Source organism: Nicotiana sylvestris, chromosome 10 (assembly GCF_000393655.2).
Source record: "Nicotiana sylvestris chromosome 10, ASM39365v2, whole genome shotgun sequence".
Classification (NCBI taxonomy): Eukaryota; Viridiplantae; Streptophyta; class Magnoliopsida; order Solanales; family Solanaceae; genus Nicotiana; species Nicotiana sylvestris.
In genome coordinates, this window is record NC_091066.1 from 64,906,867 (window position 1) to 64,978,955 (window position 72,089).

Genomic DNA, 72,089 nt, shown 5'->3' on the forward strand with positions numbered 1-72,089 from the left:
TAGTGTTCACAACTTCTCCCCAGAAACTATGAGGCAGTTTACTAGAAAAAAGCATAGTCCTTGCCATTTCTTCCAATGTCCTATTCTTTCTTTCAACTACTCCATTTTGTTGTGGAGTCCTAGGAGCTGAAACATTATGATCTATGCCATGCTCATCACAAAATTTAGCAAATTTAGCATTTTCAGATTCTGTACCATGATCAGACCTAATTGATGCAAGTTGATTACCTAGTTGCGTTTTAGTTTTTCTAACAAAAGAAGTGAACATGTCAAATGCTTCATCTTTAGATGTAAAAAATAGTGTCCAAGTAAACCTAGAGTAATCGTCAATAAGCACCATAACATATCTCTTACCACCTTTGTTCAAGGTTCTCATTGGTCCACAAAGATCCACATGGACCAGTTCTATCGTTCTAGTGGTACTTACCATTTTCGTGCGTTTGAAAGAGGATCTTACCTGCTTCCCCCTTGCACAAGCCTCACAAACTTTAACTTCCTTGAACTTAATGTTAAGGAGTCCTATCACCAAGTCCTTGGAGACTAATTTGTTGAGTTGACTTAGACTGGCATGTCTAAGTCTTTTGTGCCAAATGAGAGGATCATTATCCAACACACTTAAGCAAGTGGGTTCATTATCTGAGAGTGTGGACAGATCCACAATATATATGTTGTTCACTCTATTTTCCTACAAAACTATCTTGTCAGTGATAAGATTAATCACAAATCATTTTGTAGAGGTGAATGCAACCATGTTACCTCTATAACACAATTGTGATACACTTATTAGACTGTACTTCAGTCCATTAATCAGTTAGACATTCTCAATAGAGTGAAGTCAGTCTTACCTACCTTGTTAACCCCAATGATCTCACCTTTCTTCCCATTTCTAAAGGAGACATTACCTCCTTTAAGGTCCTCAAGTGAAAGGAACTGGTTCTTGATTCCTGTCAGATGCTTTGAGCAGTTGTTATTCATGTACCATATTTGGATGCTCCCCTTCACTTGGACCTGCAAAAGAAAATCAGGTGTTAGTCCTAGGAACCCAAACTAGTTTGGATCCTTTTCTATAGGCAAAAGGATGAATCAAATTCGTTTTAGCCGAACTTGGCAGCCTATTTTTTCCTTGAACAAATTCTTTGTTCTTTTGACTTGCCTTTTCTTTTGTAGTGCATTCACTTTTATAGGGACCAGTTTTACCACAGTGTGTGCAAATTTTATTCTCGGGAAGTGTGAGGTACTTGCTTTTGGGATCCCACTTAGGTGCGAGATTCCCAACACCAAGTCCTTTTTTGTTGCTACTATGGTGTTCTTGTAGCCATGAAAGTGCATCCGAAGACCTATTCCATTTACAGGTTCTGTCTAGCTCATCCTTGACTTTGCTCAGATCCTCCTTTAGAATTCTTATCTGCTCATCTCATTTGTACAACTCATCCTTCATTTTTCCTAAATTTTCTTCTAAAGTGAGTTGTGTGTGATCATCTGCCTTTTTACATGTTCCTAATTTCAATTTTAGATTTTTAGATCTAAGCTCTATGATAGTAGTGTCAAGTTCATGAACCTGGTTCTATAACACATCATTTTTACTTTCAGTTTCACTAGCCCTAAGTTCCAGGGTTTTGCACTTATCTTTTAAAACTACATACTCTTTGACAGTTGTTCCTTTTTATTGTTTACATCCTCGAATTCATCAATTTGCTCTTGGAGCAACCCAGATAATCTTTCCTTGGACAAAAATTTAATCTTGTCTTTGAGATGAGAAACACTTACCTCAGCTTCTTCATCAGATTCTCCAATAGCTATAAGTGCTCGTTCATCATCATCATCATCCTCTAAGCTATCTCCCCAAGCAGTGACCATAGCCTTTGTTGATCCTTTGTCGTTACTTTTGTTGGGTTGGACCTGTTCCTTCGTTCAGCTCTTTCTTTCTTCTACTCAATTTCCCACAGAGGACAGCTCTTGATGTGGTGATCAGTCTTTCCACACTTGTAGCATCCATCATTAGTTTGTTTCTTAGGAGTTTTTGATTTGCTGTAGCTACTACTTCTTGAAGAACTCTTTCCTCTCCTTAGGTACTTCTTGAAATCTTTGGTGATCATGACCATTTCATCATCTTCCAGATCAGAACCTTTAGTGATTCTTAGAGCCAAACTTCTTTCCTTCTTAGGTACAACCATTTTCATGGTCTGTCTCGTAAGTTCATAGGCAGTAGGATTTCTAATCAATTCATCCAGTGGGAGAGTGACAATATTCTTTGATTCCTGGATGGCAGTGATTTTGCTCTCCCAAGTGATAGGCAAGACTCTAGTCAATATCTTTTTGACCCTTTCTTCTTCTTCTTCTTCTTCTTCAGGAATAATCCTTCCAAGAGATTTCAGCTCATTTGTCAGTGGAGTGAACCTTGTGTACATCTCTTGAATGGTTTTTCCTTCCTTCATAGCAAAACTCTCATATTGAGAGTACAGTAGAGTTCCTCTGGATCTCTTCACCTGATGTGTTCCTTCATGAGCCACTTGCAGTGTGTCCCATATTTTCTTTGCAGTGGTATAACGTTGGATTCTACTGTACTCATCTGAACCAAGTACACAAATAAGTCATTTATAGGATTTAACATTCTTCTCCCACTTTCTCATGTCTTCAATAGTGCAATCAGCTCTTGTCTTTGGCACATCTACTCCTTCAGCATTTTTCTTCAAAGTAGCCAATGGCCCATCGGTGACAATGTCCCATAGCTCGTAATCCTCTCAAATAATGTGATCTCTCATCTTGTTTTTCCACCAAGAGTAGTACTAGCCATTAAAGAGTGGTGGCCTAGCAGTGGATTGTCCTTCCCAGTTTCCAGGTGGTGCACTCATGTTGATCTTCTCCTAAGGTGTAAGCCTCTTCAAGGATAACCCGCTCTGATACCAATTGATGTTTTGTACTTCAATGCCACACAAGAGGAGAGAGGGGAGAGGTTTGTATGGTGTCCAATTTTTGCGTGCCTAGATTATAGAATGGCCTGGTTCTTCTATGTGTTCCTTAAACAACTATTACAGAAATAATAAATGCGAAAAATAAAGAACATAAGTATTTTTACGTGGAAAACACACGGCTCAAAAGATAAAAAAACCATGCCCACTACTCAGTAGGATTTTTCCCAACACTTCATTAAATCACTGAGCCAAAACAGCATTTACAAAAATTCTTTGTAAACCTAAGGATTACCTCTAGTCCCATTGTGGCAACCAACCTCTAATTGTTGCGACAACTTCAAGTTAACTCTAACTTGAATACTCAGAGTACCTAATACAATTTCTTCTAGATAAAGTTGAAAGGTACAATTTAAAAATCACCTACTACCATAAAACTAGAATAAAAGACAGATACTTGGAACTAGTTCTTCTATTCAGTTCATGTAGCTTCAGGTTCGCACACTTGAATCCCACAAGAATTGCTTGCAAAATGCCTTGCTATTTTGCTCTCAACTCACGTTTAACTTCAGCTTTTGTATGTGTCTGTAAAGTGAGAACATCCCACAATTAGTAGAATAGGAAATAACTAGAATCCCAATGTTATACTCTTCCTTGGTGGAAGAGTTCTAGTTATCTTCAACTTCTAACTCCTCCCTTATCTTGGATAGTGTTCTCTTCGAGTAAGGAGTCATTCTCCTTATCAATTATGCTATCTTTTCGATTAGGATATATCCGATATAACCACTTAAGCTTATCTCCCTCACGTGCATCCCTTGTGCTTGAATATGCCTCTATCTATGTACACTATGGATGGACTTGGTTCATGCTTAAGTTCCTTTGTCAATCTTCAAAATAAACTTCACTTGGGTCAACAGTAAATATGTTGTCATTTCCTTCCAGAGATAGAAATATCAAATATGGTAAAAAAATTAGAACAACACCTAACAGTTATCCCACCTTCTATATGGGATGACTAATCTCATCATTTTAATGTAAACGTTATCTTGGGATTAGCAATATCCCAAACCAAACATGTGATAAAGTTAATTGATCTTGGGATTATTATTCTTATCCCACGTGTCAAACGACCCTAAGCGTATCTAAGTTTTTTATATGTCTTGTCAGACCAACAACTTGTCGATCATCTTATACGCAGTTTAATTCATGTGTTTTGGTTTTGTAAAAATCCTATGGACTAGTTAAAATTAGAGAACCTCTATTTCAATTTACTGTTTCCCCAAGATTTCGATATACTCTCTCCAACGCTCTGGCATGCAAACAACTACTAGTATTATTACTTTTCATAAACTCATCATTCGGTAATTCGATATTCCCCTTTTTTTTGTTTTTTTATTCTTTTTATGAAGGAAAGGTACCTACATGGCTATCCTAGCTCGAAAGTTTGCTTTTGATAAGACAATGTATGAAATATGGTAGGAAATTATTTCTTCAACCCGACCAAATGAGAGAATATCAGGAGAAAATTTAATTTCTCAAATATAAACTTATAAATTTTATATGGTGTTAGAGGTGGACCTAGGATTTAAACTTAATAAGTTCAATCTTGTACTGAACTTATTATAATATTAAAATTATAGGTTGATGTCTAATATTTGTTAAAATTTAATATATATATATATATATATATATATATATATATATAGTTTGTGTAGAAAATTCTAGGCTCAGATGAACCCGTAACTAAAAGGTTATATCCGCTCTGTATGGTGCATGATTATTTAAATTATATCAGTGTCAGCGTCCTTCTTTTGACAACTTTAGAATGAAAGAAATCGCTTATCTGCTTCTCTTTGGAGACAGAATAATCCAATATATTTTAGTCCCTTTTATGTCCCAAAAGCCATGCTTTCCAAAACTATTTTTTTATAAGAATTAAAAAAAATCTTTTGTCCAGTACTTAAATAGGACAATTCTAAAGGAATTTCTCTACTTAGTGACTATCACTCTCACTTAATAAACAAACCGTTTTAGTTTATTAAATATGAGCTGAATATATCTAGTTAAAAAGTGGTGACAATAGTCGTCGTTTGGCTGTTGTCATTGCTAATAGACCTTATCACGGATATCTTTAGTGATTATTATCGTCATTAAGTTTGACAGTATGTGCCCTCACTAGCAGTCAAATTCTTTGAAAAAAAATTTGGTTGCTTGTTTAGGACATTTTCTGTGTTGCTCTTTCTTGCTAAGGGATATTCCCTTTGGGACTTCACCGAAATTTAGGCAATAATTAAGTTTAGTAATAATACTTCATTTCTTGGTGTAATTACTTGTGCCTTTAAAAAATGCAGGAATCATGTGCCTTCTTGCCTGCATAAAATATTGGCTTTTAAAAATATTTAAAGGAGATTATATACTATTTGACAGTAGAATCTGCTATGTTAATAAAAAGGTTGGGTTTTGCTTTTTCCTCTTTGGATAATTATTCTTTCCTACGAGAGTTCTTGTAAAAATTGCACGGGGCGCCCTATTTGGTCGCCCACATTTAACCTATACCTATTTTTTTAAAATTTTTTAATTTGTACCCACTTTTTAAACAACTTCAGCCCCTTTCTCCTTCTTCTTCTCCTCCTCAAAGTTTTATCTTTTCTTTTTCCAGAAGTAAGGTTCATCCTTATCTTCTTCTTCTTATTTCTCCGGTGAATCCTATAAATTTTCATGTCAACCTATACATGTGAAACAACCAATTTACTTTCTTCGTCACTTCCTATCACGTGACATACACATATATACATGCAAAAGAAAAATATATTTAACACCATTTTGATAAATAAAAATTGCAAGATCTTGCAAGAAAAGCTATCTTATTATGAACATTACAAACTAAATACGATAGGTCATTGAGGCTATTTTTCTGGTGGATTTTCTTGTTTGTGGCAAATATATATATACACACAACATTGCAACAAAACTCATCAACTCACAGCTTTATCTGGGAAAGGGAAAGGGTAAAAAAAAGAAAGTAGAGCTATGTTTTATAAAATTAGCTTTCATTTTCACATGTATTCATTGCAACTAATGGTTCTGATCATTTACGATGCAGCAATAATTTTATTCTTTATATAAATATCAAGAAACCTGTGATTTGATGGAGACTTTGTTACATCCTTTTTAGTTACTACCATAAACAACACGAACGATAGGTTATATGTATGTTATTAAAACATGATAACTAAAATTTCACGTGAATAGAAGGAGACTGATGGTCTAATAACTACAGTCATACAAACACGAATGAAATTATAAACAAACAAAAATTTCAGCTCTAGAGCTGAAGTTCCTCAGTTACAAAGATAAAAATTTCAGCTCTAGAGCTGAAGTTTCCCAGTTACAAAACAAAAACTTCAGCTCAAGAGCTGAAGTTCGCCAGTTACAAAAACAAAAACTTCAGCTCTAGAGCTGAACATCAGGCCCGGCTACTAGAATGCTGAAGTTTTGCGTGATTGTCTTTGCTACTTCAAACCCGTATACTGAAGTTATGCGAAAAAGCAGGTACGCTTGCAATTTTTTTACAAAACGAGCAGAAGTTAAAACGTGACACAAAAAACGGGTATAGATATAAATGCTGGAGTTCTTTCGTCTAGTTAAAGATTTTATGGCCTTAGAAAAAGATAGAGTATATACGGTGCTAAAGGATTAAATAAAATAATAATAATGATAAAAATAATAATAATGTATAAATTTCAATTGTCAATGTCGTTCCATTTATGCATGTCTCAGCCAAATACTAAAAAAATAATATTGCGTTGCGACATGCTTAAATAGAACGACGTGAACAATAGGAAGCATTAGTTTTGTTATAAGAAAATTTTCCTTTATTTTTAATGTTGATATTACATGCATTAGATGAGATAAAATAGCTAAGCTACTTGTGTCCGATTAAATGCCTAGGCTAGACATCTATCTAGAAACAAGATCCCTAGCCTTCTAATTAGTGCCTTTACATTATTAGTGCAAACTTTCTTGTAATAAACTAATTTAAAATCTACTTGGAATTAAAAAAAAATATGATTATAGTTCCCTCCAGTCAACGTCCTTGACAAGAGAGTAGGGAGAGAAATTTCAACAAAGCAGATGAGATATGCAAAGTGACTTACTTTTTAAACTGCTTTAGGCTCAAAGAAACACCTAATTCCTTTTAGATTGATTATAAGTCAACGGTGTTTTAATCAACCACATGACTATCACTTACCAAACAAATATTGAGGCCAAAAGTCAGCCAAAATCTATGGAGCTAAGTCTAATGTTGAACAACTGTAATAAACTTTTCCCATGTGTTTAATTTTGTCGGCCAAAACGATATTATTTATATTATCACGGCTTTCAAGTTTTCAAGACTAATAACTTAGCTTGTAGAGTTCGTAAGAAGTTTTGAGTCTTTAAGATGACCTAATTGAAAAATAAAGAAATATATATATATATATTATGTTCGGACGAGGCAAACCCGAAAATAAAGAAGATAAAGAACACCAGATTTTAACGTGAAAAACCTTTTAAATCGAAGATAAAAAACACGAGATCACAAAGATCCAAAAATTACCACTACAACAATAAGAGGGTTACAAAACTTCTCCAAATTGGCTACACAACAAGTGCCAAACAGGGAGCAATAATAGCAACAACTAATCAATTGAAGAAAGAGGAGAATCACAAAAATGAAGTTGTTGTTCGAGGCTCGAAATCAGATGCTACGGGCCTCCAAATTCTTTCTTCACCGTTCAAATCAAAGACCAAGATGTTCCGAACACTCTGTCAATATTTCAACCCGATCAAACAGTTAATGAACCGGGATACGTGATTTGAAGTTGGCTGGTCGGAATAAAATCTGCAGCAAAAATAAATACTTTTCTTCTCTCTTCTCTCTTGATGAAAGCTCTCTCAAAAACTACTCTTTTATGCTTACATCTTTCAAAGCTTTGTATCAATATGTAAAGAACAATTCTCCAAGGTTGTCCTACTTATGAATAATGAGTGGTGCTTTCTCTTAAAGCCAAAACCCACTCAAAATAGGAATAAACACCGAATCCAATTCCGAATAGGAACGAAAACCAAAAGAGAATAGGATTAGGCCATTGGGCCTTTGGCTGGACAACATGGGCATTTTCCTAACAAACTCCCCCTCCAACCAAGTAGCCAAATGTATCTCCAATTAGAGGAACTATTGACAGGCTTCATGCCTGCCAATTTTTTGCAATACGCATGCTTATCTGCAAGCTTAACTACAAAGTTCTCACGCTGCTCCATATAAATCTCATTATTTAAATCACCATGAAGAAAAACAGTCTTCACATCCATCTGCTCAACCTCTAAATGTAGACTTGCGGCTAAGCCTAGAACCACACGAATAGAAGTCATTTTCACAACAGGGAAGAAAATTTCTTCAAAGTCAACTCCCTTCTTCTGGCCAAAACCTTTAACAACTAACTTCGCCTTGTACCTGGGCGCAAAAGTATGGTTATCTTACTTTATTCTAAATATCCATTTGTTTGACAAAGCTTTCTTACCTTTCGGGAATTTTACTAATTCATATGTGCCATTCTCATGGAGTGACTTCATCTCATCTTCCATGGATTCTATCCATGGATCTTTGTGAGTATCTTGCATGGCTTCATCATAACTCTCAGGTTATCAGTCAAAAGTACATACTAATTAGGAGGATAGCGCATGGATTTTTGCTTATCCCTTGCAGATCTTCTAAGAGAAGTTTTAGGAGCATTCAAAGTAGTTACCTGAGCAGGAATTGGTTGCTGATCAACCACAACGTCATCAAATGAAGCATCCATAAAATCTACACCATGATGATCATTTTGATCTTGATCACTATCTCCATCATTTTCTTGGGCTCCTTCATCTGCAATAGGTGCCTTAGTGATAGAAACTGGATCACTATCAACTAAGCTCTTATTACTCTGAGAATCTATCTTCTCAGCTTTGTCAATATCTTCAATAGTTTGGTCTTCAAAGAATATTGCATCACGACTACTAATAAGTTTATTATCAACTGAATCGTAAAAGCAATACCCAAACTCATCTTGACCATAACCGATAAAGATGCACTGCTTAGTTTTGACATCCAGTTTCGATGTCTCGTCTTTAGGAACATGCACACAAGCTTTACACCCAAAAACTCTCAGGTGATCATAAAAAACATCTTTGGCAAACCAAACTCTGTCTGGGACATCACCATCCAAAGCAACAGTAGGAGACAAATTATGCAGTGTTAAACATCAAGTTTCAACTACAAAAGTTTCTTAACACGGTCTAAAAATCAAAATTTACCCAGGCATAAATAAGGAGGAACGACGAGAAATAAAATAGAAAGTGAAAATACAACAACAACATAATAAAATTCTCCAAGTTGCGAATCCTCAGAGGAAATTAGGGAAATACCTAAGTTATTGGCACGCAGAAGATGAGTAAGTTCCTCTTAAGATAAATTTTATGCTTCCATCTTCAACTTTCATATCTCAACACGGAATCGTCTTCAATAACTCCGATCTTAGTTATATAGAGAGGAAGGTGGGCTTTGAATGGCACTCACAACAACTAATACGAGTTTCAAGAGAAGGGTAAAAGTGATTTGGGAAAATAGAGGGTTTTAAATGGCCATCACAGCTCTAGGGTTTTGGCAGTCAGTGAGAGGAGAAGGATTTGGGTAAATGAGAGAAATAAAGCATTTACTTACCTGAAAAATATGATATATCAATTTTACTACCAAAGAATCAGAGGCGACTCAATCGCCTTAATAGACCTTTTGTGGCAACTTTTGATTGGTCGCTACATATGCCTCTTCAGCAAATAAATTAATTTGGAGGAATTAAAAAAGTTATGTATATTAGAAGCGACTTTAATAAAGTCTCCACTAAAAGTTTACTTTCTATAACGACTATAGTTGTCGCTGCTAAAGCAATAATTATTTGTGGCGACTTTTTTCGGTCACGGCTAAAACCATAACAATAGTGGCACTTGAAGTGGTCGCCACTGAAAGTTGCCACTAAAAATCTTGTTTCTTGTAGTGAGTGTTATGTGCTTTCGCCTAAAATGTATTTGGAAGTTTAGCTTCTGAAAGCAAGAATCTAACTCCCTCAACTAGAGTTCTATTCATCTTCTCTGCCAAACCATTTAATTGAGGTGTCTTTGGTGGAATTTTTCTGATGATGAATTCCTTGTTCCTTGCAATAGTTATTAAGTGGATCACAATATTCACCAACATTGTTATTGCGAGCATATTTTAATTTCTTCCCCGTCTGTCTCTCAGCTAAGGCCTGAAATTCCTTAAACACGCCAAGTGCTTGATATTTAGATTTCAAAGGATACACCCAGAGCTTACGAGAATGATCATCAATGAAGGTCACAAAGTAAAGCGCACCACCTTTTGACTTTACTTTAAAAGGACCACACAAATCAGAGTGTACTAGCTCCAATAAATCGGGCTTTCTTGAGAGAGGATGGCTATGAAAGGAAACCCTTTTTTGTTTGCCAGCTAAAAAGTGGATACGTCTTTTCAGCTTTGCTGATTTTATTCCAGAAAGTAAACTTTTCTTCGCCAAACACGTAATCCCCCTCTCGCTCATATGACTCAATCTTCCGTGCCACAATTTTGATAAAGTATCACTTTCCACCAGATTTATTGAGTCATTAAGAATAAATCCCTGTGTCACATATAAATGACCTGACTTGACTCCTCGAGCCACTACTAACGAGCCCTTAGTGAGATTTCATTAGCCATTAAAGAGAGCATTATGGTAACCTTCATCGTCTAATCTTCTTGCGAAGATCAAATTGAAAGGAAAGTTTGGAGCATTCTTGACATCTTGAAGAACTAACGTTGAACCATTATTAGTTTTCAAACAAACTGTGCCAACACCAAACACCTTAACTTCACTAGCATTGCCCATCTTTAACACTCCAGAATCAACAGCAGTATAAGATGAGAAAAAGTCTTTTCTTGGTATGACATATGAGGTAGCTCCAGAATATACGATCCAGCTCGTCTCATGGGATACCAAATTGATGACATTTTCATTATAGGCAAAAAGAAGGTCATTTCGAACAATAACAGCAACATTGTTCTCGTTATTTTCAACTTTCTTTCCTTCTTTAATGTCTTGCAACAACTTGTCGCAAAACCTTTTGATGTGTCCTTTATTTCCACAGTGGTTTCATAATATTATAGTATTTGGACCTTCGGTTACTTCTACTTTTACCTTTATTCCTTGAACCTCTTATTCTATCTCTCCCCCGATCTTGTATAACCAAGATATCTGCTTGCGAGGACGAACCCTGAGATTTTCTTCTTACTTTCCCATTCAACACACCACTCTTGGCATATTCCATGGTTACCTTACCTCCAGGAGTTGAATTTGTCAAAGAAACATGAAGAGTTTCCCAAGAGTCAGGCAGAGTATTAAGAAGCCAAAGTCCATGTATCCCATCATCAAAATTAACTCCCATTCCAAACAGCTTATCAAGGACACTCTGAAAGTCATTTATGTGATCAAGGATAGGGATTCCATCTTTAATTGATTTAGCTAATCAATTGCTTTAGCAGAAACAACTTGTCGTTCCCAGTTTTTGAAGCATAAAGAGTCTCTAACTTTTCCCACAATGATCTAGCATGTGTCTCGCAATATGGATGCGAACATTATCTTCAACCCATTATCGTATATATCCACATACTTGTTGGTGCTCAAAATCCTAATCTTCATCAGATATACTCTCGGGTTTATGAGCTGCAAAAATGGGTAGATGCATCTTCTTCATGAACAACAAGTCTTTCATGTTGCTTCTCCAAATATTATAATTTCTCCCATTTAAACAAACCATCTTGCTCATATTCGCCTCCGTTCTGTAACAACCTGGATAAATAACCAAGTCTCTGATACTACTATTATAACGAGGAAGAGGCAAACCTGAAAATAAAGAAGATAAAGAACACCAAATCTTAACGTGAAAAATCTTTCAAATCGAAGGTACAAACTACGGGATCACAAAGATAAAAAAAACTCCACTATAACAATAAGATGATTATAAAAGTTCTCCAAATTGAATACACAACAAGTGGCAAGCACGGAGCAACAATAGCAACAACTAATCAATTGAAGAAAAAGGAGAATCCGCAAAAATGAAGCTATTGTTCGAGGATCAAAATCAGATTCTACGGGCCTCCAAATCCGATCTCCACCCTTCAAACCGAAGATCAAGATGTTGCCAACACTTAATCAGAATTTTAGCCCGATCCAATAGTAAAGAATTGTAAAACATGATTTGACATTGGCTGATCGGAATAAAATTTGCAGCAAAAACAAATACTTTTCTTTTCTGTTCTCTCTTGATGAAAGCTCTCTCAATAACCACTCTTATGTGCATAAGTCTTTCAAAGACTTGTATCAATAAGTATAGAACAATTCTCTAAGGTTGTCCTATTTATAGGTAATGAATGGTACTTTCTCTTAAATCCAAAATCCACTCAAAATAGGAATAAACACCGAATCCAATTCTGAACAGGAATGGAAACCAAAAGAGAATAGGATTAGACCATTGGGCATTTGGCTGAACAACATGGTCATGTGCCCAATAATATGTATATATATATATATACATATACATACACACACACACTCAAGGAAATGTAGACCAGATAATAATAACACTTTAATAGTATTACTCTTAGAAATTAATAAAAAATTAGATAAAGTTATTAAAGAAAATGAAGTAAAAACTAAGGTCGAAATTCCAAAAGTTGACAATTTAATTGAGCAATTAGAAAGATTAAAAATAACACAACCAAAAAAAAAGACATACATTAAGAAGACCCCAAAGATGGACTTTTTCCTAGGTAGGTCAAGAACAACAAACGAGGAGAGAGACCCTGAATAAGTTTCTCAAATAACATAATAGGTAATAATATGTTAATAAGAATCCTAACTAGAAAAAGACAAGAAGAAAATCAGCAACTAGATGAAATAATAGATATAGACAAAGACATACAAACTTTCCAACAAAATCAACTAAGATTACTCAACCCAAAAACATTATATAATGTAGGATGTTTTTCGAATAATTCACAATTATATAGATATTACAAAGAAGAACAGATATCAGCCATAGAAATAAAGTTGCAACAATAAATCTAATTAACCCAGAATCAGCGAGACAAGTAAAGAATTACAAAAGAATTTAATACATATGGGATTAATAGTAATAGAATTAAAAGGACTAACTAGAAAGAATTTAGGAACTAAAGTACTGATTTTGGTATATGATGATAGATGGTCAGATCAAAGAAATCTATAATAAGTTTAACAGAAGTAGACATGACCAATAATGGAGGAATATTCTATATAAACCCAAACTTCATGATAAAACTTAGTAGAATTCGGAAAAAATATAAAAATAAAAATACAGACTAAAGGATACGAAGAAATGAATAATGGAAACAATCTATTAATATTTGTAGGGTTCATAGGAAAAATGGCAACTAATAGTAATACAAAATTTAAAATTAAGATAGATGATGTAGTAGAAGTAATGAGAAATAAAGGAATAAAACTAATAAAACCCATCAAGATAAATCTAGAAGAATATGCAGGATTAGAACGGAATTTAAAGGATTTTGCAAAGCCAAAAGTACTAAAACCAAAATCTCATTTAATGTACACAAAATCTAAGGGAGAAACCTCAATTAGGTTTACTGATTATAATTATACTACCCATAGAGAAATAGATGATAGAACTGAAAGTACGGTAGAAGATACTGAATATATGAATATTGAAATAATACAGGATAAATTTGAAGTTGATATAGCACTAGAAAAAATAAGGAGTCTAGTTAAAGAAAATAAAAACAAGATTTTCAATGTAAAGGATGTAGACTTGCAAAATTAACCTTAAGCAAAACAGAAGAACATTTTAAGAAATGCGAATTAAGAACAGATAATTGGGGATATATAGTAGAAAATATTTCACAAAGAAAATAAAAAAAAATTGATAACATTTTAAAAGAAATGCAATATAATTATGATGATACAGAAACAGAATCTCTAATAAGTCTAAAAGAATTAATGGAATCAACTAGTTATAGTCCATTTCGGAGAACAACTCATCAGAGTACAGTAGATACTAATACAGAAAATGTATCTAGAAGAAGTGTATATAGACTAGGCCAACGAGCGGAGAATTCATTGCTCTATATATGACCATGAACTAAATGTATTGATAATTAATATATATATATATATATATATATATATATATATATATATATATAGTCATCTCGTATCCAGAATCCACTCATCTAACTAGATTATGATCACGTAGATTTCTCTGGAGGATGGAGGGATCTCATTTGTCACGATCCATTTTCTGAACATGTTCGGACCGGCACTCGATCACTAAACATGACCAAGCGAACCATCTCTGCTTATCAAATCTATTAAAACTCCAAACCTTATATGCAACAAGGCAATGCTCTAACCAAATACTTTTGATTAATTTTAAATATTTAAATAAATCAACTCCAAAACTTTATTCGTAGTAACTACTGAATTACTGCTAAGTTATTATCAAAAACATCTGAATCTTAACCCAACGACCATGTCTATAAAGCCTCTATTGATAAACTGACGCACTGCTCAGGACATGAGATTTCCTGGCAAGTTCTTTAAGTAAACAAAGAAATAACAAAATAAAGATGACTCTAAGGAATACTCCACGAACAAAAGCGGAGCTCACCACTAGCACTGGAAGAGAAGGAAATCCTAACCTGTAGCCTGCTAGCCTGCAAAATCGGTTCCCACGTTGTACCGCAGACCAACGTAGGTTCACAAAAGAGAACGTCAGTACCATCCATTGTAATCAGTGAGTCTCAACAACAGGGGGCGAAACATTAATAACATATACATTAGGAGCAAATGTTCTAAATGCATGTAAAACATAAAGCTTATAAGAACAATTCTAAATAATTGCATAATAGCAGTTTATGGATATTCTAAAAGAAATTGTTTTCTTTTTCTTTCTTTTAAATAATATACTTCACTTTATACTTTGGGAGTTCCAACTATCCTTACTTAATTCTGTTTCAGTCACCGTGTGATCGGCACGGATTCGATCCCAACCTGATCGAATAGGCCCAATCCATGAGGTGTCACTCGCTTCATGGTTCTCAGGCTTATGTATCATACCTTAGCATGACTAAGTAAATCCTCAGCAATGAGACCCTCATCTCGTGTGCTCCCAACTTTGGCACAAGTAGTTTCAGAATGTCAACGCCTTGTCAGGATCCTCGGCCTGAACGATGACCCCTTCTCAGAATAGAGGATACTCCCAAAAATATTTTCTTTCTAAAACTTCTTCTTGTGACTTTTTAAGTCTAAATCTTTTATATATACTTATTCTGGAATCCTTGTCCAAGGTCTAAACCACATAGCAGCGTATATGTAGTAGTGTCTTTAACTAGAGATAATAATTACTGTTCAACACTAACATAAGTTTTTTTTAATATAGACACCAATGTAGCTTTCTCGAAGACAGAAATCATGCACATCCCTTTCCCGAAGAAGGGACATCAGAAAACCTAATAATACAAAATGTCAAAGACCTATAAAATAAAGCTAATGAAGAAGTAAGTAATCAAATAGGCATGTCATTATTCCAAATGTAAGATCCTTATAGATTAATTTTCACTCCTAAATCATTTTCAATCTGTATGTCACACAAGGATAGTTCAGTTACAAAGATACATGCTAGAAAAGGGAAAAGACATGCCTTGTGTAGATAAAATCAACAATGTAGAAACAATTCTCTTACATGCATGGTATGGGTTTTCCCACTACTCGTAACCCCATATGCGAAGATCGTGCTATATCAAAATAATCATCTAAACTTTAGTTAGAAAATAATTCTAAGCTAATAGGTACTTACTACTCCAATTAAGTATATATTAACTCTTTTATGCAATTCATCAAACACCTTGTATGCGTGCTTTTGTGAGTTAAACCACTTTAGCAAAGGGTTATATCAACTCACCTCAAAATTTCTAGAGCCAATACGTAGGACCCAGTCCAATTGACACCAGTCAAACAATCGATTCTACAACAACCAGTGCATTTTAATCAATTTTAAAGTACTACACCTAAATATGAAATTTATTATTGATATAGAGGAAGAAAGGAATTAACTACTTTATTCTTACGTAATACTACTGTAGGGTAATTGACAATAAGAAATTTTATATACTTAAATTCAAGAATTAGTGATTCGTAATGAAACCTAGAATCTTCCGTGAGTATTTTACTGTAAAGCACTGCTGTTTCTTGGCAATAGAACTTGGGGTTCTATTCCTTTTTTTGTTCCTAAGGCTTATGCCTTTTTCCTGCCAAGATTCCTTTATGGGCTTGGCTTGCACACCCTTTTTCTTTTGCTTTCTCCTTTTTTTGGACTTAATTAGTAATTTACCCACTTTTAATAATTAATAATATTAAACTTATTAATATTTCCCTAATTGTATATTCAATTATTTATGTGTATATATATATATATATATATATATATATATATATATTCACTACAGGACAAGATGATAATAATAATAATAATAATAATAATAATAATAATAATAATAATAATAATAATTTAATTCTATAATTTGCGTGTCTCGAAATTTTTATAAATTTGAGGAGTGTTACAATCTTCCCTCCTTAAAAACATTCGTCCTTAAATGTTGCTAGGGCCTTATTCTTAAGCTAACAATCATTGCTTAGGTCCTTGAACTTCTTAAATTTTCTTAGCACTACTGACTCTTCCAAGGGACTCAAAATTTTGGCTAACTCCCTAAATTTTTAAAAAATTTGGCAAAGTTTTCCTTGTAAATTGGAATATCTAAAAAAATATCCCTGTCACAAATATCACAACCACATCAACAACAACAAAATATACCATAATAGGTCATTCATAGGCACCATATGCAGCTCATAAATTAATTACTCTCACTCTGGTAAGGAGGTACCACAATTACTAACAAGAATCTAAAGCACAACAACTCTAGCACAAGTAAATCACTTTAATGAATTAAATATACTATGGCATAAACTAAATTACTACAACAACTAAGTATAATCTAGGAAGGATAGAAACACTTACTAACTTGTATTTAATAAATGAAATATAAATGTCAAACCAAACTTAGGTTCATGTACCTTTTTCCTCAAATTAATATGGATATTTCTCTCTCATATCTTCCTCGACCTCCCACGTAGCCTCTTTTGAATCATGATTACTCCACAAAACTTTTACCGATGCTATATCTTTTGTTCTTAACTTTCTTACTTGCCTATCGAGAATTTCAATAGGTACCTCTTCATAAGTCAAGCCTTCTTTAATTTTTATGGTATCGACATGTATTATATGCGACTCATCATGAATGTACTTCCTAAGCATAGACATATAAAAGACAGGATGAACAAAGGACAACTCAACGGGTAGCGTTAGCTTATAAGCCACGTTTCCTTTCTTTTCTAGAATTTCATAAAGTCCGATAAATCTAGGGCTAAGTTTCTCTTTCTTATAAAACCTCGTAACTCCTTTCATTGGTGAAACTTTCAAAAACACCTTATCACCAACCATGAACTCTAACTCATGATGCCTCTTGTTAGAATAAGACTTTTGACGACTCTGAGACGCTTTAAGTCTTTCTCTAATTAGCTGAGCTTTCTCCAAGGACTCACAAACAAACTCTGAACCAATCAATGGCACCTCTGCTGGTTCAAACCAACCCATTGGAGACCTACATATCCACCCATACAACGCTTCATTAGGAGTCATACCAATGTTGGCATGATAGCTGTTATTGTAAGAAAATTCTATAAGTGGCAAGTGATCATCCCAATTACCTCAAAAATCTATACCACACGCACACAACATATCTTCGAGAGTCTGAATGGTCCTTTCTGCCTGGCCATCAGTCTGTGGATGGAAAGTGGTGCTTAAATTGACCTTGGCACCTAATCTTTTCTGAAATGCCTGCCAAAAATGCGCCGTGAACTAAGGGCCTCTATCAGATATGATTGAAACTGGAGTACCATGCAATCAGATTATTTCCTTGATGTTCAATTGCACATACTGGTCTGCGGAATCTGTCGTCTTTATTGGTAGGAAATGCACGGACTTTGTCAGTCGGTCTAAAATAACCCAAATTGAATCATGTTTACGGTACGTGCGAGGTAGACCTACTACGAATTCCATATTAATCATCTCCCACTTCCACTGTGGTATCTCTATATCTTGAGCTAGGCCACCAGGCCTCTGATATTCAGCTTTGACTTGCTGGAAATTTAAACATTTAGCCACATGATCTGCTACTTGTTTCTTCATGCCATTCCACCAATACAACTCTTTCAAATCTAGATACATTTTGGTAGCATCCGGGTGGATAGAGTACCTTGAACTGTGAGCTTCCTCCATTATGGCCTTCCTAAGACCATCTACATCAGGCACACATAACCGATCATTCAACTTCAAAACTCCGTCACTTCCTAGAGTAAAAGCAGTGATTTCTTTGTTTTTGACTCCTACTTTTAATTTCACTAAGTACGGATCTTCGCCTTGTTTAGCCTTAACATGCACAACAAGGGAGGATTGCGCTAAGGCATAACAAGTTATACCTCCTTCTTCGGTCTCATCCTATCTAATTTCATCATTTGCTAGTTTTTGAATTTCTCCACCCAAAGATCGCCTTTGTATGGCAAGATGGGCTAAGACACCCATTGACTTCCTACTAAGTGCATCTACTACCACATTAGCTTTTCCCGGGTGATAAAGGATATTGATGTCATAATCTTTCAATAGCTCGAGCCACCTTCTCTATCTCAAATTTAATTCTTTTTGCTTGAAAATGTACTGGAGGCTTTTGTGATCTGTAAACACTTCAGAATTCTCGCCATAAAGGTGGTGTAGCCATATTTTTAATGAAAACACCACTACTGCAAGCTCCAAGTTGTGTGTAGGGTAGTTCTTTTCATGATTCTTTAACTGCCTGGAAGCATAAGCAATAACTTTTCCATTTTGCATAAGAACACAACCGAGACCAGCTCTAGAAGCATCACAATACACTGTGAACCCACCCGAACCTGTTGGCAAGGTTAATACAGGTGCAGTGGTCAACCTCTTCTTTAACTCTTGAAAAATCTGCTCACAAGCGTCTGACCACTGGAACTTAACTGCTTTTTGGGTCAACTTAGTTAATGGAGCTACAAGTGAAGAAAACCCCTTTACAAAGCTTCTATAGTAGCATGCTAACCCTAAGAAACTTCTGATTATGGTTGGCGTTGTCGGCCTTGGCCAGTTTTTGACTGCTTCTGTCTTCTGAGGGTCTACTTTTATGCCTTCACTAGATACCACGTGGCCTAAGAATGCCACCGTCTGCAACCATAACTCATATTTTGAAAACTTGGCATAAAGCTCATTCTCCTCCAAGGTCTGCAAGGCTATTCTAACGTGTTCTGCATGATCTTCCTTGCTCTTAGAGTATACCAAAATATCATCTATAAACACGATAATAAAGGTATCAAGGAATGGCATAAAAACTCTGTTCATGAGGTCCATGAATGCAGCTGGAGTATTTGTCAACCCAAAGGACATCACTAGAAATTCATAGTACTCGTAGCGAGTTCTAAAGGCTGTTTTAGATATATCCTTTTCTCTAATTCTCAACTGATGGTACCCTGACCTCAAGTCTATTTTTGAAAAGTACTTTGCACCTTGAAGTTGATCAAATAAATCATCAAGTCTTGGCAGTGGGTACTTGTTCTTAATGGTAACTTTATTCAACTGTCGATAGTCAACTCATATTTTGAGAGATCCATCTTTCTTCTTGACAAACAGGACCGGGGCACCCCCACGGTGAAACACTCAGCTTGAAGCCCTTGTCAAGAAGGTTTTTCAATTGTTCTCTCAACCCATTAAGTTCTGTTGGAGCCATCCTATAAGGAGGTATAGATATGGGCTGAGTGCCTGGTATGAGATTAATGCCAAAGTCTATGATTCTTTCAGGAGGAAGTCCGAGAAGGTCATCAGGGAAAACTTCTAGAAATTCTTTAACAACTAGCACAGACTGAAGAGTTGGTGGTTCTGATTCTAGATTAATGTTGTGAGCCAAATAGGCGAGACACCTTTTACTGACCATTCGATGTGCCTTAAAGTAAGACATAAACTTACCTACAAGCGATGCTGAACTACCCTTCTACTCTAAGACTTCTTCATTTTGAAATTAGAACCTGAATATCTTGGCATGACAATCTAACATGGCATAGCAGGAAGATAACCAATCCATACCCATGATCACATCGAAATCCACCATTTCTAACTCTATGAGATCAACTTTGGTGCTGCAACCTTAGACTGAAACTATACAACCTCTATAGACTCTTGTGACTTTCACTGACTTACCAACTGGAGTAGATACTAGGAATCGCTTACTAAGTTGTTCTGGTTCTAGCCCAAGGTTAATTGCAAAGTATGGAGTCACATATGAAAATGTTGAACCTGGATCTATTATGGCATAAGCATTATGTGAGCAGACTAGAAGTATACATGTAATAACTTCTGCAGATGCCTCTGCACTCTGATGATCAAGTGTGGAAAACAAATGGGGTTGTTCCCCTCCTTGAGTAACTCGATCTGCACCTCTACCTATCCCATGCCCGGTCTGATTATGAGAACTATGAGCCTGAGGTGGTGCAACTGTAGTGGCTAAGGAACTAGAAGGATGAGTTGATCCCCCACTGAAATTACGTCTCAACTTTGGGCAGTTGGCCTTTTTATGACCAATGTCTCCGCAATGATAGCAACCATGAAACCCGAGCTTGCATTAACCTAAATGTTGCCGCTTACATGTTCCATAAAGACTTTGTTGGTGTGAATGTCGCTCAGCATGACTCTAGCTATGTGAGGATGATGTCCTAAAATTCTGATTCTAGCGAAACTGATTTCCATAACTCTGAGTGCGTTTGAAGGAAGACCCACCACCTAACTGATGACTGGAATGAGCTGGTGCTAATGACTCCTTATTAGAGGAATCCCTTCCACCTCCGCTGGATGCACCATTAAACCTGACCGCTGTCCGGGCTTTCTTGTTATGCTTTTTTTCTTCTCTCATTTGCTATCTGTCTTTTTATAAGTGCTTGGCAAATCCCACAATAGAGAAGAAGGCTGTCATCCCTACCGCTGAAGCTGATGTTGTATCCTTAATGTGGTAAGCTAAACCGCTAACAGACTTGCGAATCTTTGCTTTTCCTGTCTTAACCATGTGAGGATCATGCTTAGCTAACCTTATGAATTCCATTTAGTACTTTTGCACACTTTTATTCTCTTTCTTGAGCTGTTCGAACTCTGTAGCCTTAACTTCCCTATCCTCTTCAGGGATAAAGTTAGCCATGAAGGCCTCTTCAAATTCTTCCCAAGTAGGCGGACCATCATCTTCATCTCTTTCCTTTTCCCACATCTCAAACCAAGCGCCAGCTTCATCTTTAAGCTGGTAAGCAGCCAGCTTCACAGCTTCATCATCAAATGCTTTCATCACTATGAGGGCTTTCTTGACACCCTCCAGCCACAACATTGGATCTTCATCAACTACAGAACCATGGAACACTAGAGGATTCAACTTCAAAAATTCATTCACTCTTGAGGACTCAGAATTGTTCTGTCTATTTGATTGAGGTGGAATCTTATCTCTTCTCTCGTTCTGGTTGGCCATGAAGGCTTTAAACATCTCCATAGCGCTGTTGACTGCATTAAACATCTGACCCACCTCTGTGGATATAGTTGTCTGAGCCTTAGCTGTTGTTGGGGGCGGTACTAGATCCTGAGGTACTTGATCATTATGCTCCACCCCTTCTTCATATTCAACCCGGCATACTTGAACCCCTTTTGTGGATTTACCCTTCCTTTTCTGAGTTGAAGCCTTTTTAGTTCTGCCTTAAGCCACAATAGTAGAAATAGTTTCTTGAGCAGCATCCTGAGTGTCGGTGTCAGAGTTGCGAGTACGAGTCATTTCTGCGAGTTTTAAAGAAACAAATACATCAGATAGTTTCTTAGAGGTAGGATCTACTGGACGATCTTAAGTATGAAAAAATGAGACTTTTCCTAAATGCTTGTAGCCTCCTCTTTATAAGTATGAAGCGCTTTATACACATAAACAAGACTCAACTAACACGGCTTCATAGACCCTTAGGACTCCAAAAACTTGAGGCTCTGATACCAAGTTTGTCAAGAACTATTTTCTGAACAAGTCGAGACCAGCACTCGATCACTAAACATGATCGAACGAACCATGTCTGCTTAACAAATCTATTATAACTCCAAACCTTATATGCAACAAGCCAATGCTCTAACCAAATACTTTTGATTAATTTTAAATATTTAAATAAATCAACTCCAAAACTTTATTCATACTAACTACTGAATTACTGCTAAGTTATTATCAAAAAAATCTGAATCTTAACCCAACGACTATGTCAATGAAGCCTCTATTGATAAACTGACGCACTGCTCAGGACATTAGATTTCCTGGCCAGTTCTCTAAGTAAAAAAAGAAATAACTAAATAAAAGGACTCTAAGGAATACTCCACGAACAAAAGCGGAGCTCACCACTAGCACTGGAAGAGAAGGAAGTCCTAACCCGTAACCTGCTCGCCTGCAAAACTGGTTCCCACATTGTACCGCAAACCAACGTAGGTTCCTAAAAGAGAACGCCAGTACCATCCATTGTAATCAATGAGTCTCAACAACATGGGGAGAAACTTTAATAACATATACATTAAGAGCAGAGGTTCTAAATGCATGTAAAATATAAAGCTTATAAGAATAATTCTAAATAATTGCATAATAGCAGTTTATGAATGTTCTAAAAGAAAGAAATTCTTTTCTTTTTCTTTCTTATAAAAAAAATACTTCACTTTATACTTTGGGAGTTCTAACTATCCTGACTTAATTCTGTTTCAGTCATCGTGTGATCGGCATGGGTTCGATCCCAACCTGTTTGAATAGGCCCAATCCAAGAGGTGCCACTCGCTTCATGGTTCTCAGCGCTCATGTATCATACCTTAGCATGGCTAAGTAAATCCTCAGCAACGAGACCCTCGGCTCGTGTGCTCCATACTTTGGCACAAGTAGTTTCAGGAAGTCAGTGCCTTGTCAGGACCCTCAGCCTGGACGATGACCCCTTCTCAGAATAAAGGATACTCCCAAAAATCTTTTCTTTCTAAAACTTCTTCTTGTGACTTTTCATGTCTAAATATTTCATATATACTTATTCTGGAATCCTTGTCCAAAGTCTAAACCACATAGCAATGCATATTTAGTAGGGTCTTTAACTAGAGATAATAATTACTATCCAACTCTAGCATAAGTTATTTTTCCATATAGACACCAATGTAGCTTTCTCGAAGATAGAAATCATGCACAATTCCTTTCTTGAAGAAGGGACATCTGAAAACCTAATAATACAAAATGCCAAAGACCTATAAAATAAAGCTAATGAAGAAGTAAGTAATCAAATAGGCATGTCATTATTCCAAATGCAAGATCCTTATAGATAAATTCTCACTCCTAAATCATGTTCAATCTGTACGCTCACATAAGGATAGTTCAGATACAAAGATACATGCTGGAAAAAGGGAAAAGACATGCATTGCATAGATAAAATCAACAATGTAGAAACAATTCTCTTACATGCATGGTATGGGTTTTCCCACTGCTCGTAGCCCCATATGAGAAGATCGTGCTATATCAAAATAATCATCTAAACTTTAGCTAGAAAATAATTCTAAGTTAATAGGTACTTACTGCTCCAATTAAGTATATATTAACCTTTTTATGCAATTCATCAAACAACTTATATGCGTGCTTTTGGAGTTAAACCACTTTAGTAAAGGATTATATCAACTCACTAATTGGAGCCAACCCTACACTACTACAAATTAGCGAGAGTGGTTGAAGCAGCTTTTACCCGAGAAGGTTGGGATCGATTTCAACAGAGAGCTAAAAATGGGAATGGGGTTTCTATCTAAGTTAGAGATGCGTAATTGCTCTTAATTGCAGTTTTAATCATAGTTGGTCTCTTGATTACTTCTAATATTATGCTAATAAGATTCTAAATTAAGCTATGAGTAAGATACTTGAAAGGTTGTCTAAATAGTTAAGAAAGGACTAGGGAAGTGACTTTCTCCTAGGTGGATACTTGACTAGTTCTCGAGTCTAAGGCTAGGTTGTCATGTTGAGGATAACAATATAACCAATGCACTAAACTTCTCATCCTATACCTCTCGGTAGTTTGGGTGATTTTGCCCTAATTGACTTTCTCAAGACCAATTAGGTATGATAATTTGTGCAAGTAATTAAGGTTCAAGTCGGGTATTACTATCTCTAGGTTTAACCCTTTAATTGGGGCTATCAATCTCTTGAATACGCCACAATTCCTTGTTGGACTAATTTTCCTAGGCTCAAGTTCTCTTTCTCAAGAAGAACTCAAGTCAAACAGGCACAAATTAGTGTTTGCAACCACTAATTCAACATAGAAACCACAAATTAGTCCAAATATCAAACACCCATAAACATTCAAGCCTTAAAACTCAAGAGCCATCAAATACCCACACTAGGGTTGAGCCAAAACCCTAGCTAATGGGTCTAGCTACTCATGATATTAGAAGAAAACTGAGAAATAAATGAAGATAAACCCATAATTTTTAATTACAAGCTACTACTAGAAGATTCAATGATAAAACTACTCTAAAATTACTCAAAATGGATAAGGAACATTGTTCACGAGCGTAACTAAGCGTTGAATTACAACTGATGACCTAAAAATGGAAAAAGAAACTATTTATACTAGGCCAAATTTTCTGGACAAAAATACCCCTTCGGGGGTAGTGCTTTCCGCACAAAATCGAGTGTGGCCGTGGTGAGGCTTTTGGCTTCAAATATCTGCTCTCTGAACTTGGCCACCTCGACCGCGATGGCTTTAATTACGGTCCGCACAAAAAGGACAGTGGACCGCATTTGTGTCAGCCTCAAAATTCCCAACTCTCTGAACTCCAGCTTTGCGGACCGCATAATATCGAGTGAGGCCATGGTGAGGCCAATGCGGTCCGCACAAACTGCTTTTGCAGCGGCATTTCTTGAATGTACGAAATAGGCACCTCTCTAAACTTCCTCACTGCGGACCGCACTAAATGGAGTGCGGCCACATTGGACCTGTTGCACTGTGCTTGGACTTGTTCTTGGTACTTGTGCATGTTTCACTCCTTTTTGAGTTGATTTTAACTAATTGTCATTTTCTTGACCAAACCCTGCAAACAAGTACAACATGTAACCTTTGGAACTATTTTATACACATTTTTAATCAAAAGTCAAGTAAGAAGGAGTGTAAAATGAACCATATTCTCTAGTTATCGACTCCCCCAACCTTATGCTTTTGCTTGTCCTCAAGCAAACAAAATAAGACCCACCCCTTAAGAGTAAATCCAAGAAAATTCAGCCAACTTAAAGTGACCTCATCTAGCATCAATTGGGACTAACAATTGCCCTCAATTCAAATGAATCATTAACAACATTCACTCTTTTAAAAACCCTGGTTTTTAGTGCGACACAAGAGCATCAAGAGTTGACTCAACCTATCAAATAAACTCTTTCTACTACTTTGGTCATTGTGGAACCCAAACTCATACTCCTCAACTCTCCCTAAGAAAACCTCACCTTTAAGTTTGTAGCACTCAGAACGAGGATAGTGGAAACACGCTTATCTTTCTCAAAGAAAGGTCACAAGTCTGGCTCTAAGTACCATAAGCTTGCCCCTTATGTGAGTCACCACTAATGTAAGCTTCATTCAACTCAAGATCATATAGGGCTTTTGTGGAGATATAGTGAAGGCTTTTGGTTCAAGGTAGGAAATGTTTGGTCTAAGTAGGTTACATCTTCCTTTTAGCACTTTTGTTGCTTCATTTTGGCACATATTCTCTTAACTTTTTAAGTCATTTAGCTTATTTCTAAGGGGTTAGAGAGACACATTGTCACTCTTTCTTGTTCATTTCAAACCTTTTTCTCCTTTCTCAACTTTCCACACCTTTCATCTCTTTACTTTTATTGACTCCCTTCATTCTTTTCTACATTGATCATTCTTTTTGTCTTTTTGATTTTCTTTCTTTTTCATTGCATTTTCTTTTCATCATTTTGTACCTTTTACCACTTTGTTGCATTCCTCGTCTCTCCCCCCAAACTTATGCTTTTGCCTTGTGCTAAGGAAAGATCGGGTGCCAAGAGAGGGTATTTTTAGAACGGGTAAAGGCTTGTATCGTGGTTTTTGAAAGAAAAAGGTCTATGGCTCAAAAGGATTGACTAGGGATATTATCATTGGTAGGCTATGGAAGTGTTCAAGATATCATTTGGATCAAGGAGAGCCTATAATCACATCTCAAGCAAAATTACACTTAGGATTTCGCCCAGACAAACATTCAGGGCAAGTTCTAGACTAATGGCTCGGGACTTGGACTTGCAATATAAATTATCATCACACAAGCTATGGGATTGCTAAAGAGACAGAGTCGGGGGTCCACAACAACCTTAGCTAAGATTTGAGAAACATAATGGTCCCGAAAAATCACTTGATAATTATCAGCAAACATAAGAGTCTCAAGGTCACCACTTTCACCATCCTATACACAATAATTTATTTTTGACCATAGGATCAAAAGTAAATGTGTTAGGCCTAAGAGAAACTTTGCTTGAGGCACCCTTACCAACTAACTACTAAAAGCAAAAAGACAACATACTCAAACACTTAAGAAGGTTGTCATGCCATCCATTATTAGGAAGAGCCACCCGGTTCACACAAATTCCACCTTTGAAAAGAATCTTGGCATTAAAAAAACCAAAGACTTATTGAAAAGACTCAAAACAAGAAGCTACGAACATAAAATAAGAAGTTATGAAAGGAAAAATGCGGAAAGTAAAATAAATATATACAAGAGGGGATTTAGTCGAATATACATAAGAGAGAATGAATATATACATTAGAACGTAACATTATGTACAGACCAAAATTAAAAAGTACAAAAAGTGCAATAAAATGATAAAATTATATACAAACCAAAGGTAAAAAGAAAGCATAAAAAAAATAATGTCATATATATAGTCATCCAAATAGGGATACCCCCTCAAATGAAAGCTAGCATTGTCCTCAATGCTAACTAACCAAAATAAGTTCAAGAAAAGGAAGAGAGGAAAAAGAAACTCCCTATTGGCCCTCCGTCTGCATAGGATCCTGAGTCTGGGTCCATGGGTCCTCGATCTGCTAGGGAACCTGTGATTGGCTCCCTGTACTCTGTGTCTCCACTGGGACCTGGGCCTAGATAGAGTCTTGGGCATGCACTGGAATCTGGGGTTGGCTAGAGGAACCCCCCTGCGGGTCTTCCAACTCTATAATGGCATCGTCAGTACGGGGAATCACCCTCTTCCTCTTGGGTGGCCTCTCTATCTCCTACTCTGGCTGAGGCTGGGCTGCTGGAGCCGGGTCTATAATAACATATCCAGGGCAAGTGATCAGCCTTCAACCTCTCTACCTCCACCCTTAACTCCTTCACCGACTCTTTTGAAGCACGAGTCTTTCTCATTTTCTTCGCCTCCCTAGAAATCTCCTTTAATGCCTTTCCATGCAAATCAACAACATCCATGACCAATTTTTGGTTCTCTAGGATCTTTTTGAGAGTGTCCTCCACTGGTTGTGGGACTTGTGGTGGAGGAGGTGCTGACTGGGCTGCCACCGAAGTAGATAGTACAGATAGCTTAGAAGTGGTTGTTTGCATCCAGTTGTTAATACTGGCAAAGGTCTGGTTCAGGCGGTGGACAGTCAAAGGATATGCAGTGGATGAGGGGATCTCTGGAGCTGTAGAAGTGGAAGGTCCTGGGGCCATGTCTTCTATGGCGGAAGGAGGCTGAGTAGGATCCACTACTACTACTGGCTATTCAGACTGGCCAGTAGAAGTAATGCCTTTGACCTTAGGGTCCTTGGGGTTGTCGGGACCCTTGGTTCTGTACTAAACGAACGGTGCCTTTGCTTTCACTTTCACATCAAATCTCCGCTTCTCCATATCAAGGTCCTTGAAGTACATGGTCAAGAAATTGGGGAAGGGGTAGGATCTATCACCTTCGTTCACCACCCGTGTAATCACCCTCGACATCACATTCCCGATGTTGATCGAGTACCCCGCCATGATCGATGCCACCAATATAGCCCGGGGGATAGGAAGGGAGTTGTCGTAAGTGGTGTGGTCTAGCGGCTACAAACAAATGTCTCCTACCCCCTTCACTTCAAAGTTAAGGGTCCGCCTCAAAATGTTTACCCCCGCTGTCAACCATGCTGGGGTGGTAACTGGGATTGCCAAGTACTCAGCTAGCCACGACCGGGCATCCTCCCCATAATCTACCTTATATAAGTACAAGGTCTCGTCCTCCTCCAGGAAGCCCAGGTAATCATTTATCGTTTTGCCATCAAATTTCACTTTCAGATTTCGCACCTTAGTCACTGTGGTGCACTTTTTGATGTGGACAACATTGGTATAGAACTCCTTGACTAGGTGCTCATTGGCATACTCCACATGGGTTATGAAGTAGTCTCATCCTACTCTCTCCCTGAATCGCCTCAACGTATTGGGATTGTGAGGCATGAGGTCCTTTGTAAAGAATTTCCTCTCGGGCCACCACTCTCTGAACTTGTGGTAGGCCGCCTCACTCACAAATCTGTCTTGCCATGCCTTCGGATTTCTGGTTCTCTCCACCCCTCCTACTTGGGGCTCGCCCCCTCCTACCTCTTCCCCTTCTTATTCTACGGGACCCTCCCTAGATAGTGAAGCTGTAAGTGAGGTGGAATATTCATTGCCACAGCCTGCAGCTAAGCCCTCAAATGACTCAAAAGATATGTGCACTGATGCTTGGGCAGTGGGAGAGCCCGGATGTGTATCCCTCAATCTGTTTCTCTCCGGCCAGTTAGGAATATACTCTGGCATGGAGTCTGAGTCAGATGCCTCCCGAGAAGGCTCATATTCACTCCTAGATTGGTCAATAGCTCTATCAGCTGCCTTTATGAGCCTTCTGGTGTTTTTGATGTTTTGCCGGGCTTGCGGGGTCAATATAATTATTCCTTGTCCCCTACCCTGTGAGGACTCTCCTTTCCCTTTCTATTTATCACCTCTGCCTCGTGATTTCACCATGATCTGCAAAGAGAATACAATTAAGTTTTATTAGTATTAGCAGAGTTAGTGAAGCAGTGCAAAAACATTATTATTGCATACAATTAGAATTGCAGAATACGGACCGCACAAAATGAATTGCAGCCGCAAAGCAGCTACCGCGGACCGCACAAAATGCATTGCGGTCCGCACAAAATGCATTGCGGTCGCGGTCCTCACTTATCAGCTTTCAGAACTTTCATCACCGCGGTCCGCACAAAATAGCATTGCGGACCGCACAGAAGCACCGCGGACCACACAAAATCCAGCGCGGTCCGCGGTGAGCACTCAACAACAATACCAACATAGGGTTCAAATTTTTCACGTTTTAGTCCAATTTTTCACCTATTATTGATTCCCTAGGTGTTGAATCAGTGTTTTTAACTAATTAATCCTAAGTTAAATAGTATTAAACAAACTTATGCTATAGATTTGAAAGAAAAACGGGAAGAAAAAGAAGAAAAACTAAGAAAAATAAAAATTAAAAGAAAATAGCAAAATTAAACAACTAAGAAGGAATTAAAGTTACCAGAAGTGAGATGCAATATTGATTAATTGAAACATAGTAGTTGAATTCGTGCAATTAGATGGATGAATAGTAATTTTTTAATCTTTTGAATGCAAAGGGTCGAAAAGTTCAAACTGAGGGCCTCAGCTCCTATTTATAGAAAAAGGACCTAGGGCCCATCTCACCTACCCACCGCGGACCGCATAAAATGGCACCGTGGTTTGAGGTACTCATAAACAAGTGGTACTGGGTGATGACCACTGCATACCGTAAGAAAGGCAATGCGGCCGCAGTGGTCTACCGCGGACCGCACAAAATGCATTGCGGCTACGATGGAAAACTTTAGAGACTCCTCATTTTGTACCAATCAACTCTGCGGTCCATATTGAATTTTTGCTCCCGCACTAAGGCGTTTGTTGCCGCATAAAATGCATTACGGTCCACACAGCAAACTTCAGAGAGTGCATTTTTCCAACTTAGTCCTGCACTGCATCAAAACAATCCTACAACAACTCACAACTAGTTAGTCCAAATGTAAATCCTATACTACAAAGAAAATCAAATAAAAACAAAAATAAAGACACATGGGTTGCCTCTCAAGAAGTGCCTGATTTAACATCACGGCATGATGCAGGTTACAATCAAATCACTTTAGATGTAGCAGTGCCACCACGTGGCTGTCATCAATCTTGCCCAGGTAGTGCTTGACCCTGTGCCCATTAACTCTGAAAACCTCCCCATTTTTGTTCTTCAAGTCAAGTGCACCAAACGTAGTCACAAACACCACTTCAAAAGGTCCACTCCATTTTGACTTAAGCTTTCCCGGAAACAGACGTAACCGAGAGTTGAACAAGAGAACCAAATCACCCACTTTGAACTCCTTACCACGAGTATATTTATCATGAAGGTACTTCATTTTGTCCTTGTACAAGGACGAACTGGAGTAGGCATGGAATCAGAATTCATCAAGTTCATTAAGCTGCTCCACACGAAGATTTGCTGCCACATCCCATTCAAGATTCAACTTCCTCAAAGCCCACATGGACTTGTGCTCTAACTCAACCGGTAGATGGAAAGCTTTCCCAAACACCAACCGATACAGAGACATACCAATCGGAGTCTTGTAAATAGTTCTATAAGCCCATAGAGAATCATCCAAGTTCTTTGACCAATCGGTCCTATTTGCATTGACTGTCTTCGATAATATACTCTTGATTTCCCTGTTTCAGACTTCAACTTGGCTACTCGCCTGAGGATGAGAAGGAGTAGAAACTTTGTGATTGACACCATACTTTGCAAGCAAAGTGTCAAAAGCTCTATTACAAAAATGAGACCCTCCATCACTTATGATTGCACGAGGAGTGCCAAACCTTGTAAAAATGCTCTTCTTGAGAAACACAACAACACTCCGAGCCTCATTGTTGGGTAAAGCCACGACTTCAACCCACTTTGAAACATAGTCAATCTTCACAAGAATGTAAGTGTTCCCATACGAGCTAACAAATGGGCCCATAAAATCAATGCCCCATTAATCAAAAATATCAACTTCAAGAATGGTATTGAGAGACATCTCATCTTTCTTCGAAAATCCACCCACTATTTGACATTCGTCACACCTCTTTACAAGTTCACTTGCATCTTTGTATAAAGTTGGCCAATAAAACCACAAATAAGAACTTTTGAAGCTGTCCTCGCCCGTCCATGATGGCCACCATAGGGAGAGGAATGACAAGCCTCTAAGATACTCAATTGCTCCTCCTCTAGGACACACCTTCGGATCACAACATCCATGCAAATATTGAACAAGTACGATTCATCCTAATAGAAATCCAAACTATCCCATTTGAGCTTCTTCCTTTGGTTAGAAGAGAGCTCACACGGGATTAATACCAGTCACGAGGAAATTAGCAACGGGACAAGTGGTCCGCCACTTGGTTTTCACTACCCTTCCGGTCCACAATCTCTAAATCAAACTCTTGAAGTAACAAGACCCATCGCATCAGTCTAGCTTTGGAATCCTTCTTTGTCCTCAAGTACCGGAGTGCGGCATGATCGGTATGAACTATGACCTTGGCACCCATCAGATACGGACAAAATTTCTCCATCGCGAACACAATAGCCAAAATATCTTTTTCAGTCATCGTGTAGTTTACTTGAGCATTATTCATTGTCTTGCTCGTATAGTACACTGCCCCAACCGCAATATCGCTCGCATCACACATGAGCTCAAAAGGCAAGCTCCAATTGGGTTCAGTAATAATAGGAGTGGTGGTCAACTTGTGCTTGAGAAGTTCAAAGGTTTGCATACATCTTTCATCGAACACGAACTTGACATCGTTTTCCAATAACTTGCATAATGGATTCACTACCTTCGAAAAGTCTTTGATAAATCTCCGGTAGAACCCCGCATGCCAAAGAAAACTTCTAACTCCCTTGACAGAGGTAGGGGGAGGTAGCCTTGATATCACATAAATTTTTGCTTTGTCCACCTCTATACCATGCTTTGAAATTTTATGCCCAAGAACTATGCCCTTTTCCACCATGAAGTGACATTTCTTCCAATTAAGAACAAGATTGGGTTTTTCACAACGGGTCAACACTCTATCAAGATTTTTCAAACATTCCTCAAATGAATCACCCACAACACTAAAGTCGTCCATGAACACCTCTAAAATATCTTCCACCATATTGGTGAAAATGGTCATTATACACCGCTGAAATGTAGCTGGTACATTACACAACCCAAAAGGCATCCGAGAAAAGGCAAAGGTGCCATATGGACAAGTGAATGTGGTCTTCTTCTGAACTTACAAAGCAATCAAGATTTGGTTGTATCTAGAATGCCCATCCAAGAAATAGTAGAAGGCACGCCCAGCAAGTTGATCTAACATCTGATCAAGAAAAGGCAATGGAAAGTGATCCTTACGGGTCACTTTATTCAACTTGCAGTAGTCCATGTATACCCTCCAACCGGTGACGGTCCTAGTAGGAATCAACTCATTTTGCAAATTTGTAACCACGGTTATTCCACCCTTCTTCGGTACATATTGTACCGGTAAAGTCCAAGAGCTATTAGAGATAGGGTACACAACCCCGGCATCCAACCACTTGATCACCTCCTTTTTCACAACTTCTTGAATTGCCTCATTCAACCTCCTTTGATGTTCCAAGGAGGGCTTTGCCTCATCTTCCAGAATGACCTTGTGCATACAGAATGCAGGGCTTATCCCTCGAATATTAGCTAAAGTCAATCCAATTGCCTTTTTTCGCTTTTGAAGCACTGCCAATGTGGTATCAACCTACATGTTAGTAAGACAAGAAAAAGAATAACTGGCAAAGTTGAACTAGGGCCTAAGAACTCATACCCTTAGGTGTGGAGGCAACAACTTCAACTCCAACACCGAAGGTTCCTCAATTGAAGGTTTTGTTGGTGAAGTCTTCCTATTTTCAAGATCCAAAGAGAGTTTCCTAGGCTCATAAGAGTAAAAGCCCATTCCATGTAAAGCATTCAACACTCCACTCGGCCTTCATACTCATTTACATCAAGATTCAACAACACGGCCTCTAGAGGGTCCTCCACATTGATCATTGCACTAGTATCATCAACTATCACTGTTGTGACAAGGTCCACAAAAGAGCATACCTCAGAACTGTTGGGCTGCTTCATTGACTTGCACACATGAAAGATCACTTTCTCATCACCCACTCAGAAGGTGAGTTCCCCTGCTTCCATATCAACTAAGGCCTTCCCAATAGCAAGGAAGGGTCTTCCCAATATGATTGGAACTTCATAATCTACCTCACAATCCAAGATCACAAAATCAGTTGGCAAGATAAATTTGTCCACCCGGATAAGGACATCATCAATAATACCCAATAGTCTCTTCATAGTTCTATCTGCCATTTGCAATCTCATGGAAGTTGGCCTCGGTTGCCCAATACCCAAAGTCATGAAAACTGAGTAGGGCATCAAGTTGATACTTGCCCCCAAATCACATAGAGCTTTAGCAAAGTCCGCACTCCCAATGGTGCAATGAATGGTGAAAGCACCGGGATCTTCAAGCTTTGGGGCCATTGAGTGCACTATTGCACTAACTTGGTGGGTCATCTTGATAGTTTCACAATCCATGGATCTTTTCTTTGTCACCAAGTCCTTCATGAGTTTAGCATAGCCCGACATTTGTTCTAGAGCCTCCACCAAAGGCACATTAATGGATAAGCTCTTCATCATGTCAATGAACATTTTAAACTGATTCTCATTTTTTCGCTTCGCAAGCCTTTGAGGATAAGGTGGAGGTGGCCTTAGCAAAGGAGCTTTGACTTTAGGCACAACCATTTCTGGCATGTATATTACATGTTCCCTAGACTGGTTCACGTTATTCTGAGTCTCAACCTCGGCATCTTGAATATCAATACTCACTTCTTCATTCACGTTCTTATCAATCACATTTTAACCACCAAAGGAATTTCATCATCTTGCAACTCAACTTTATCACTCAAAATTGCTTTTTGCTTGGAGGCATTCACATCGCTGCCTCATCCACTTCTTGTAGTTACCGCCATAATATGATTGTTCCCACCCTTTGGGTTAACTACCGTATCACTTAGTAGAGCCCCCTTAGGACGCGTATTCAAGGATTGTGAGATTTGGCCTAATTGAACCTCCAAGTTTCTAATTGAAGTATTGTGGGAAGCCAACTGAGCGTCAGAGTCCGAATTCTTTTTCATCATCTGTTCAAACATTATTCCAATTCTCCCCATTCTATTGTTGGAAGAACTAGGACCTTGGAATGGAAATGAGGGTGGATTATTCGGTTGTTGATACATTGGGGGCCTTTGAAAGCCTTGCCCCCGATTTCTATGATTGCCATTGTTCCAACCTCCCTGATTGTTGTTACCACCCCAATTGTTGTTGTTGCCATTCTAATTACCCTAGTTGTTCTAATTATTGTTCTGATTGCCCCAATTGGAATTTTGGTTGTTGTTCCCCCAATTACTATTCCTTTGTTGTTGTTGATTGCCCCAATTGCCTTAGGGTTTCCATTGTTGTTGGTTGGAAAAATTGCCCCTTTGGCCTTGTTAGTTATTGACGTATTGCACCTCTTCATTCTGCTCATCATAACCATAATCTTGGAATCCATCACAATCATTGTCAAATTGATCTGAACTCCCTTGATTCTGTTGACCTCTTTGTCTTCTTTAGTTCACTAGCATGTTGATACCCTCCATAGCATTTACTTGGCACGGATTTTGAACCTGCTGTAACTGTGCCTTTGCTAGTTAGTTCATTGTAGTTGCCAACTCTGCTATAGCCTGCCCATGGTCATGTAGTTCTTTGTGGAAGTGAGTGACCATGGGGTCACCCTGTGGCACATTGCTCTACTTTCCCAAGCGGAAGATGTGTTAGCCATCTCGTCAAGAATGTCCCAAGCCTCATCATAAGACAGCCTCATGAAATTACCCCAAGCAAGTTGGTTCACTATGCACTGGTTAGTTGTGTTAATACCCCAGTAGAAAGTTTGTTGGATCATTGCCTCAGTCATATCATTGTTGGGGAATTCCTTTACCATGGTTCTATATCGCTCCCAAATCTCATGTAATGGTTCGGTAGGCTCCTACTTGAAAGTTAAGATCTCATCTCTCAATGCTGCCATGTGCCCCGATGAGAAAAACTTTGCAATGAATTTATCCGCCAACGCATCCCAAGTAGTGATGGAATGGTTGGAAAGTCACTCAAGCCAATCAATGTCTTCCCTCTAAGTGAGAAAGGGAATAGTCTCAACCGAAGTGCATCCTCGGACACATAAGTTTGCTTGCTCCCCAACAGGTATCCATGAAACCCTTGAAATATTTGTATGTATTCTGATTGGCAGTGCCCGTGAAATACCCACGCTGCTCCAGCAATGTCAGCTTCACATTGGTAATTTGAAATTGTCCGCCCTGATCCGCAGTGGGACAATTGCACTTGCATATCCTTGATTGCAAAGCACTCGAGGATCCACCCTAGAAGGTGGCGAGCGAGGGTCTGGAATATTATCATTGTCCTGGCGGCCTCTCCTTTGGCCTTGAGGTACAATATGAACCTCATCATCAACATTGTCATCTACATCCTCCCCCCGACGGAAGATCTCTGAGAGGTGCATTGTTTGCTGCCATTTTGTACCTGAAGTTGTGACACACACAAATTAGTAACACAAAAGGAAAGAAGAACAATACACAAAACTATTTAGATAGATAGCCAAAATTGTTAGCTCCCCGACAACGGCGCCAAAAAGTGATCGGAGCCAACCCTGCACTACTACAAAGTAGCGAGAGTGGTCGAAGCAGATTTTACCCGAGAAGGTCTGGATCGATTTACACAGGGAGCTAGAAATGGGAATTAGGTTTCTATCTAAGTTAGAGATGTGTAATTGCTCTTAATTGCACTTTTAATCATAGTTGGTCTCTTGATTACTTCTAATTTTATGCTAATAAGATTCTAAATTAAGCTAAGAGTAAGATACTTGAAAGATTGTCTAAATAGTTAAGAAGGCACTAGGGAAGTGACTTTCTCCTAGGTGGATACTTGACGGGTTCTCGAGTCTAAGGCTAGGTTGTCATGTTGAGGATTACGATATAATCAATGCACTAAACTTTTCACTCTATACCTCTCGGTAGTTTGAGTGATTTTACCCTAATTGACTTTCTCAAGACCAATTGGGTATGATAATTTGTGCAAGCAATTAAGGTTCAAGTCGGATATTACTATCTCTAGGTTTAACCCTTGAATTGGGGCTATCAATATCTTGAATATGCCGCAATTCCTCGTTGAACTAATTTTCCTTGACTCAAGTTCTCTTTCTCAATAAGAACCCAAGTCAAATAGCCACAAATTAGTGTTTGCAACTACTAATTCAACATAGAAACCACAAATTAGTCCAAATATCAAACACTCATAGACATTCAAGCCATAAAACTCAAGACCCATCAAATACCCACACTAGGATTGAGCCACAACCCTAGCTAATGGGTCTAGCTACTCATGATAATAGAAGAAAACTAAGAAATAGATGAACATAAACCCATAATATTTAATTACAAGCTAATACTAGAAGATTCAATGATAAAACTACTCTAAAATTACTCAAAATGGGTAAGCAACACTGTTCACGAGCGCAGCTGAGCGTTAAATTACAACTGATGACCTAAAAATAGGAAAAGAAACTATTTATAATAGGCCGAATTTTCTAGACAAAAATACCCCTGCGGGGGTAGTGCGGTCCTCAAAAAATCGAGTGCGGCCGCAGTGAGACTTTTGGCTTTAAATATCTGCTCTCTAAACTTGGCTACCGCGGGCTGCAAAAAATGCACCGTGGCCACGATGGCTTTAATTGCGGTCCACACAAAAAGGACCGCAGACCGCATTGGTGTCAGCCTCAAAATTCCCAACTCTCTGAACTCCAGCTTTGCGGACCACATAATATCGAGTGCGGCCGCAGTGAGGCCAATGCGGTCCGCACAAACTGCTTTTGTGGCTGCATTGCTTGAATGTTCGAAATAGGCACCTCTCTGAACTTTCTCACTGCGGACCGCACTAACTAGAGTGCGGCCGCATTGAACCTGTTGCACTGTGTTTGGACTTGTTCTTGGTATTTATGCATGTTTCACTCATTTTTGAGCTGAATTTGACTAATTGTCACCTTTTTGACCAAACCTTGCAAACAAGTACAATATGTAAGCCTTTGGGACTATTTTGTATGCATTTTTAATCAAAACTCAAGTAAGAAGGAGTGTAAAATGAATCATATTCCCTAGTTATCACTCACCTCAAAACTTCTCAAACCAATACGTAGGCCCCAGTCCAATTGACACCAGTCAAACAATCGATTTTACAACAACTAGTGCATTTTAATCAATTTTAAAGTACTACACCTAAATATGAAATTTATTGTTGATATAGAGGAAGAAAGAAAATAACTACTCAATTCTTACTTAATACTACTGTAGGGTAATTGGCAATAAGAAATTTTATATATCTGAATTGAAGAATTAGTGATTCGTAATAAAACCTAGAATCTTCCGTGAGTATTTTGCTGTAAAGCGCTGCTGTTTCTTGGCAACAGAACGTGGGGTTCTGTTCCTTTTTTTTTTGTTCCCAAGGCTTATGCCTTTTTCCTGCCAAGAGCCCTTTACGGGCTTGGCTTGCACGCCTTTTTCTTTTGCTTTTTCCATTTTTTATTAAAATTTAATTAGTAATTAATGATATTCTCTTTTAATAATTAACAATATTAAAATTATTAATATTTCTCTAATTGTATATCCAATTATTTAAATGTGTATATATATATATATATATATATATATATATATATATATATTATTTTCACTATAGGCAAAATAAATAATAATAATAATAATAATAATTTAATTTTATTATTAGCGTGTCTCGAAATTTTTATTAATTTAAGGAGTGTTACATCATTCATTCCACCACGTCCCGTCAAGAACACTTTCCTTAGTTACGTACCTATGTTAAGAATATCATGGCTGCGTTCATTAATTCTTGTGAAGATGGCATTTATAATTTAAGGAAAAGGAATAATATGTAAACGCTAGCTTCTCCTGGTTTTGTGGTTTCAAATCTCAATGACGAATAAATCATGCATGTACCTGTACTGGTCGCCGCTAGGACAGAAATTATAATATACTTATTGAACTGTGTTACGATCTCATATGAAAGTTTAAGGAGTTAAAGAAGGTACACATATATTACTTAATTATGTCTTCAATGAATCGATATAGCTTACCTATTAGTGTTGTTTATACGAAACTACATCACCATATTACGTCTCTCGTGTGTAATTTCTAAAATGCATTATAGTCATTGATGTCACGTCCTTAGTTGTTAACTAAGTACACATGCGGCACTTGACAACTCACTCACGATCTTGCACAACTTGCTCACGTTCTTGCTATGTCAAGTCAACCTTACTACACTCAAGATCGCTAAGAGAATGGAAGAAAGAACACAAGAGAATAGTTAAAGGAAGCTTTGTATTAGAGAGAACTTGAATTGTTTGCTTGATGAATTACAAATGAATGACCCCCTTTATATACTAGTCTCCTAGGGGCTAGTGTGTAAATATTAATTATTATACAAGTCCTTGATATTTACAAGATAAAGGTTTTTTCTAGAATTCTCTACAAGCCTAGAAGATTCCATGGACTTTCCTAGCAAATCCATAAGGATCTAGGTTCTTCCTAAAGAAATGTCCACACCTTTCTAGAATCTTCTCACAAATGCTAGCCTTCTTCTTATGTAAGCTTCCATATGACATTAATATATGCTAAATCGCACCTATGTGGCATGATGACATGGCGGGTCATCACACTCTCCCTGACCTAATATTGCGACGACCGCGGCGCAATGCTACTGCATAAACTCTCGGATCTTATCTTTGAATTGCCACAAGTCTTCATATCGTTCCCACGTGGCCTCCTCCGGTGATTGCCCTTTCCAATGGACGAGGAACATAGCGGTGGCTTTTTGCCCTTGTTTTTGCCTGACCTGGTAATCTATGATAGCCTCAATCTCCCGATCATGCGAGGTGGTGATAGTCATTGGGGCCCGGCTTGATTGGCCCCTACTCAGATCATCCTTATCTTAATGATATGGCTTAAGCATGCTAGCATGGAAGACAAGGTAGATCTTGAGATATGATGGCATGTCAAGCTTGTATGAGATCTTGCCTACCTTGGCGACGATCGTAAATGGCCCCTCATACTTGCGAATCAGATTCTGATGAATGCCCCATAGTGCCTTGAACTGTCTTGGGTTAAACTTCACCATGGCCATGTCCCCAACTCTATAGTATGTGGGACGCCGCTTACGGTCGGCAAACTTCTTCATCTTCTTAGCTGCCTTATCCAAGTAGGACTTAGCAGTGTCGAGCTGCTCCTCCCATCCTTTGGCCATATGATAAGCCCCCAAACTCTTTCCCTCGAACGCGGCTGGTAATGAATGTGGAGTTTGTGGTTGTTGGACTCTGGCTAGCTCAAATGGTGTCCGCCCAGTGGACTCACTCCACTGCAAGTTATAAGAGAATTGGGCAATGTCTAGGAGCTTTGCCCAATCTTTCTGATGCGCGCTTACATAATGCCTCAAGTAGCATTCTAGTAAGGCATTGCTCGTTCCGTTTTTTCATTCGTCTGTGGGTGGAAACTAGTAGAAAAGTGTAGCTCCATACCAAGTATGTCAAACAACTCTCTCCAAAAGTTTCCAGTAAAGTGGGGGTCTCGATCATTGATTATATGCCTTGGTAAGCGCCAATACTTCACCACGCTCTTAAAGAACAGGTTGGCGGCTTCCTTGGCTGTGCAACCTGGTGAGGCGGGCATGAAAGTGGCATATTTGGAAAATCTATCCACGACCACCATAATAGTACCATAACCGTCGGACTTCGGTAGGCAAGTAATAAAGTCCATAGTTACGCTTTCCCATGGATGCTCTGCAACTGGTAGTGGCTCCAAAAGTCCTCCGGGTTGTTGCTGTTCAACCTTGTCCTGTTGACAGACAAGACAAGCCTGCACATAGCACTCTATGTCATCACGCATACGTGGCCAATAGTAGACTGACTCAACCAGGGCCCTAGTGCGATGTTGACCTGGATGACCAGCCCATATTGTGTCATGACTCTCCCTTATGATCAGTCGTCTAATGTATCCAAATTTAGGCATGTAGACCCGCCGACCTGTGGTAAGTAGTAGGACGTCTTCTATCCAAAACCGTCTCATCTTATCTTTGTTGGCTAATTCGATAAGCTATTTGGCCCCCTAAACCGTCTCATCTTGCCTTCTTTTATAGCCTCCCTAATGTCCCATCTCATTGAAGTAATTGCAGCAAGCTTGATTTTCCGGCTCAAGGCATCGGCTACAACATTACCTTTTCCCGGCTTATACTCCAGCGCATAATAAAACTTGGCCATGAAATCCTGCCACCTAGCCTGCTTTGGTGAAAGCTTCTTCTGTGTCTGAAAGTAGCTAGTAGCCACATTATTAGTCTTGACCACGAACCTCGACCCGAGCAGATAATGTCTCCATGTACGAAGGTAATGCACAATGGCAGTCATTTCCTTCTCTTGTACCATGTAACGCCGCTCCGTCTCATTTAACTTGTGGCTCTCAAATGCTATGGGATGCTCATCCTGCATCAGGACACCCCCAATGGCGAAGTCTGAGGTATCTGTGTGCACCTCAAATGTCTTGGCAAAGTCAGGTAATGCCAAGACTGGCTCCTCTGTTACAGTTGTCTTACGACATTCAAATGCCTTTTGACAATGCTCCATCCAAATCCATGGCTTGTTCTTCTTTAACAACTTAGTCAATGGTGCGGCCTTTGCTGAGTATCCACTGATGAACCGACAATAGTAGTTAACAAGGCCAAGGAATGATCTCAACTCAGTTACCTTTATAGGTGCCTCCCACTCCTGGATAACATGTACCTTAGCCTCATCCATGCATAGCTCTCCATTGCTAATGACATGGCCCAAGAAGTGCACCTTTGATTGTGCGAACTCACATTTCTCCCTCTTGATGTATAGCTCGTTCTCTCGCATGACTTGGAAAACCTTCCTTAAGTGCTCCATGTTCTCCTCCAAGGTGTTGCTGTGGATGACTATGTCGTCTAGGTAGACTACCACGAACTGATCAAGGTAGGGATGGAAGATCTTATTCATAAGGGTGCAAAATGTGGTCGGTGCATTGGTTAAGCCGAAGGATATCACCAACCATTCAAAGGCTCCATATCTCGTCATGCATGTTTATTTGGCTCATCCCCTTTCGCAATGCAAACCTGGTAGTAGCCCTTTCGAAGATCCACCTTGGTAAAGTACTTGACTTGCCCAAGTCTATCGAACAAGTCAGCAATGAGCGGGATCGGGTACTTATTCTTCACGGTGACCTTATTAAGTGCTCGGTAGTCTATGCACAAACGCAACGATTTATCCTTCTTTTTCTAGAACAATACTAGTGCGCCAAAAGGTGCCTTTGATGGGCGAATGTGACCAGCATCTAGCAACTCCTTCAATTGTTTCCTGATCTCCTCTAGCTCGGGAGGTGCCATACAATATGGGGCAAATGCAGGTAGCTTAGCCCCTGGCTCCAACTCAATCTTGTGATTCAAATCTTGTTTGGGCGGCAAGTGCTTACGCAACTCCTCAGGCATGACATCTTTGTTTTCCTTAAGAAACTTCTCTATGCAAGGCGGCAATGTCTCTTGAAAATTTTTGTCTTCCTCTAGACTTGCAATGGTTTCCACGAACGTCGGCTCCCCCTTCTTGATCCCCTTGACAACCTGCATAGCTGAGAGTTGTGCTTGGATCTGTCCGTGTGGCATAGTCACTATAGGTACCATGCAAGCTCCTTCTCGCTCCATAACCAAGAGACGTTGGAGGTAGGGGTCGATTAAAGTATGACAATGTCTAAAGAACTCTTGCCCCAGTATGATGTCAAAGATATCCATAGCGGTTACGGTAAAGTTTGTCATACCTTTCCAAGTTCCCTATTTGACACCAACTCCATTAGCTACCCCACGAGAATTCTGTATCTCGGCATTCACGGTCTTGACGCGAGAGTTGGTTGGAGCAAGCTTCAATTCCAGTCTTTTTGCGTCAGCCTCAGTCACGAAATTATAAGTTGCTCCAGTATCTACCATTGCACGAGCGGGCTTGTTGTTGATGGTGAGATCCACGTACTGATTGCCATTCTCGGTAGGTTGGATAGCTTGTTTCGTGACATCACCACATAATCCGATCATACCCAACTGTGCGGTTCCCGGACTCTCTCCTTGTGGTTTCTCCTTCCGCTCACGTACTATGGCACTGAGGATCTCGAGGTCAGGACAATTCCTGAAGCCATGTGGCCCTCCGCATATATAGCATTCCTTCTTCTCGACCTGTGCCTTCGTCTCGGCGTAGCCCTACGACCACTCGACTTTTTGAAATATTGAGTCTTAGAGTATTGTTGTTGTATCTCCTTGACATTGCCACGGTCTCCCCCACCTTTGACATTGTTAACCTTTGACTCCTTGCCATTGCCTTTGTCGTGCTTGTCATGCCTGAAATCCATCAATGATTCAGCCTCCACTATGGCTTGGTCTATATCAGTGATTTGTCGGCATTGCAACTCCTGCTTAGCCCAATTTTGCAACCCGTCCATAAAGTGGAACAACAAGTCATCATTGGTCAGGTTGGGGATTTGAAGCATAAGGGTAGTGAACTCCTTGACATAGTTATGTATGCTCCCTATTTGCTTCAATTCCCTAAGCTTGCACCTTGCCTCGTACAAGACATTGTTTAGAAAGAACTATCGTTTGAACTCCACTTTGAACTGATCCCATGTGCTAATAGTACATAGAACTTTATCCACGTCGGCCATCTTCCTTCTCCACCATAGCATGGAAGTCTCTGAGAGGTACAATACCGCAGTGTTGATCTTGGCCTCGTCGTCCCTCACTTTGCCATGCCAGAAGTAGTTCTCCAAGTGCCAAAGGAAGTTTTCCACTTCTTGTGCATCACGAACACCTTTGAACAGGGGGTTTGGGAGCCTTGATCTTGGCCTCCCTCGTCACCACAACATTACTGGCTACCTCGGTCACGCCAGCATTAACATGTTACTCGAGTGACTCTATCTTTGCCTTCATAGCATCGATAGTACTCAAAGCCTCCATGAGTCTGCACTCTAAGGCAGTGATGGTTTTCCTTAGTTCCATCTCAGTCTGTGTACATCCCTCCAAGTCATTTCGGATACTCTCAATCTCTTCAAGAGTGTGCCCCTCAAGAACGTTAAGGGTGCCTTCCACCTTCCCTAAGCATTGGCCAAAGATCTCCACGGCGTCCATCCCCGCGTTCATCTTCATCACCCACTCTTTACCGAGCGAGACGTCCTTTGGAAGGACCTCCACTTCATCCTCGCTCACCTCAGTAACAGATGGTTCTTGGGATGTAAGCCCTTCGTTTTACACAACCTCAGGTGGCACCTCCTGGCTCTTGTCGGTGGCATTCCTCTTTTTGCTACGGCCGCTCTTGCCAGCACATCCTGGATGACGTTGACTTGGGTGTTGGCAACGTTAATTTCTCCGTCATTCGCCATTCCCTTAGTTGAAACCTTCGCTCTGATACCACGTTGTCACGTCCTTAGTTGTTAACTAAGTACACGTGCGGCACTTGACAACTCGCTCACGATCTTGCACAACTTGCTCATGTTCTTGCTATGTCAAGTCAGCCTTACTACACTCAAGATCGCTAAGAGAATGGAAGAAAGAACACAAGAGAATTGTTAAAGGAAGTTTCGTATTAGAGATAACTTGAATTGTTTGCTTGATGAATTACAAATGAATGACCCCCTTTATATACTGCTCTCCTAGGGGCTAGTGTGTAAATATTAATTATTACACAAGTCCTTGATATTTATAAGATAAATGCTTTTTCTAGAATTCTCTACAAGCCTAGAAGATTCCAAAGACTTTTCTAGCAAATCCATAAGGATCTAGGTTGTTCCTAAGGAAATATCCATACCTCTGTAGAATCTTCTCACAAATGCTAGTCTTTTTCTTATGTAAGTTTTCACATGTCATTAATATATGCCAAATGACACCTATGTGGCATGATGACATGGCGGGTTATCACATTGAAGTCAGCTCTACTATCAAAAACCCAAACAGCTATGGAGAATTGCTTTTAACCACGCAAAATAAATTATGTGTTACTGACTAATTTACATGGACGTATTCTAGAAAGACTCAATTTTTTTTTTTTAATTTAAAAAATTATTTTTCTATTGTACCGTTAAACCTAAAGTCTTAAGTAGTGGTTAAAAAGGGTCTTTTTTTTGAAAGGGTCAGTTCACTTATTGATATGACATTATTATTTATTTTCTACCATGAACGATGACAAATTGATCCCATTCAGTAATTGAAGAAGGAATTAAATTAATGAAGCTCTTCTGCAAAATACCTGGCTTACTAAAAACCAGCAATTTATGGCCAAATGACAGAAGAATCTGTTTTCTTGAGAGTTCCAAGGAATTTTGTGGCTGACATCCTCTGAGCGTTCATATGCAAGAACATATATATAAGTTTACATAGCACTATTATCAGCATTTTATATTTCTCCAAAACCAGTCAGCAGAAACAACCAATAGTCTGCGTGTTGAAGACAAATTTAAGAGTGGTCTCTCTAATGACTTAAACTATTAGATGAGATGATCACAAACTTTAACATGGTATTAGAGTAAGCATAGATTCTGGGTTCGAGTTTCACAAAGACTTTTCCATATGTTTGGCTCATAAAAAAGAATCAAGTCCAACCACGATGGGTGTGTTGAAGACAAATTTAAGAGTAAATAAATATATGTTCTCTCTAACAATTTAAGTTTTGAGATGAGATGATGGTAGATCAATACTGCGATATGGTCTTTGCATTTATGAATGAAACCTTCAGGAGTAGGATTTAACTTATATGTTTGACCTTACCTGTTTTAGTGTGTTACATGCTTTATCTTTCATGTGTTAATGATGATAGGCTATAATTAGGTATTTTAGTCGCTTATTACATTCTAATGTACTGCATTTTAATTGAGTTTGAGCTTTAATCGCTAGTGTTTTGCACTAATTGTGTATTCTATGCCTTACAGGAGTGATTCCGAGTTATGTAGATATTATGGAATGAATTCAAGTGATTTGAAGCTTTGAAGTCTGAGTAAAACCCCAAAGAATTAAGCCGGAATCGTATTCGGGGATCAGCGGATGATAGTTCAGAATGAAACAAAGAATCGAGCGGGCATGCGGCGCATTGTCTAGTAAAATGCATATAACTTTTCGCTCAGAACTCTGTTTGGGCTCCACAATATATCGTTGGAAAACTATTTGAAAGGGCTACAACTTTCGTGTTTTGCCTTTTTGGGAATTCCCATTACCTAGGCGCATAGTGCGGCGCACCGTGCGCCGCGCCTGTGGAAATTTTCTGCAGCCTGTCAGAATCAACTCTCTGAACTTACCCACAAGCACACCACGTGCGGCACGCCTATGCAAGTTTTACAGAGCCAAAGTCCTATTTCGCGCGGGAGAAGGTATTTTCATGTAGTCTCGACCCTACTTGGTATAAATACATGTAAAACACTATTTTAAGGAGGACATACTTTTGACATAATTTAGACCTAAGGAGGCTAAAAAGACCGGAGATTCGACCTAAGGAGGCAAGAACATACTAGGAGACACGTATGATCAGATCATTATTTTCAAGGTAGACACGATTGGATCAACAAATTTTTAACATGACTGACTATAATAACTAGCTACTGCTAGTCAAATAACCAAGAGAAAAGATGCAATATTTTGAGCAGACACGTACTTATTTAGAGTTCTCCAACAAACACATTAATCACCAGGTCTCTCTTTCAAGAAAATTTACAATGTCAAACGAAATGTACAAAAATATTTATTAATCCCTAGGGTACCTAGGCTCATTAAGTGCACCTTCTTCAAGCAAAGTGCCATGTTGATGACCTTCATTGTTGGAAACAACTAGAGGAGGGAAGGGAAACACCAAATTGTTCATATCTTCCCAGTGCAAGCTTCCTCCCAAAGTAGTTGCAGGTTTATTATTAAGCATATCCTCGTATAACATTTCAAGATCATCTAATTTTTGTGGATTAGTGTACACCATATGCTCAAGCTCAGTGGTAGAATTGCATCCATCGTTTAGTGCTCGGGCTACTGAGGTATCTGATCCCATTCGCTCCCCTAGCTTTCGTTTCTCAGCGTCAGTGTCGACCCAGCAGACTGCTTTCCCATCTACGTTGTACTCATGAGAATTTGTGAAAGGAGACGTGTTCATGACAACCATTGGAGCAGAAGATATCAAATTTATAGAATTGTGATATACTGGATGCATCAAAGAATTATCCATGGGATCATATTGAGGATTTAGTGCTCCATTCATTGGTTTATCATCATCCTCATAGAAATTTCCTCCAAGTTTCATCAACAACTTTCTAATAGAAGTGTGATCGTTGTTGTAACGTGGTTCATCATTTGAGTATGGTATTGGTTGCAAGATAGGAAACTCAGACCAACTAGGGTTTGTGTCAATATTGTTGTGAGAATCCATGGAGCTATTCATTTGATCTCTCCCTTTTCTTGATCCTTGTTTTTGGCTTTTACCTCTAAGATTTTTGCGCTGTTTTCCAAATAACTTCTTCTTCAGCTTGGTGTTCCAGTAGTTCTTTATGTCATTATCAGTTCTTCCTGGAAGTTGTGCTGCAATAATAGACCACCTGATATTCATCATATAACATTAGCCAAGGTAAGAGAATTAATTCACATAAGAGAATTCAAGATCTAGAGCGATTAAGTTCAAAATGAGTATGATCATATATATTATATGTATATAGTTTAGTTCCCCATCCCATTTTATTTTAAAGGGTTTGGAATAAGGGTCAAAACACATGTTTTTATGTGACTTCCTGCATATATAGATTCTTCAAGGTGCATGAAAAGTCATATATGAGTTAGTAAAGTTAATAATTCAAAATATTTAAGAACTTGAGAAAAAACAAAGTTAAAGAATTTTTTGTCTCCGAACCAATATTAGTAATGTCACATAAAATTGAACAGTAATTCTTTTGCAGCCCTAGATCCGTGTCAAGCTAAACTTTAACTAAAGGGTGTAGTTATTAATTAGTTATAGAAACATAAACATGAAAGGAAGATATGACATAATTCGAAGAAAAAGAGATTAATTTAATAACCTGCTTCCAATACTAATATAGAGGCTCAAAATAATGTCATCTTCTTCTTGAGAGAATCCACCGTGCTTTAGATTTGGTCGCAGATAGTTTAACCATCTAAGTCGACAGCTCTTTCCACATCTTTTCAGGCCTAATAATATTTTAGAAACAAAACAATCCTATAAATCATCCAATTAATAGGTATGATATATGTTGAGTTTCATCAAGAAAGTAAGATAATACCAATTTTTGGAGGCAAAGCAATCCAGCTGCCGCCAGTGCCATGCTGGTCAATATATGACTTCAACTTGGCATCTTCTTCAGGGGACCATGGCCCTTTCTTCACACTGTTCTTGTCACAGCAAGGAGCTCTTCCCATGATCTATCTTGTTAATTTGATTTCACTAATTAATTAATTAATTAACTAGATGGTTTTTAAGCTAATTTGATCTTCTTCTATCCGTTTTCTTGTGTGTGTGTGAGTGTGTTTAGAGAGAGAAATAGAAATTATAATAAGTAATGTAGAGGATAAATATATCGTGAAAAGCTATCAGCAAGATTTTTTTTTTTTTTTTGGGGGGGGGGGGGTGAGGTGGTATGGCCAGAAGAACGCTGGAGACTGCGTCTTTTCTTCTTGTCTTTCTCAGTGAAGAATCATTAAACATAATAAAAATACGGCTCTTATGATGAATAGTATTGATTTTTAATTACGTCCACCTGAAAATCAGGGACACAAGCTGTTACAAGTCGTCCCAAATTATTATTTTTTTTTAAAAAAAAAAAAAAACAAAACGGAGAGCTATTGCAAATAACGTATATGTAATCTTTTGTCACCATCCGAAATTTCCACCTTCGGGACCGTAATGACGCCTAACATTTCACTTGTCAGGCAAACCAACGTTAGATAAATTTTATGCCATTTTTTAAAAAATCAAATCTAAATGATGCCAATTACAAAAATAATTGAGATGGAGCCGAAATAAAGTGCGGAAAACCAAAACGACCGAAATATATACATACATCCCTGAGTCTGGTGTCACAAGTGCACGAGCTACTAGAATAGTATAAATAAAGGTTTGAATAGAAATAAAGTTGTCTGAGGGAAATTACACAACTAAGATAAATAACAAGGGGCTTTAAGGCTGCAGACGCCGAACAACTGTACCTCAAGTCTCCACTCAATAGCCGACCCGAGCAATCTATGAACCGTCGCTGGGATGGACTCCAAAATCTGCACAAGATGTGCAGAGTGTAGTATGACTATAACCGACCCCATGTACTTTGCAAGTGCTGAGCCTAACCTAGACGAAGTAGTGATGAGGCTAAGGCAGTCACTTACAATAATTTGTATGCAACATAAAAATAATGGCAAGAAAGAAAATGCGGAACAAATTAAAGCAGCTAACACATGAAATTTGACTCAAGCTCTAAAAGGAAAGACAGTAAATGCCAGAAATACCAATTCTTAGAGTCTCGTGTAAAAATACGGAAGCCAACACAATACGATAAGGAAATAGAAATACATAGACTGTTGCGGCGCGCAACCCGATCCCACCGTACAATACAATCCTCCCTTATTCCACAATAATAAACGCAACAATAATAAATAAATATATATTGCGGTGCACAATCTTATCCCACCATATAATATCAGAATAAATATCAAAATTCACCCTTATTTCACCATATAAATACACCCTTATTTTATCTATTGCGACTCGCAACCCGATCCTACCGTAAAACACAATTCTTCCTTATCCCCCATATAAATGAATATTAAATAGCATGACAACTACGGGTATAAGCAAGTCATTTAAGGCAAGTAGCAGTCAATTATGGAATTAAAACATGTAACAAGTAAGGCATGTGGTGAAATAATTAATAAAACGCGGAAAAATACGGAAACAAGTAATTTGGCGGCATATATACACTCGTCACTTCGCATATACGCCAACATGAATTTCACATAAGACATAGCTCAAGGGTTCCTAATTTTCTCAAATCAAGGTTAAACCCAACATTTACCTCATGTCGCAGTCAACTCAGAGCTTTACCAGAGCCTTTCCTCTATAATCCGCTTCCAAGCCAATCATATCTAACCAAAATCGGCTTGATAACGTCAAATATTGCTAAGAGAATCAATTACAATACATAAAGCTAGAATTTTTACACTTTTTTCAAAAAGTCAAAAAAAGTCGACCTCGGACCCATTTGGTCAAAACCCGAGATTCGGATCAAATCCCATTTATCCATTCATCCCGATCCCGATTATGTAATTAGTTTCGAAATCTGATCCCAAATTGAGTTCTAAATCTCGAATTTACAAAAATCCCCCAATTTTTCCTAAATTCCTAGTTTTCTACAATGAAAGAACAATGACTAAGGCGAGAAATTTAATGGGTGATGTTAGAAATGGAAGAAAATGAGTTAAATTATATTAACCTATGAATTAGTGATGAATTTTCTCTTCAAAATTGCCTCTAGGCTGAGCTCAAATAGAAAGATAATGAAAAATGGGTGAAATCCTGTCTTTTAGAATTTTAATGACTGGGCGTCAGGTGTTAATCGCGATTGCGAGAAACCTGACGCGTTTGCGAAGGCACCGCCTGATTGTCTTACACAATTACGAGTTACTCCACGCGTTCGCGTAGGCTTAGTCAATCATGGAATTAAAGCATATAACATGTAAGGCATGTGGTGAAATATTTAATGAAATGTGGAAATCGGCTTTTCCTCTATAATCCGCTTCCAAGCCAATCATATCTAACCAAAATCGGCTTGATAACGTCAAATATTGCTAAGAGAATCAATTACAATACATAAAGCTAGAATTTTTACACTTTTTTCAAAAAGTCAAAAAAAGTCGACCTCGGACCCGTTTGGTCAAAACCTGATATTCGGATAAAATCCCATTTATCCATTCATCCCGATCCCGATTATGTAATTAGTTTCGAAATCTGATCCCAAATTGAGTTCTAAATCTCGAATTTACAAAAATCCCCCAATTTTTCCTAAATTCCTAGTTTTCTACAATGAAAGAACAATGACTAAGGCGAGAAATTTAATGGGTGATGTTAGAAATGGAAGAAAATGAGTTAAATTATATTAACCTATGAATTGGTGATGAATTTTCTCTTCAAAATTGCCTCTAGGCTGAGCTCAAATAGAAAGATAATGAAAAATGGGTGAAATCCTGTCTTTTAGAATTTTAATGACTGGGCGTCAGGTGTTAATCGCGATTGCGAGAAACCTGACGCGTTTGCGAAGGCACCGCCTGATTGTCTTACACAATTACGAGTTACTCCACGCGTTCGCGTAGGCTTAGTCAATCATGGAATTAAAGCATATAACATGTAAGGCATGTGGTGAAATAATTAATGAAATGTGGAAATCGGCTTTTCCTCTATAAGCCGCTTCCAAGCCAATCATATCTAACCAAAATCGGCTTGATAACGTCAAATATTGCTAAGAGAATCAATTACAATACATAAAGCTAGAATTTTTACACTTTTTTCAAAAAGTCAAAAAAAGTCGACCTCGGACCCGTTTGGTCAAAACCTGATATTCGGATAAAATCCCATTTATCCATTCATCCCGATCCCGATTATGTAATTAGTTTCGAAATCTGATCCCAAATTGAGTTCTAAATCTCGAATTTACAAAAATCCCCCAATTTTTCCTAAATTCCTAGTTTTCTACAATGAAAGAACAATGACTAAGGCGAGAAATTTAATGGGTGATGTTAGAAATGGAAGAAAATGAGTTAAATTATATTAACCTATGAATTGGTGATGAATTTTCTCTTCAAAATCGCCTCTAGGCTGAGCTCAAATAGAAAGATAATGAAAAATGGGTGAAATCCTGTCTTTTAGAATTTTAATGACTGGGAGTCAGGTGTTCATCGCGATTGCGAGAAAGCTGACGCGTTTGCGAAGGCACCGCCCGATTGGCTTACACAATTACGATTTACTCCACGCGTTCGCGTAGGCTTAGTCAATCATGGAATTAAAGCATATAACATGTAAGGCATGTGGTGAAATAATTAATGAAATGTGGAAATCGGCTTTTCCTCTATAATCCACTTCCAAGCCAATCATATCTAACCAAAATCGGCTTGATAACGTCAAATATTGCTAAGAGAATCAATTACAATACATAAAGCTAGAATTTTTACACTTTTTTCAAAAAGTCAAAAAAAGTCGACCTCGGACCCGTTTGGTCAAAACTCGAGATTCGGATCAAATCCCATTTATCCATTCATCCCGATCCCGATTATGTAATTATTTTCGATATCTGATCCCAAATTGAGTTCTAAATCTCGAATTTACAAATATCCCCCAATTTTTCTTAAATTCCTAGTTTTCTACAATGAAAGAACAATGACTAAGGCGAGAAATTTAATGAGTGATGTTAGAAATGGAAGAAAATGAGTTAAATTATATTAACCTATGAATTGGTGATGAATTTTCTCTTCAAAATCGCCTCTAGGCTGAGCTCAAATAGAAAGATAATGAAAAATGGGTGAAATCCTGTCTTTTAGAATTTTAATGACTGGGCGTCAGGTGTTCATCGCGATTGCGAGAAAGCTGACGCGTTTGCGAAGGCACCGCCTGATTGGCTTACACAATTACGAGTTACTCCACGCGTTCGCGTAGGCTTAGTCAATCATGGAATTAAAGCATATAACATGTAAGGCATGTGGTGAAATAATTAATGAAATGTGGAAATCGGCTTTTCCTCTATAATCCGCTTCCAAGCCAATCATATCTAACCAAAATCGGCTTGATAACGTCAAATATTGCTAAGAGAATCAATTACAATACATAAAGCTAGAATTTTTTACACTTTTTTCAAAAAGTCAAAAAAAGTCGACCTCGGACCCGTTTGGTCAAAACCCGAGATTCGGATCAAATCCCATTTATCCATTCATCCCGATCCCGATTATGTAATTAGTTTCGAAATCTGATCCCAAATTGAGTTCTAAATCTCGAATTTACAAAAATCCCCCAATTTTTCCTAAATTCCTAGTTTTCTACAATGAAAGAATAATGAATAAGGCGAGAAATTTAATGGGTGATGTTAGAAATGTAAGAAAATGAGTTAAATTATATTAACCTATGAATTGGTGATGAATTTTCTCTTCAAAATCGCCTCTAGGCTGAGCTCAAATAGAAAGATAATGAAAAATGGGTGAAATCCTGTCTTTTAGAATTTTAATGACTGGGCGTCAGGTGTTCATCGCGATTGCGAGAAAGCTGACGCGTTTGCGAAGGCACCGCCCGATTGGCTTACATAATTACGAGTTACTCCACGCGTTTGCGTAGGCTTAGTCAATCATGGAATTAAAGCATATAACATGTAAGGCATGTTGTGAAATAATTAATGAAATGTGGAAAAATACGGAAACAAGTATTTTGGTGGCGTATATACACTCGTCACCTCGCATATACGCCGCACACATGAATTTCACATAAGACATAGCTCAAGGGTTCCTAATTCCTTCAAATCAAGGTTAAACCCAATATTTACCTCACACTGCAGTCAACTCAGAGCTTTACTGGGGCCTTTCCTTTACAATTCGCCTCCAAACCAATCGTATCTAACCAAAATCGGCTCGATAACGTCAAATATTACCAAGGGAATCAATTACAATACATAAATCTAGGATTTTTACACTTTTTACAAAAAGTCAAAAAAAGTCGACCACGGACCCGCTTGGTCAAAACCCGAGATTCGGACCAAAACCCATTTATCCGTTCACCCGACCCCGATTATGTAACTAGTTTCTAAATCCGATCTCAAATTGAGTTCTAAATCTCGAATTTGCAAAAATCCTCCAATTCTTCCTAAATTCCTAGTTTTCTACAATGGAAAAAAAAAAGATTAAGGCTAGAAATTTAATGGGTGATGTTAGAAATGGAAGAAAATGAGTTAAATTATATTAACCTATGAATTGGTGATGACTTTTCTCTTCAAAATCGCCTCTAGGCTGAGCTCAAATAGAAAAATGATGAAAAATGGGTAAAATCCCATCTTTTAAAATTTTAATGACTGGGCGTCAGGTGTTCATCGCGATCGCGAGAACCTGACGCGTTCGCGAAGGCACCACCCGATTGGCTTACACGATCACGAGTTTGTCCACGCATTCGCTTAGGTTTAGGCCACCTCACCTTTACGTTCGCCAGCTTGTGATCGCATTTGCGTAGAGTAAACTCATCTCTCGGCCCCCGCCTCTCTAATGTCATGCATTCGCGTTGGTGCGGCCGCGTTCGCAAAGGGCAACCCCCACTACTCCGCGTTCACATCCAAAACCTTGCATTCACATTGAGCAAAACCACCCCTTTTCTCAACTAGCCTTCGCGATCGCAGGACTTTCTTTGCGATCACGAAGAGTGAAGTACTAGAAACTAGCGGAAGCTCAAGAAACCAGAAATTTAAGTCCGAAAATATCCGTAGTCTATCCGAAACTCACCCGAGCTCTCGGGGATCCAAATCAAATATGCACACAAGTCCAAAACTATTATACGAACTTGCTCGCGCGATCAAAATATCACAATAACACATAGAACTACGAATCGAATATCAAAATGAATAAAATTTTAAATAAAACTTAAGAACTTTTATTTTAACAACCGAACATTCGAATCACGTTAAAATTACTTCCGTTTTGCACCAAAATTTGCAGACAAGTCATAAATAAAGTAATGAACCAATACCAAGTTTCAGAATAAAAATCCGGACCCGGTGTGAGCACGTGATTTTTGCCCTATATGTATTACTCCAACAAATTCAAAACAAAATAATTTCTTTCAGTGTTTGCAATTTTGTTGGATTTCGTGGTATTTTCTGTTAATTATTTGCATTTGTCTGTGCACGTTTATTTTATTTAATTCATGAAAAATACAAAAATATGTTGCATCTGCATTTAGGATTTAATATTATATTTTTAGATTAATTAGCAAATTAGTTTGTTTTATAAAAAATGAAAATCGCAAAAATAATTCATTTTGCATTTTTACTTTTAATTTTGAATTGTGCAATTTTTCTTTAAATTTAGGGATTAATTAATTATTGTAAATACCATGATGAGTGATTAATCTAATTGGGTAGGTTAATTAGTTTAAAAAAAGAATTATTATTAATCAATTTAGGTTTTATTTTAATTTAAAAGAAATTAAAAGGAGAGATTGAAAAAGAAAAAAAAAGAAAAGAAAAAGAAAGAAAAGAGAAAACAAAGGAGTGGAACAGATTTTGGGCTGAGTAGTAAGCCCAATCGGATATTCCCCAAATGTCCGTCCAAATCACCCCTCAAACCCGCCCAATTCCATGCCAAAACCCGACCCATTCCCAATTAAACACAAAAAATGAACGGATAAGCCCTTAAGTCCCAAACCCATGAGATACGCGTACTGTTTTTCTTATCCAAAGAACACCTGAATCCAATCCCAAAATGGCCAAAATTTGGGCAAGTGAGCTCCAATCTCACCTCACGCGTTCCCACTCTCTCCTCATCACCATATTTCTAACCGTTTCTGACAGATTCCCTCCCCCTCACATGCTCATTTTTGATTTTGTTTCGAATATTTACCTTTTGGATGATATATGGAAAAATAGGGGGCGTTAGATTGGATTCGAGTTAATCTAATCCTTCCATTTGTCCCTCTTTCATCAGAAACAGGGTAAAAATCTGTTTTGGGTAGAAAATTTTGTTTTGGGGAGAGAGATTTCTTGGAGAAAAAGGTGGAAGGTTCGATAACATAGGCAGATCGATATAAGGTGAGGATTCTTCCGGGTGTAGGGGGATTTTTCTTCTTTTTTTTAGGATTTTTGGAGAAAGTTTGATAAATATTTAGGTCTTTTTCTTCTTTGAGGTTCTTCTCTTTTCAGTACAGAAAAATGCAAAATAAAAGCGATTCTGTTTCATTTTGATTAATTGCTACGTAAGATTTTAGGTTGGTTTAAGTGACAGTCAAAAAAAAGAAAAATCGTTCCCGTCATTTTAATTTCATTTCTGGGAGTTAAAATCATGGAAGTTGTCTGAGCTGCTCAAATTCGAGTTTCGTCATCGAGTTCATTTTGATCGAAGCTGTGGTTTCTAGTTTCTCTGTTGGTGCAGTTGTTGAAATCTTTTGTTATTCGGATTTGTTTCTTCAAGTTCATCCTTTCCTTTCTTCTATTACTTGTTGTTTATGGTGAATATAAACCTTGAAAAGCCATTTAGAGTGAGGTTATTGTTACACTTAGTCGCTTAAGTTGATGAATCAGTTCATGAGACTTTTAAGACAATAAAAATTAGTTTTAACTTGTTCTTGTCATGGTATGACTAGCTCGTGATTGTTTCAGAATATGAGCTATATTCTTCATTTTCAGTTTTGCTTTCTTAACTATGTATCGATTGGATGTTGTACGCTTGTTCCGGTCTTCATCTAATGTAGTGATGGAGGACAGAATTGCTTGACTTTGTTTGAAATGATGGAGGCTTGATCGTGTCTGTGGTTGTTAGATAAGGTGTTGCACATGTTTGTCGATTCAGTGGCGATTACAGAACTTCTTGCACATCTTTAATTCAATACGAGTTCAAGAAATTGTCACCCAATTAGTTCTTTTTTTTACTGCTGCTTTGTTGCTCAATTAGTTGCATCTATCAGAACATGTTACGAACGACAGAAGTTTAGGGATTCATGTTTGTTTTGAAGCGGCATCTGGTTTAGATCTCGTTTGTCCAAGTAATGCACTAATTAACTTGGGTTCTATGATGAAGTTTGGTTCCTTCTTGTCATGTTTGATTTAGCTTTGCATTAGTCTAAAGGGGTGTTAAAGCCAAGTCATTTCGCTGATTGTGTATGCTCGTACTTGCTCTATTTTCCCTCTTCTGTCAAAGTTTCATCTGCCTTGTAACTGCCATAGTAATTTTGCTATTTCGAGCTGCTGAAGAAGTCGATTTCAGTAGTAGATCGAGCTAATACGTGCAGTATCTTAGGGACATTTGTTCGGACTGTTAGCCTGCTGAAAAAGCTGCCCTGTCCTGCACTATTTAGGCAGCATATCCGCGCAGTTTTGAGTACAAATTCTGCACTGTTAGCCCTCGTTATCGAATCTGTTTTTGGTTTAATTGAAACCTCTCCTGTATGACCATGAACGCTGACTGCTCTATTTTGTCAAGCCATGGATCGGTCCCTGTGAATTCCCTTTCCTTTGTAGCATGTTCAATTTCCTTCTTAGAAGTGTGGTTGTAGGGGAACAACAGAGTGTGCTTTCACTTTCTTCTATACTGTTAGTTGAGCACTTTGTGAACTCACAAGAGCTTTGAATTGATTTGTTTGTTGCTGATATACTCAGTCCTTGAGGATAAAAATATGAATGCATCATGAAGGTAAATTCAAGCTGCTAACTTTGAAGAAAGGCCGCATGGAATAAAGTATTAGCTATGTGCATAATTTGAGCTAAAATTAGTAACCTACTTCTTATATTTTTAATCTGCTCGATGTCCTCTCATTTGGTCAAATGAATGAATCTACCATTTATCGGGCATGTGCTGAGTGACAGAAGACGTTTGTTTCCTATTTTGAGTTTCAGAATCTCTGCTTTTATCCTTTGTCCATGTCATTTGTTTCTAAAAGTGTATGTTTTAGACATAAATAAATAAAGGGAACGAAGGAAGAGGTCCCTCTACTTTGGCTTTGGACTCGTTCTTTCAGGCATTTGGGCACTATTTCATCATACATCTTTTTGTCTTGGCTCTCATGAGAAGCCTTCTATAAGCCACTACATTTCCTAGTGACGACCTCACAATGATGTATTTCTTAATTTTTCCTGCAATTTCAAAATCTTGGGGTAGTTTAAGAAAATTACTTATAAACATCCGTAGTTTGCTTTAGTTAAGTACAATCCTTTAAAATAACTTGAGGCGCGCCATGACAAATGAAACTCCTAAATTCATGGCCCTCTCTTAATTAATTTTAATCCTTTAGAAATCAAGGTGTGCCATTTAGTGAATTTTCCATGGCCCTCGCAAAGTCGAAAGTGCGTAGTTGCTTTAGGCGCGCTATTTTAATAATTTACTTTTCTAAACTCGGGTGTGCATTTCATGTGACCCAAATCAAATCTTAAAACGTTGAATAAAATATGTTTAGGATTGCGGGTGCATTTCATGTGGCGCGATCCAAAGATGTATTTTAAACGACGTTCAATCTTCTTTAAAATTAAAAGCGGTTAAAAGGTTAAATTTGCACATAGGTTCAAAATGTTCTAAATTCAGATAATTAAGCCAATTATAACATTTGAGCAACCGTGCTAGAACCACGGAACTCGGGAATGCCTAACACCTTCTCCCGGGTTAACAGAATTCCTTACTCGGATTTCTGGTTCGTGGACTGTTAAACAGAGTCAGTATTTTCCTCGATTCGGGATTCAACCGGTGACTTGAGACAACATAAATCTCCCAAGTGGAGACTCTGAATCTTTATAATAAATCCCGTTTTGATTGTCCTTTAATTGGAAAAACTCCCTTTATTTATACCCTTCCGGGGTGTAATGAAAAAAGGAGGTGTGATAGCTCTGGCGACTCTGCTGGGAAAAGTGAACCCAGAATCTCTGGTTCAGGGTTCAAGAATTCGAGCTTAGAATAATTGGTATAGTTGGCTTTATCCATTATCTGATTTTGTTACATGATTTAGGTCTAATGTGCTAATTGATTGCTTTTACCGCTTTGATATTCCGTGAATTGTATATAAACTGTTGCGAAATTCCTCATTTCTCTAAGTCTTCTAAATCATGAAAAAGTGTGCACTTCATGTGACTTCTTTTCTGTTAGAGTCATATTCCAAATTTAGAACGATGTTCAGACAAGTTGCAAAGCCGGCGAAGCTTCTGTATTCCCAGTATGCTGCCCCCCTCGGCTCGAGTTGTCCACTCGGGTAAGCCCGGTCTAGAATAATAAACCCAGGATTTAAACCTAGTGTAACAAAACCTCATGCCGGATCCCTAGTAGGAACGTTTGTTTGCATCATGTGCATTTTGACTTTGGAGACTCTACACAGGGGTTGGGTCTGTCTAGGACAGGTGCACCCGAAACAAAAAGACTATCCTGATGCATCCTACTTGCTACTTGTGCATTTATTTGCTTCGGACTTGCATGCTGACCGGCTTATGAATATCGGGAAAAGTCGAGGAAAGAGAAATAGCAGTATGAGGGGTAAAAAGAGTTAATCGCCTGTTCTGAAAAACCAATGTTCAAATAGTGTCGAAACTCTGCCGAATTTTCAAGAAAATGAAAAGGGAAAGAAAAGAAAAAAAAGAAAAGAGAAGGCTTATGTTTTCAAAATAGCCTGTTTTATTTTAATGAGAGTAAAATGTTTTTGTTTTCAGAAATGGCTTTATTTAAAAAAAAATGTTTTCAAACAGTTCATCTTACTTGCCCGAACTACGCCAGTTTGATTCTCACAGGGTGTGAGATACGTAGGCAACCCCCATCGGGTCCAATTTCCTTTTCGCAAAAATAGCCCAAAGGCCCAAAAATTTTACTTTAATTTGAAAATAATTAGGGTGATGCCATTCTTGTCAGAAATAGCCGAATGTTCCTAAAAGGGCGCCAGAAGACTGTTTTTGCAAGAACAACCACTTTTTTTGTTACTGTTAAAGGTTTTGGCTGGTTAGCTGACATAGCCTTAAAATCTTCGTTTTTGAAGTGCTTAAAGGCCGTGTTGGCAAGGCCGGATGTTTTGGGGAAAGATTTTGAAAATTGGTCATTTCTCTTAATTCAAAACAAGTCATGGTTTTCTTTTAATTAAAATCACCTTAATAAATGTGCAGGATGAGCACAAATCAAAATGAACCTTTCTCAGTCCGTGAAGAGATCCTTTTGGAGCTACATATGTGGTGGCATGATTTGGGGGACGACAACAGGAAAGTTGTGACAAAAGCATTGGGCGGTCTTATTGGGGTTTTGAAGGTTAAGCCCAGAAAAGACGTGATTGGGGCCTTGATATCGTTTTGGGACCCAGCCCATAATGTGTTCCACTTTGCGGATTTCGAGTTAACTCCTACGCTAGAAGAGATAGCAGGCTATGCCGGTTTCGAAGGGAATCTCAGAAGTCAGTACCCGGTAGCACCCAGAACGGTGACCCCCCACAAATTTTTGGACTTGTTAAGTGTCAGTCAGGACATATGAGATGGAAATTTGGGCAAAGGATTTTGTACCTTCTACTTTCTCTACCGACGATACAGGAATCCCCGTGGCTCCAAAACACCAGATACTGGTCTTACTCATGCTAGGAATCAAAACAAGTGGGAAACTCGGAGAAGATTAGCTTTCATAGTGGCGTTCCTGGGTATTTTGGTTTGCCCGAGAAAAGACGGGAACATAGAGATTGGGCTAGTAGGGATAGCTGACTTTATGATGAAAAAGGCAAATGGGACTATAGTGCCATTGATCTTGGCAGAAATTTACCGAGCTCTTACTCGTTGTCGAGAAGGAGCAAAGTTCTTTGAAGGGTGCAATATGCTGTTATAAATATGGATGGAGGAATATCTTTGCCACCGCCCCGGATACTTGAATTGCGGTATGACTGGCCTCGAGTGCATCGAAAAACATGAAAAGCGAGTAGAGGGTTATGAGTTTCCATATTGTACGGAAGCATAACATGCTCATTTGAGATCTTTGACTGTAAATAAGATCGAATGGACATTCGGATGGCTCTCGGTCAACGAAGTAATCTATATGTCGGCTGAGGTGTGTTTTTTGCTGTTGATGGGTCTGTGGAGTATCCAGCCTTATGCTCCGCACAGAGTCGTGCGTCAGTTGGGCCAATACCAGACCATCCCACACAATGAAAATTTGAGTCAGCAAGTCATTGAGTTAGATTTAAAAGCTGCCTTCCCAGAGGAAAAGGTGCGTCGGGTTTAGCATCAGTGCAGATTCTTAGGGCCTAACACGCAAGTACGAGACCTATCCTAAGGCGAAGTGGAGCCTAGTTATACGGCTTGGTATGGTAAAAGATCCTGAGCTCAAAATTAACCTGACAGGCCCACAAAGAGACCCCATGTCCAGCAGTTCACCGACGGAGCTCAGGTATAATGGGATTGGCTGACCAAAGAAAACAAGTACAGGTCTACCATAAGCAAGTTGGAAAAGCAAGTCAGAGAACTTCAATTCGAGAATAGCTTGCAAGTGGCGGCGGACGAAGGAGAAAAGAAAAAGCTAGCCAAAGAAAATGAGGCCCTTCGAGCTCAAATTGAGAAATTAAAAGTAGCGGCAGAAAATCTAGTCCGAAGTGACAGAGATGAAAAACTCATAGCTAACCTGAGGCAGAAAGTAAATTAGCCAAGGCTCGAAAGCAATTGGCTAAAAACGAAGATGAACGAGTATGCTTGGTTAAGAAATTGTGAGAAAGGTACGACGATGAGGTCGCAGGGTTAAAGAAAAGGGTCATCGCCACGGAAAACAAAATGATCAAATAGGCCAAAGACTTCAAAAGTTGAAAGAGAACATTGTTATACCGCATTGGCACAATTAGAAATAGATTTGCAACAACTTCAGGAGCAAAATCATGCGGCTGAGCAAATTTTGGAAGCCAGGGCCCAGCAGATTGGGCGTTTGTTACAAGAAAAGGGCGCCATAAGAGAGAGAATTAGAAGCATTGACGACTACATCGTTATGAAGTGCCAGATTTGTGAGGATATGACCTGCACTACCTTTTTTGCAGCAGTAATGACGTTTGTCAAATAGATAATGAATGACTTGGATCGACTTCAAAGGGAGCTTGCATGTAGGCCCGCGGCGAGACCGAATGATGTCCCGCAGGCACCAGGAGCATTGATCTATTCATGATTTTTTTGCTTGAGTCTGCATTTCCCTTTTGTTAAGCGTCTGTCAGTCATGTTGAGTTTTCCTTTCTGCTAGGGTCCGTCGAGCTATTTTTGAGTATGTGTTTTCGTCTGTTGGAGTATGAGGTCTATTTTCGGAGTCTGTATTTCATCTTTACATCGAAATCTGTTAGTCTTTTGGAATTTGTTAGTTTTGAGTTTGTAATATAAGCACCCGTTGTTTTTTTTTTACTTATTTTATGAAAATTGAAAATTCCAAAATATTTTATTTCACACTTATCTACAAGAACTACGCTTGGTATGATTCATGCGGGGTCATAATACGTAGGCAATCTCCATAGGATTCGACCGTAACCAAATAAAAGAGAGTAAAGAAAAGAAAAAGAGCGGAAAAACAAAAGAGAGATAAAATAAGAAATAAGAGAGAGTAAAAACCAAGAGAGAACAGAGGTAGGAATGAAAAGAAAGGGAAAGAAAAGAAAAGAAAAAGGGGATGTTTGCAATCGAAAGTAAGAAAAGGCCGGGATGACGATGCAACCGATCAAATACATAATAGAGACGGTTAACTGTTTAGGTGCATTCACGCCCAATGTGTGGTTACCAATCTGTTAAAGCCTAATCGCTAACAAGGTTGTTTGTTTGATGTATTAAGTCCAGATAGGTGGTTAGTTGACTGTCACTCTGGCAACTCACTCCTACAACACCCGATCGAAAGACAGGCTGAATATGGTCGACCAGGAACCGGAAACAAGTATCGTCGACCCATCGAAAGAGGTGGAAGAAATGGATGTTAATGCAATGAGGGAAGAAATGTATAAGCTCAAACAACAGATGACTGAAATGTACCAAGCTTGGGCGAAGGGGCATCCACCACCGGTTTATCCCGCCAACCCTGCTTATATCCCACGATCAGCCTAGCCTCCGGAGCCTCCCACTGTGAACTCATCTCCAGCCTTTCCCCTCTACCAACAATGTCATGGAGCCACTTCCCATACTTATCAAGCTCCACCACCCAAACAAGTCTCATACCCTCCTCCACCAATTACACCCGTTTTTGTGGCACCTCCACCTACTATATTACATCGATCTTCCAGTGAACCCATGTTCCAAACTTACGACAACCAGTACTATCCCCTGAACCCACCTTCAAAGTTCCAGAACCATATCCTTACACTCCTCATCTTGATATCCCAGAAGAGACCGAGAAACCACCCAAAAATCTCGAGCATGAAGAAATGATCAGAAAGGTCAAAAGCTTAGAGCAATCGTTCCCAGATATGAGGGGGCTGGGAGGTCAAGTGAGTGTAGCCTATAAGGACTTATGTTTGTTCCTAGATGTTCAGTTGCCAGCAGGGTTCAAAATGCCCAAGTTTGATCTGTATGATGGGCATGGTGACCCGATAGCACACTTAAGAGGATTATGCAGCAAGATGAGAGGAGCAGGCGGAAGAGACGAATTGCTGATGGCATATTTCAGCCAAAGTTTGAGTGGGTCGGCGCTAGAATGGTACACCAGACAAGATCATAGTAGGTGGTACACATGGGATGATTTGGCCCAAGCCTTCGCTTGTCATTTTCAGTATAATCTCGAAATCATCCCAGATCGTCTGTCGTTGATAAAACTTGAGAAGAAGCCCGGTGAGAGGTTAAGGGAATATGGATTCCGTTGGAGAGAGCAATCGGCGAGGGTTGACCATCCGATGAAAGAAAGCGAGATGGTTGATTATTTCTTGCAGGCTTTGGAGCCCACTTATTTTGGTCATTTGGTGTCAGCAGTGGGCAAGTCCTTTAATGAAGTTGTGAAAATGGGAGGGGATCTCAAGTCCAATAAGATCATGAGTTATTTAGCAATAAAAGCAACCACTCAGTCCATTCAAAACGGTACTGGGGGTGTGCTCGGAAAGAAGAAGAAAGAGGATGTTGCACGATCGAGTCGGCAGCTTGGGGTGGATCCAGGAACCTTCCACCGTTCTACAACCAGCCTTGACCCTATCCCCAAACATACCCCCGCACTCCATATAGCCCACCACAACACTACTACCCACCGCCAGATCCCCATTTTTCTATCTATCACGCACAAACCTATACCCAAACTCCCGCTCACGCACAATGGCGTGCGCCAGCTCCACAGAGTCCCTACCAAGCTCCACAAAATACCCATCCACCCCTAAAAGCCTATAAAACCCCTCCTGGAACAGGTTTTTGACCCAATCAAGCCTTTAAGAATGAAAGGTTGCAAAAGCAGAAGACTTTCACTCCATTGGGAGAATCATATACCAGCCTGTTCCATAGACTTAGACAGTTAGGTATGTTGAATACGATCGAGGCCAAAATGCCGAATCTCCTTCCCAAAAATCTTGATCGCTCGGTGAGTTGTGAGTATTATTCAGGGGCCCTGGGCCATGACACAGAGAAATGCTGGAAACTAAAAACAGCTGTACAAGAGCTCATCGATACTCATCGGATCGAGGTTCAGGCCCCAGAAGCACCAAATATCAACAAGAATCCGCTGCCAGCTCACCATGAGACCCATATGATTGAGTTGATACACAAGGGAGGGGAGTCTAAGAAACCCTCGCAGACGGTAATAATGATCTGCTCCAATAAAACCAGTTCAAAGGAAAAGGTAACCAATGGAAATCAGTGGTCCAGTTGAAAGGGGTAGACAATAAGCCAGTTGTGGTAGTTGGGAAAGGGTCGTCAAGCATTGTCACAGTGAAACCAGAGAAGGCTAAAGTGGTGGTACTTGGGGTTACAAGTAAACCTGTTTTGGTCGTGAGGGGTGCTTGCACAGAGCCTGTTGTTATCAAACCGATAACTCAATTACCGATAGTTGACAACAAGGTAGTCCCGTGGAATTATGAACGAGTGATAGTAACTTACCAGGGGAAAGAGGTTAAAGAAGAAGTGTGTGAGGCCCATGGTTTAACTCGATCGGGGAGATGCTTTGCCCCAGAATAGTTGAGGAAAGCTAAGACTTCAAAAGATAACCCAGTGTTGGTAAAGAAAGCAGTGACTGAGGAAGAGGCAGAAGAATTTCTGAGAAAAATGAAAGTGCAAGACTATTCCATTGTGGAGCAGTTAAGGAAGACACCAGCTCAGATATCACTCTTGTCATTATTGATCCATTCAGACGAACACCATCGTGCTTTGATGAAGATCTTCAATGAAGCCCACGTTCCTGACAAAATCTTAATAAACCACTTGGAAAAGATAGCTAATAAGATATTTGAGGTAAACCGAGTCACTTTTTCTGATGGTGAGTTACCCATGGAGGGTACCGAGCACAATAGAGCCCTCTATCTGACGGTGAAATATGAAGATTCCGTGGTTACTCGGGTATTGGTTGACAACGGGTGTAGCGTGAATATCTGTCCTCTCTCCACATTGAACAAGCTGCAAGCGGAGGATGAAAGAATTCACAAGAATAGTATTTGCGTTCGGGGATTCGACAGTAGAGGGAAAGATTCAGTCGGGGACATAGTGCTTGAGCTCACAATAGGGCCAGTTGAATTTACTATGGAATTCCAGGTGCTCGATGTGGCTGTTCCGTACAATCTGCTGTTGGGACGACCTTGGATCCATGCGACCAAAGCAGTCCCGTCTACTCTATATCAAGTGGCCAAGTTCGAATGGGATCGACAGGAAATTATTGTACACAGCGAAGATAATTTGTGTGTTCCCAATGGTGCCATCGTTCCGTTCATAGAGGTTGACGATGACATGGGACCATAGGTTTATCAGGTTTCCGACACAGTATCGATAGAGAAAATTCCGGAAGGAAAGTGTGTGCCAACTCCAAAGATGGCTGCGACATCAGTTATAGTGGCTATTGAAATATTGAAAAATGGTTTCATATCGGGCAAGGGTTTGGGTGCGTCTCTGCAAGGTATTGTGCAGCCAGTTTCTCTTCCAAAGAATCTGGATACTTTTGGTTTGGGGTTCAAGCCTACCGCTGCAGACGTGAGAAGAGCTAGAAAAATGAAACAGAAAGCATGGGCATAGCCAAAGCCAATCCCGCGTATGTCTAGATTATTCGTTAGGTCAGGTATCAGAAAGCAACTGCTGTCAAAGGTCCCTGGACCACTGATTGCTGCCGATGGGGACTTGGAGAAGGCGTTCAAAAGGTTATTCGCCGAGGTCAATATGGTTCAAGCTGGGGAAGGGTCCAGCAAGGCAAATGTGCAATTTGTAGGACCACATGCAAAAGTCAACAACTGGGAAGCTATGCCTCTTCCTATCCGGAGGGAGTCTTGGTAGTGGGTTTTAATTTTCTTTAGTTGTCTGGATTATTCCAGGGTCTGTAATTCAGATATTATGTTCCGTCTAGTTGGATGTGTTAAAACCCTATTGTCTTTATATTCAATGAAATGCAATTGTTCCTTTTCCTTCATTTCTTCTAATTTTATTTTTGTTTTTGTTTTCTTCTTTTGTACAATTCTTTTTATTCTGATATCATTGACATGACATGCGTGAGGAATCTTAGGTCAAATTTTAAAAGCCAATCTAACTCTAAAATAATAATACAATAAATTGAGTGTGATGACGAGTTGGAATTTGAGGATGATGAGGCCTATGAAGAAATTAGTAAGGAACTAAGTCATTTTGAGGAAAAGCCCAAACCTAATTTGAATGACACAGAAGCAGTAATCATTTTGAGGAAAAGCCCAATCCTAATTTGAATGACACAGAAGCAGTTAATCTAAGGGACCAAGAAAATGTCCGTGAAACTAAAATAAGTGTCCATCTGGAACCTCAACTCAGGGAAGACATAATTAAAGCACTGTTCTAATATAAAGATGTTTTTGCATGGTCCTATGACGACATGTCGGGTCTAAGCATTGGTTTAGTGGTTCACAAGTTGCGCACTGACCCGGCATTCCCTCCTACCAAACAGAAGCTCAGAAAATTCAAAACGGATATAAGTGTAAAGATCAAGGAAGAGGTCACCAAGCAGTTCGATGCCAAAGTCATTCGAGTCACCCGGTATCCCACCTGGTTAGCCAATGTTGTGCCTATACCGAAGAAGGATGGCAAGACCAGGGTGTGTGTTGACTATCGGGATCTCAAGAAGGCAAGTCCAAAAAACAATTTCCCATTGCCGAACATCCATATCTTGATTGATAATTGCACCAAACATGAGATTGGTTCTTTTGTGGATTGTTACACGGGTTATCATCAAATCTTAATGGACGAGGAAGATGCAGAAAAGACGGCATTCATCACGCCGTGGGGAACGTACTGCTATCGGGTCATGCCATTCGGTTTGAAAAATGCTGGGGCAAGCTACATGAAGGCAATGCCAAAAATATTCCATTATATGATACACCAGGAAATCGAGGCGTACGTGGATGATGTGATCGTTACGTCTAGAAAGCAGTCTGACCATGTCAGGGATCTGAAGAAGTTCTTCCGAAGGCTTCGCAAGTACAATCTCAAGCTTAATCCTGCAAAGTGTGCTTTTGGGGTGCCGTCTGACAAGTTGTTGGGGTTCGTAGTCAGCCGCCGGGGTATTGAATTGGACCCATCAAAAATCAAGGCCATCCAGGAATTGCCACCTCCGAAGAACAAGACCGAGGTGATGAGTTTGTTGGGGATATTGAATTATATCAGCAGGTTCATCGCTCAGCTCACGACAACTTGTGAGCCTATCTTCAAGCTGTTAAAGAAAGACGCTGCGGTCAAGTAGATAGATGAATATCAGGAGGCGTTTGATATGATAAAGGGGTATTTGTCAAATCCACCCGTGTTGATCCCGCCAGAACCAGGGCGACCTTTGATTCTATATTTGATGGTATTGGACAATTCATTTGGCTGTGTATTGGGTCAACATGATATCACTGGCAGGAAGGAGCAAGCCATATATTATCTCAACATGAAATTCACACCGTACGAGGTCAAGTACACTTAGCTCGAGAGGATATGTTGCGCCCTAACCTGGGTGGCGCAGAAGCTGAAACATTACTTGTCATCTTACACTACCTATCTCATATCCTGCTTGGATCCATTGAAGTATATCTTTCAGAAGCCTATGCCCATAGGGAGGCTTGCAAAGTGGCAGATCCTACTCACATATGACATTGTCTACGTGATTCGAACTGCAATGAAAGCACAAGCCTTGGTAGAGCATTTGGCCGAGAACCAGTTTAATGAAGATTATGAACCTTTGAAAACTTATTTCCCTGATGAAGAGGAGATGCACATTGATGAGTTGGAACAACTCGAGAAGCCTGGATGGAAACTTTTCTTTGATGGAGCCGCAAACATGAAGGCGTGGGGATATGAGTAGTACTTATTTCTGAAATAGGGCAGCACTACCCTGTTACGGCTCAACTTCGTTTTTACTGTACCAACAACATGTCTGAGTACGAGGCATGTATTCTGGGTTTGAGGTTAGCTGTGGACATGGGTGTCCAGGAAGTCTTGGTCTTGGGTGACTTGCACCTCCTGGTGCACCAAATTCAGGGAGAATGGGAAACACGAGATTTGAAACTCATATCGTACAGACAGTGTTTGCATGATCTTTGTCAACGATTTCCGTCAATAGAGTTCAGGCATATCCCAAGAATACATAATGAAGTCGCCGATGCTTTGGCCACTCTGGCGTCAATGTTACATCATCCAGATAAGGCTTATGTGGACCCTTTGCAGATTCAGGTCCGTAATCAGCATGCTTACTGTAATATGGTAGAAGAAGAACTTTATGGGGAGTCATGGTTCCATGATATCAAAGAATACCTCCGGATGGGGGTATATCCTGTACAGGCCACAAGTGATCAGAAAAGAACAATTCGACGATTGGCAAGAGGATTTTTCTTCAGCGGAGGGGTGTTATACAAAAGAACTCCAGATCTTGGATTGTTAAAATGCATAGATGCCAGACAGGCCACAGTTATCATGACTGAGGTACACTCCGGGGTTTGTGGACTGCATATGAGTGGGTACGTTCTGGCAAAGAAGATTCTCCGAGCAGGTTATTACTGGCTCACTATGAAGCGATATTGCATTAGTTTTGTACGCAAGTGTCATCAATGCCAGGTGCACAGAGATTTGATTCATTCCCCACCATCTGAATTACATACAAAGCCGGCACCATGGCCCTTTGTTGCTTGGGGCATGGATGTCATTGGGCCAATCGAGCCAGCAACATCAAACGGACATAGGTTTATTCTGGTAGCTATTGATTATTTCACCAAGTGGGTTGAAGCGAAAACTTTCAAATCTGTGACAAAGAAAGCAGTGGTTGATTTTGTGCATTCAAATATCATCTGTTGGTTTGGGATTCCAAAAGTAATCATCACGAACAATGGCGCTAATCTCAACAGTCATCTGATGACAGAGACATGTCAGCGGTTTAAGATTATACATCACAATTCCACCCCATACCGCCCTAAGGCGATTGGAGCAGTCGAGGCAGCCAACAAGAATATAAAGAAGATACTTCGAAAAATGGTGGAAGGTTCTAGAAAGTGGCATGAAAAGTTGCCATTTGCATTGCTGGGTTATCGCACTACTATCCGTGCTTCAGTAGGGGCCACCCCTTATTTGTTGGTGTATGGCACGGAGGCGGTAATACCCGCAGAAATTGAAATCCCATCCCTTCGGATTGTCGCTGAGGCAGAAATTGATGACGTTGAATGGGTCAAAACCCGCTTGGAGCAATTAAGTCTGATTGATGAAAAGAGATTGACAGCAGTATGTCATGGTCAACTATACCAACAGAGAATGGCGAGAGCATATAACAAGAAGGTACATCCACAGAAGTTCGAAATGGGTCAGTTAGTGTTGAGACACATCTTGCCTCATCAGGCTGAAGCAAAAGAAAAGTTTGCCCCAAACTGGCAGGGGCCATTTGTCTTAACTAGGGTGTTGTCCAATGGAACGCTATATTTGACAAATGTGGAAGGGAAATGTGTAGAAATGACTATCAATTCCGATGCGGTCAAGAGATACTATGTATAATTTCTTTGTTTGATTGTACTTGGTTGTATTTGGCATATTTTGAAGATTAAAATGACGAAGGCATTTTGTTCTGCTATCTAAATACTTGATCCCTCCTCACCCCTTTTGAGCCTTATTTATTTTCTTTCTTACCCCTCTTTTGGAATCGGTAGCAAAGTTCAGAAACGCAAGCGCAAAAGATAAGTAAAGAAAAAAAAAGAGAAAAAGAGAAAGAAAAGAATGAAAAGAAAAAAAAACGAAAAAACAACAAAAGAGAAAAAGAAAGCAAAAAAGAGAAAGAAAAGAAAGAGAAAAGAGAAAATCACAACAACAAAGTAATTTCTATGACATGAACTACGTTTGACCTAATTACTTTTAAGGATACATAGGCAGCCTCACGGTTCGGTCCCATCAAAACAAAATCCAAAAGTCCCCATGCAAGAAACTGGGGCAGAAGTTGTGGTTGTTGTGAGAAACCTGATTCCGAAAGTTGTAATTTTAACCCATTTGTATTGTTTTGAGCCTTTTATACCCTTTCATCTAACCCTATCCAGAAGCCTATATTACGGTCCAAAGAAAGACCTTCTGATCAGTCTTTGATAAATTCCAAGCCGAGCAGGTAAATGTGATTCATGTCAGGGGCAACACTCTGGTTCAAGCAGGAAAAATAAAAATGAGAGAGTCTTATTGGTGAAAACCTTCACAGGCACCGTAAGGCGACGGGAGTTAAGAGAAAATGAGAGAGTCTTATTGGTGCAAACCCTCATGGGTACCGTAAGGCGAAAGTGAGTCTAGAGATGAATGGATAAAAGAGGTCTGCTGGTGAAAACCTTTCAAGGCACCGCAGGATGAACATGGCCAAGGTTTGGGTAAGGTAATCAAGTCATGCTAATTCTGGGGCAATGAAGTACGGCAACTGAAAGTTGATTGGTTGGACAGATGGGGCCGATTAATCCAAAATGCATGTCATGATCATTGGTACTAGTTGTTCCACTCATATAAGTTTCCTATTATTTTTTCTTTTGTAGCAGTCATCTGGTTTTGGATTTTTCTTATCCTTAACCCGCAAAGTCATTTCATTTCATTTTCTTTTGGGTATTAATCTAAAGATGTTTCAATGTCAGTCTTGTTCAAAGTAAGTCGAAGCTCACTACCAACTTCCAAAATTGCAAAGCACATCGTGGTCGGAGCATTCTAAGGAGAACATAATGTTAGAGGGGGATACAAGGAATCACCAGAAATTTCATCGGTGGAATGGATTGGTAATGTCATGGGAGAGGCAAAGTTTCAGATAAAAAGATCAGAGGTAAAACAATAGCAGAGGTATAGCACACTCGGCTCGTCAAAGGTCATAGGGTTTGAAAATCAGTCAGAAAGTCAATGCGGTACAGGGCCAGTTCGGAAAAGCCAGTAAAAACAAATATTGCGGCAGAAAGATCTTCAGCAAGAATGCCATCACCTAACAACCACTTTAAATTGACAAAGTTTTCTTTGATTGAAACAGGGGCAGAAAATTCGTTGGATTCGGAGAAACTCTCCGTGGAGAAAGGCAGTCACCAAACAAGTTTGATTTTTTATTTTCAGGACCCTCCTGGAAAATGGGACCTAGTTTAAAGTTCAGAAATAGCATAATCTAGCATAAATGTATCCCAAAAGAATATAAGTTAGCTTAGAAGTTTGCATGTTCGAGATAAGATTCAATTAGGAGTTGCTAGGACCCTTCTGAATAATGGGACTTAGCTTAAGATTTCGATTAGATACCAACATTTAGCATAAACTCTGTTGTAGGGTAATATAATTCAGACAGGAAAGCTGTCACCTTTAAGATAAAATTTGACCTTTGATTTTCAGGACCCTATTGGATAATGGGGAGTAGTTTAAAGATCCTCTTAGATAGCAAATATTCAGCAAAAGTCACACCTGTAGAAGATATAACTTAGATTTTAAATTGTCATTTAGTTAAGAGTTGTCAGGACCCCCTTGAATAATGAGACCTAGATTTCAAATCCTTAGTAACACTTGGTAATATGATTTAGTTTTACAATCACATCTGTCCCCAGCCGCCAAACTAAGGCAGAAAAATTTCTTTGTTTTTCTCTGTTTTGTTGAAGTCAGGAGCCCGCCTGGAGAGTAGGGAATACTTTCAAATGTTGAAGTCAGGATACCACCGGGAGAGCAGGGAATACATTTCAAGTTAAAGTCAGGAGCCCGCCTGGAGAGCAGGGAATACTTTCAAGTCAGCAATCAGGATCCCGCCTGGAGAACAATGGAGTACAATTTAAGTTTTAGGTTTCAAATTCTTTGCTTTGTTCATTTTGAAGTCAGGAGCCCTCCTGGAAAACAAGGGAATACATTTCAAGTTGAAGTTAGGAGCCCGCCTGGAGAGCAGGTAATACTTTCAAATGCAGCAGTCAGGAGCCCGCCTGGAGAGTTAAGGAATACTTTCAAGCGCAACAGTCAGGAGCCCGCCTGGAAAACAAGGGAATACAATTTAAATTTAGCTTTCAAATTCTTTGCTTTGTCTATGTTGAAGTCAGGAGCCCGCCTGGAGAGCAGAGAATACATTTCAAATGCAACAGTCAGGAGCCCGCCTGGAGAGCAGGGAATACTTTCAAGCCAGCAATCAGGATCCCGCCTGGAGAACAAGGGAGTACAATTCAAGTTTTAGCTTTCAAGTTCTTATCTATATTTGGTAATGTGGTCCATTTTACACTTACATCTGTGCCCAACCACCAAACTAGGGCAGAAATTTTTTCCTTGTTTTGTCTATGTTGAAGTCAGGAGCCCTCCTGGAGAGCAAGGAATACATT

The 72,089-nt window shown here is 39.0% G+C and overlaps 1 protein-coding gene across 1 annotated transcript; it reads right to left on the reverse strand.

The window, feature by feature from the left end:
- Positions 1-46,080: 46,080 nt before the first annotated feature.
- Positions 46,081-47,995, reverse strand: LOC104233734 (transcription factor MYB87-like). The gene is made up of 3 exons (XM_009787170.2): positions 47,758-47,995; positions 47,536-47,665; positions 46,081-47,061 (listed from the first exon to the last, which is right to left on the reverse strand). Exons 1-3 carry the CDS (start codon positions 47,891-47,893, stop codon positions 46,227-46,229), a joined length of 1,101 nt encoding a protein of 366 aa, XP_009785472.1. The 5' UTR covers positions 47,894-47,995; the 3' UTR covers positions 46,081-46,226.
- Positions 47,996-72,089: the final 24,094 nt, after the last annotated feature.

What these genes read in the sequence shown, in the direction of transcription:
- LOC104233734 (XM_009787170.2), bottom strand. Translation starts at nt 47,893, where the DNA reads ATGGGAAGAGCTCCTTGCTGTGACAAGAACAGTGTGAAGAAAGGGCCA. An exon ending in TGCTTTGCCTCCAAAAATTG is followed by an intron (nt 47,666 to 47,757) that starts GTATTATCTTAC and finishes AAATATTATTAG; the next exon opens with GCCTGAAAAGATGTGGAAAG. An exon ending in TATATTAGTATTGGAAGCAG is followed by an intron (nt 47,062 to 47,535) that starts GTTATTAAATTA and finishes GATGAATATCAG; the next exon opens with GTGGTCTATTATTGCAGCAC.